Consider the following 71,710-nt stretch of genomic DNA (forward strand, 5'->3'; position numbering starts at 1 on the left):
ATCTAGAAATTTTGTCACAAATGGTTGTGTTAATTATCCAAGCAAACCAATTGATTTCCTCTAGAGGTTTTGAAATGACTTTTTTGCTAGTCCTCTCAAAAATAAAAGGAAGGCCCAACACCTTATGACATCTTAGATTCCATGGAGCTCCATCCAATATTGATGGTGTGTAGATGCTCAATAGGGTCCTTAGTTTTGTCATAGGATTTTATTGATGGCACCTTAAAGTTATGTGGAAGTTTTGGCATCTGTAGCTACTTTCTCATCAATGAATGACGAGTCGCATTGGTTAGAGCATCCAAGTCAAACCCCTCTCCTGGCATGGTCTTAAGCATGTTCCTTGTCTTCTACATCTTCATTAGGTCAACTTTTTCCATGGTGATATTTTGCTTTTGTTCTTCCTTCTACTCGTTTCCATTACTTTCTCACTCCTTTTTCTTTTCCTAAAAGAGACGTTTCATATTTTTTCATGACAAGCTTTTCGATTAATTAATTTTCTCTTTATTTGTTTCTGCAATTTTGCAAATCGGACAAGAAGGTAGAACATTTGAATTATCCTAAATTTTTACACTTATAGAAATGGACATTCTTCACTTATGAAATATTATTAGGGTAAGGGGTGGAATTATGATGGACAATATTGTATTGTAAAATTTACCATATGCTTCCATTCAATCGCCTCACCTATCATACAGTTACATGCAACATATAAAACGCAAAGGGGAGAACCATAATAGTTCAAATGTTGCAAAGTAATTTCAATCAATCAATTTTGATATGAGTTGCAAGCTATAGTTTATAGATATGCTATTCTCAAAAAAAAAAAAAAAAAAATAATAATAATAATAATAATAATTCTTGAACTTTGTAAATTGATTCGAAAATATTACCAACTTTCAAATGATTATATATTGGTATTCTTATATTTTTAAGAAAATAATTTGGCTTCACCATTGTACTTTTAAAAGTTAAAAAAAAAAACAATTAAACCTAAAAAAAAAAGTTAAAAGATAAACTTACTATTAATATATAATAAAAAATCATTAATACATGGTTAAAAAATGTATACTTTCAAAAGTTGTATGAGTATCCTTTAACTTAAAGCAGGAAAAAAAAAGTACAAGAAATGCTTTTGTGATTTATTTACACATAAGCACCTTCCTCCCTTGGTTTAACCAAGATTTGACACTTCTCTATTTTTCCTAATTCCTTTTCTTCTTATTAACTATTGGAGACCTTTATATATTTAGCTACTCGTCGTTTTAATATACTTTTAAGGAAAGATTCTCTCGTTATGAAATTTTGTAGGATTTTATTTTTAACTTGAAATTTTTGTTTGTTTTTTATTGCAATAAATCTTGGTGAAACTTTTGAAAATTAAAAAATACTTTAAGATGAGCATAGTGTGCATATGTTAACAATAAGTATATTTTATAAGTTATATAAGTTTTCTTTTTTCGAACATTTGAAAGTCGGATATTTTTTAAATAAAGAACTAACCATTTATATAAAGCAAACGTAAGAGCATGTTTTAATTGGATTGGTTTTTTTTTCTTTTTCTTTAAAAAGAAATTAAGAATATTTTTTATACAAATTAAAAGCTTTTCTTTTTCAACCGTGATGGGTTAATGGGGATTTGAACTAGAAATGTTCATTTAACTCGCAAGGTTAGAACCTCGTAGGACGTACCCCAATATTCCTACGAGACGGGAGTGTCGAAATACGTTGGAAAAGGAGAATAAATATTTCTTCAATGTAGACAATTTGAGATTGATATAGCTCGTGAGAAATTTGTGGGGATGGAAAATAAAAAGGGGCGGAATCGTTGTTTCATTGATTGATATCCCTAATTTGAATAAAAAAAATCCTTTTAAGATAATGAGTTGAATTGAGTTTGAAGTTGGAAGAGAAGATAGTTAAATAATGGACATATTATGAAATAGCTGTGCATGTTTATTTATAAGATAAAAAGGAGCATAATGAAGGAATAGATGGTTAAAAAAGAAAATGTTAGGATAAAAGGGGGACCACCACTAGGACTTAGGGAGCCTAGATCATCGGACGGTCCAAATAAAAAACACGTGTCCATCTGTCACATGACAGCTAGCCCCAATGTTGTGGCCCACCCCACCCGACCTAACTCTTCCTCTCTTACAAAACACAAATCCCATTTTTTTGACTTTCTTTTTTTCAATTTTAAATACTAAGAAAAAAAAAAAAAAAAAGCCTTTTGTGGACCCCTCCCACGCGGCACGCCTTGCCTAGCTATTACCTTCCGGGCCCCACCTTACACGTGCATCCCAATCTTCTCGTAACCCACCACCCCTGCACGTGGGAACTTCTCGCTCACGTGACCATTTTTGTGCCTTCTTCACGTTAAAGAAAAGCTATCCCCAACCCCCATTCCTCCTTTTAAATAATTTTGGTATCACTCTATTGATGCAACTATGAATATACATCATCCCATCTTTTCCTCTCTTTTCTTTCTCATACCCAAATTTAGTGGCCTTCAACCATCAATTTTAGGGATCTAAAACCTTTTTCAGTATTACTCCTGACCGGTAAATTGGATATAAATTTTGATTTTGTCACAAGCAGTAACGTAAATAATAGGGCAACCCAAATAAATGGCAGAAAGGACTCGTTTCTTTCCTACTCTTTTTACACACAGCTAACAAGATTTATTACATGGAAAATAATATTTTGCCCAAACTGCCTGTTCAAAAGCCTTGTAACTAACAGTTCTAACACAAAAGAAGAAGATGAAGAAACAGTGAGAGTAAAGAAAGTCATTTTCAAGGTTTTGAACATGGCGTTTTAGACTTTGCAGGGCTTGGCCGACCCATGAATTCCAGCTCTTTCTTTTCGTAAATTTCCAAAGAGAAATCTCTCAACATTTGAGTGCTACCACTTGTACTTGCCGGAGCACTCACCGTCCCCGGAATCAAACTCGGCGAAACCATCGCCGGCGATGATCCACTTTCCAATCCACTCGAACCATTTGAAACAGCTCTGGTCAAAACCGGCACCACACCCCCAAATTGCAAACCGGGATTCATTGACGATACCAAATTAGATAGGGGTCTCGCCGGCACCGCCCAGAGCTGTGGTTGATGGTTGTTTGATGTTCCCGGAACCATAAAAAACGGCTCCGTAACGCCGCCAGCGCTTCCCCAGAAAGGGACAAGGCCGGCACCGTAAGCTGCCATTGGAGCAATCGGCGTAAGACCCGAGGAGACAGAAGCTTGATCGTTGCAATCGTTGGATTCGGAGTTTGGACCTTTTCGTCTTCTTTTTCTCGGTGCTTCAGAAATTTCCCCATTCGGCCTCGCTGGAGATGTGGTTGGGATTTTTAGTGTCCCGCCGACGGAAACTGCGATGGCTGGAACCGTGCCGGTTCCCGTCGCTTCAATAATTGCCGGCTCGGCGTGCTCAAGTAACCACCGGATTGTCTCGCCGTCGGATTTATGATCTAGTTCTCTAGTCAGCTGAAAGATACGGGCGGCACAGGCCGCCGGCATCCGAATCCTCCGGCCGCGGCCCTCAACTTTCGTGTGGCGGTCCTTAGAAGGACGTTTTGTTTGCTTTGCCACTGTGGTCGACGGTACCTGAGAGAGACTCAAAGGAGGCATAATATCCAATCCGTGCTCCATAATTCCTTCCTTTTCTTTCTTCGGAACCGCCGTCGACGGCGGCCCCACGTGGCGATCTGACAAAACGTCTTCAGCCTTAGCAGGATTAGAAGAATCTACCGTGCTATTGGTCAGGTTTTCGTAACCGCCATTAGAACTTCCTTCCTTTTCATAAAGACGATGGTTTTGATTAACTTCCTCCATGAAAAAAACCCAAATCAAGAATTGAAGTAAAACCCAGAAAAATTGAGATCAAATCAAAGGCACCCAAGAAAGGAAAGGCCTGAAAATCGAGAAATTAGGCAGATGAAATCAGTGAAGCGTTCAAAGAAGAAGGAGGGAATAGTGGGTTGACCAGGTGCGACCCAAGTGAATCTGATCTCAGTTAGCACTGTGGATGATTAGATAGACTAATTGAGAAATGAAAAGGCAAAAAATTGGGTTAAGAAATGTCGATTTGTTTAAGAAGAAAAGAAGAGAAAAGAAAAAAAAAGATTGAAAAAAGTAAGGAAGGGAAGAGAGAAACAAACCCTAGAGAAGAAGTAGCAGCAGCCAGAAGCAGAAGGCAACCCCACTTTATCCTTAGAAGAGGGACCCTCAAACCCTATTTATTTTATGGAGTTTAATAGAATGGAGGGTCCAGATCTTTTCTTTCAATCACTAGTTCCACAGATGTTGCCACGTTTCTCTTTGGTCAAAGATTTCTTTGGTTTTCGCCCTCCCCCTCATTTCATTCCCTACACTTTTTTTTTTCTCTCTTCAAATATTTTTAATTAAAAAGGTTAGTGAAAGTTTCTTTTTGTGTAATTGTAAATATCAAAGCGACGTGGATAAAACATTTTACTTTTCATTTTTCATTAATTCAAAAGTTGTAGTCACAAAGTCACTTTTTAATTATTCAAAATTTTGAGGAACCAACATATATATATATATATATATATATATATATATATATTATAATATGTTTTGCTGCTTCTTTAGAGTATAGTTATTTCTCAACTATATTGGTATGTGTTTCATGATTTTGCTCAGAATAAACTAGGGTTGTTTTGAAAAAAAATTAGTTAAAAAACAGTTGTTTCTGAAAAGTATTAGTAAAATGGAGTAAAATTATTGTTTTTGTTGATGTGCATCCTTTGAAGAGAATACCTTTACTTAGTTTTTTTTCCTATTACTTAATTGTATCATAAACGGAGAAGTTTGGAAAATTCTTTTCTTTTTAATTCTCTTACATTCAGTGTATTAATTCTTTTCTCTACCTTCTATTAATTCATAGTCTTGAATGCAACCAAGCCGATTACTTAAGGCAAGAATGTAACCTAATGTAATTCGACTAATCTTCTTAGGTGTTTATAATCATAAATGAAATATCCGTATAAAGGTCAAAAATAATGAAATAAAAATTAAAAAAATAAGAAAATAATTGAATTTAACAAATAAAGTATTATCTTAATTTAAAACTTGAGTTCGAAAAGAGAGATGAACCGAAAAAAAAAAAGAAAGAAAAATGACATTACAATTAAAGAAATGTATTTTTTGAATCATTAATTCTAAATTAAGTATTTTAAAAATAGAAATAAAACTGATTGGAAATAAAATAAAAATATAAATAAAACAAAGGAAATGTTAAAAGAAAAAAGTACAGAAAAGAGAGAGAGAACGTGGATGTAAGAGAGAAAGAGAAGAAAAGAAAATTTCCAAAATATAAAATTGGTTAATAAATATAATAAAACACTCAAATATTTAATTTAGTAACAAAATAAAAAAGACCATGAAAGCTGATAAAAATTTTAGATTTGTAGGTGATATTGGGGACGAGTCGTCACCTTCTCTTTTTTTTTTCTTCTTTGCTATTTATTCATTTCTCTTCTAGATTTCTTGAGCTTAATTTCTTATATTTTTATTCACCTTCTTTTTCTATTTTTCTTCTAGCTCATCTTTCAGGATATCAAAGATTGTTTAAATATCACTTTGATATAATCTAAACGATTGCTTACCTAGTCAAACGTTCATTTGACGATCGTTTAGTATGTCCAACACGATCGTTTAGATTTGGAATCTTTTTTTTCATTATTTAAAAAAATTACACGATCATGTGGATATGATCTAAACGATAAATACCATGATCACTTAGATTTGAAATATTTTTTCCATTATTAAAAAGAACTGCACGATCGTGTTAATTTATCTACACAATTGTGTATCATGTCCTACACGAGCGCATATCATGATCGTTTAGAATAAGAATTACATGTATGCGTGTGATCGATTAATCGCATGTTGACTGAGATATTTTTGATATTTTTTGAGTTTATGAATTTTTTCTGTTTTTAAATTTTTTTTATATAGAGCGTAAATACTTTCTAAAAAGACAAAAAAAATCTATGGAAAGCACAGAAAGAAGTAGGATATAAGAGGAAAAAGGAAAAGAAAAGAAAATTTCAAAACCAAACTGTTTACGGCAGCGGTTAGAGAATAAAAGAAAAAAGGAAAAAAAAAGCTAAATACAACAAATTAACCCTTTTTTGCTAATATTTTTCAAAACCCTAATTTCCAATTTATTTCATGTCCTTTTCTTACACTTGAAACATATATATCTAAAAATTAGTTATGAAATTAAAAATTTATTAAATGGATCTCATATACATTAAATTGATTTATTGATAGTTTTATGATATTGAATTTGTATAATCATGAGTTTACGATATAAGGAGGTGTACAATAACTAATTCACATGTGTTTTACTTTATTATTGTTGTTATTATCAGTTATATTTGCATTTATTTCAACTACAATATTGGTATTATATTGTAGGTCTATGGTAAGAATTCATATCAGTATATGGCCCAAAGCCCAAAGTCAATTTAGGACCAAACAATATTAGGCCTGATTTGACTTGGGCTTGAGCTGACAAAGCTATAGGTTGTTTCAAGTTTTATTATGTTTGGAGAAAACATCTTTTGCTTTGAGAAAACTCAATCAGAAAGTGTTTAGTGTTTCTTCGTTCATTCTTTTTTTTACGATTACGTCCTGGAATTTAGAAAATTGCACAATATAAATTTTGTTGGAGGGTTAACTCTATTTAAATAAGGTTTGGAAAATCAATAACTTTGAGAGAGTTATGTTATAACTGAGGTCAGGAGAGAGAATTATCATGTATGATTGATGTAACCTTTTACTATTGCCTGTAAATAACCAATCAAATGAAATTTATACTATAAGTCTATACCTATGATCAATGCTAACTATACTATTGAGTAATACAAGTGGCAATATCAAATCAATCCACATGGATGCACGAAGATAGTTTCTCAAAATTAATTATATTTAGTTAAACTGATAAATGGGGGTCGAGGTTTGGTGTGGTTTCAGATTTGAATGTACATAAAAATAAAAACATGAAAATGAATGATAGAAATGTAATCAAACAAATGTACATGAATGAATGATCAAAGAAATGCAATCAAATAGACGTTCTAACTTAGAGGAATGAAATTGTCTAATGTAACCTTGATCAATCATTGAATTATCAATGTATGGTTTTTAACTTCTTACCTATATCTAGCCTAATTGATTAGAAAAACTAACTAATGGTCCTCAACATCAAAATAGCCAATTAAATTAGATAAGAAGGTCAATAGAACAATGATTTTTGTTGTTGAGCATAAATTACAAGCTTATCTAACCTATTATATGTCACATATTATACATTAATATAAAGTATGAAATTTCACAATAGAGTATTGGTTGTCAATCAATAACAAGAAAATATAATTCATAATAATCAATAAATCAAGACTAAAAACTCATGCATAGACAAAAAATCTCAATCATATTATCAAAATACGTACTTCCAAAAATAGAATGGATTTCTCCAAAATCCTCAAAACTAGAAAGAAGAAAGATCTTATCTTTCCATAATTATGGAAAAGATAGAGACTTACATTGTTATGGTTCGATAAAGAGAATAGATGAAAGTAAACCTAAGTCTAATGTTGTAGGTGAATAGAGGATGGAAAAAATGAAGAAACAAGTGATTATATGTCCAACATAGCCACCCAAATCGAAAGATATAACATAAACATCGAAGCTACATATTTATATCTGAGTGACAGCATCGTTGAGTGACGCAGCAAAAAATGTAGATTTTGCACCCTCTTTAGTGGCAATTTTGTAATTTTGTAATCTTTGGCCTAATTTCTTCATTAGGAGAATTCGTTCGTTTTAGCTCAATTTTCTCCCTAATGCTTGATTCTACTTCTTTGACTCTTGAAACCTATAGAATCATCAAATCGAAAATGTAAAAATCATCAAACGATCCTAAATTAAACTAAATTAGAAAGCAAATTTTCACTGATATCAATGATTGTAACAAATTAATTTGCACATAGTGAATTTTTTCTAGTGATCTATCATTTTCTTGGAGTCATGAGTTTTCGAGGCAAATTCATGTGCTCTTAGTTTTTATTGCTTTCTTTTATTTTCCCCATTATTTCTCTATTTTTTCTTTAAAACTAGAAGCTAGTGGAAGGATTTTTCCAACAAATAGTAAAACATGTGGTAAAAGTTGGAAGTTTTTTTTCTCTAGCATGAAGCCTTTTTTTGAAGTAAAACGATAATAATATACCTAGATTCTCAACCCATTTGTAAGATTGATTCACCATCATCTCATCCCAACCGCTTTTTTCATGTATTGTCAACTTGCTAGGATGTAAGATCTTAAATACACGGCAAATTGCATCCTATGATTTCCAGCACTTATAATATGTTTAATTTAAAATTGTTCTTAAGTTAAACAGAACGAGAGAGCACAATTCTCCTAATTCCAATCTATAGCACCAATTTCGGAACAAAACAAGTTTAATTGGAGGTTTAGAAACCATCATGGATTGGTGGCCTAGTAGTAAAAAGAGAAACATATTCTCAATAACTAATTAAGAGGTTATGAGTTTAATCCATGATGACAGATACCCAAATGTTGTACAACTTTAAGTTCCATGCATCCCTAGCTACATGGTGGAGATAGATGATTCTACACAAAATTTTAGGCCCCTCTCGCTAGAACTTTTTTTGTATTTTCTTTGACAAATTCAATTGAGACTTTCATTGATTTTTGTTGGATTGATTCACATCAAACAATCAATTAGGCAACTCCGAATAAATTGTTCAACTTAGCATTAACTCTACTTCTTAATATCACATGATTTGCATGTTTAGCATAGTTTTCATCAAAACATAAATGATGAATTTGATTAATAAGATGAGTTACTCTAGCTTTTCTAAATGTGGTTGTTCTAGCTAACGTTTTGATCGTATGGTTGCAAGAAATAACGTGCATGATAAATCTATTATTGATTAGTAAAATCAAAAGTTATTAACCTTAACCATTCACATTAGCTATTTATCTCATTGATATTTTAATCCAATAAATTTCCTATTTGTGTTTGTTGGCTACCGCTTTTGTTAAATCTATTGAAATTAAAATCAATTCATCAAACACCGAGTTACTTAACAACAAGTGGATCATAAGAAAAATTAATTGGTTCTTTGTGAATCAACCCGCTGCGTTACTACATACTTTAATACTTCGAAATCATAATAGAAAATGAAATAATTCTTTGATTGGGTCGGAAGTCTCAATAACTTACGGCTCGTCAATGACCCATGCATGGGTATCGATGCATGGGTATCGATGACTTCATCTTGAGAGATGAAATGTTGGATTAGAGAAGATTTGCTAATGTCTGATGGGAAATAAACACAACATCTAGAGTTACGTTGAGAAGTTCAACAACACTCATCACCAACTTCATATAAAGATTTATATCAGTCTCCTCCCATCCAAATTAAAAGCATAGGCCCTTTCTTGTTTCTCACTCATTAACATTTATAACAAATTGATGACCAAAGTGGGGGAGATCATGGCGGGGATGAAGTGATTTAAAAATAGAAAAATACTTGTTTGTTTTCAAGAAACCATTAGCATATAACATAAGGTCTATCTCGATTACTTTGATTAGGGGCATCAAACCCTATGCATATATATTACAAGTAACTTTTTCTTTGTCAAAAAATTCATGCTATTCAATTCCCTTCTGCTTTTCTAAGCGTAGTTAAGGTTAACAATTTATTGTCTCACTATCTTATTTTTCATGCATACAATTTTGGAACTATTCAAAAATAGGTCATTACTATTCACCATTTACAAATGTATGGCATAGGCTTGTCTTGTTACTTTTGGTATCTTATTAATTGTTTCAACTTACTACTATGACTTAGATCGATGATGCACATCTACCACTTTTTTAGTATGGTAAGTACCATCGTATAGTGAGGGTAAAAAGAAAGAGTATTGTATGTGTCAATTATTGGAACGTTTGTTTCAACTATATTCACTTCAATTTTTTTCAATTATAAGTTATATTTCATTTTCCTTTGAAAGAAATATTCAATGTTACATGACATATTATATCACTTAATAATGTTTTAAGGATGGTTTTTAAAATTTATGTTGATCAATGTTTGAAATTTGCCACTTAATCTTCATTAGTTAGGATGCTAATGAGATATAAAGGACAAAAATTGACATAAATGTTTTACCAAATCGCAGAGCATTTTGATCTGAAAATATTCATTTAGGTATAACAAAAATGTAATTAATTTTCTAATTTGAAATTAGATTCTAAAAGTGGGGACCCACCTTGAATACACACATTAATATGGTTAAAATGTGATTTGGTATAGAAATTAATTGCTAATGTATAGTCCAAATCTAATTGGTTGAAAATATATTTAGAGCATATCACACACGTGTGAATGATAGATACATAAGGTTGTCCAATCACATTGCTCCTTTGTGCCAACTTGGATCTCTCATCACCTAATCACTGTTTTGGTTAATTGCTCCACAAAATGGTTGAAATAGTTATTAATCCATTAGAATCCCAATTAATTTATTTTTTTTATTTTTTTATTATTTTTTATTTTTGATAATAAGAATCATAATTCATTCATTAACTTTACTAATCAATATTAGAATACGTATTGAGTTGGATGTGACATGTTCTCTAAAAATAATAATAAAAATAAAATAATGTTATACAAAATCGCTATTGATATTTTCTATTTATAAATTTATAATCACAAAATGCAAAAAGAGGAATCTTCATTACTTCTAAGTAATCTATTGGTTATCTAAATATGTCATTTTATTAAAATCTTGATTTAAACTATAAATATTTTTTAATAAATTAATTTCAAACAAAGCTCGATTATATATATATTTTTTTTCTGAATTTCAATTAGTATATTTAATTTCTTTGGAAAAAGAAAAGAAAAGAAAACCTTCGACATTAAATTCATTTTTTTTTTCTTTTTTTGGGTACGAATTTTAAAAGTGCTTATTAAAGTCCTCATTCAATTCGTGTTGAAAATTGAGTTTGCTTAGTACCGAATAAGATGAAAATTAATTACAATATAAGTCTTATTTTTGTTTAATTTTATATTTGTTCTAAGAAAATTGTTAATCAAGTTATTTTATACAATAAACAAAAGGCAATATATTAAGTTTATCTAAACTACTTGAATTGTGTCTCTAAAGATACATGAAGGAAACTTTGATACCCATCAATATTTTATGCCACAACAAATGGAATGTTTTCAACTTATAATGATTTATAAGAATGAGTGCATTCAAATTCCAACCCGATGAATAATCACATCTAGCAAAAAATAATATTAAATTTAGCAATATTGTTTTTGAAACTTATAAATATATTGAAAAAAATGAAAAATTATTGTAAATGAATAGTCTATGCATTGATGGACATTGATAGATAGAATCCATCAATGTTTATCATATTATTGATAGATTTAAAACTTGATCATACTTTATAAATATTTTGGTTTTTTACGTTATATAAAAAGAAAATCATATATAGTTTATGCCTTTTATTATTCTAATTTTACCATTTTTGCTTTATCCACTAATTATCAGTAGTATCATATTGAAATATCAGTTAACTAAATTTCTTTAAGACGATACTATTATTAATTTGAAATTTTAGTCGTGTTGCTAATTATTGATATATACCACCTAATTTATAAATTACAAAATTTTAAAAAGAAAAATATTGGTATAATCCAAGAAATAGAAGAAAACAAAATTTGAATAATGCGTTATAATTATGAGAACGTTTTCAATACAAAAACGGTTTCTTGCTTACTAAAGTTTGTTCCAAAAGAATCCGTTTCTTCGTATCGCAACTGCCAAATGTTCGGCCCTCTTTTTCATTTATTATTATTATTATTATTATTATTATTATTATTTTCTTACCCATACTTTGTTTTTTTTTTTTTTATTTAAAAAAAAAGTTCAACCATCATATATATTAATTATTATTTTGTTCATGAATTATATACTCTTATGAACAATATTATTTGAATGAAATTGATGATATATTGAATTTATTGATTGTAAAAATTATTCAACAAACGATGTAGGGTCCAAACCTAAGACTAAAGAAAATGTAATGAATGTTTTGCGTAATCAGCTCTACAATATTACATGTGATCATTTTTAATTATGTTAAACACAAAGTTATGAGCCATTTAAATCTTTTGAATTTTTAATTGATGACAAATCTCTTAATAATCAATTGAATTGAATCAACTTTGAATTAGACCAAATTAAAAATTTAGGTTCTTTTGACAATCATTCTTTTCTTTTTTTTTTTTTAAATTGAGTTTATAAATGATATTTTTACCCCAAATTTCTTTATTTGTTATCTACTACCAAGCCAAAATTTTGAAAACTGGAAAAAAAATACAAATCAAGATAGTGCATATAAAGAAAATAGGGTTAAATTTGAAAAACATAATTATTAACTGACCAAAATCTTAATTATATATATCATTGTTAGGAATTGTCATTGTTTTTATTTGTTTGAAATTAGGAATAAAATTAGAAATATGAATTAATTAAGGTAAATGATTAAAAATAAAACATTTCACAAAATATTTAAATTTTATAGAAAAATTGACGTGATAAATTTTATTTTATCGTAGTTTTATTATATAGAATTTCAATAGTTTTTATTTTTAAAAATTCTCTATTAATTGATCATAAAAGTAAATCTGAAAGAACTTCTGTTCAACCAAAAAAAAAAAAGTCTTATGAAGCTTAAGGCAAAAAATAATAATAATTTATTATATTTTTAAGTTATTGCCTTTGAGAAACAATTTTTTTACCAAAAAAAAAAAAAATTGAGCGCTGTCAAATGTTTGGTTGCATTCCAAGAAACGGTCCAATAAAATTATTTTAGAAAAGAAATTGAATTGCTTTTACGACCGATATTTATTTATCAAATTTGTACATTTGAGAGTATAAAAAAAAAGGGAGAAAAAACAACTTTACTTAGATATATGTATTAATTATGATATTTATTTATACATACAGGAGAAGAAGATGAGCTATATATTTTACCTCTATATCCTTAAAAAAAGAAAAATCCACAAACCTCGACATCATATACACATCTATCGATCTGGGAAATCATATATAGTTCTAAAAAAACCTAAAGTTTATGCTTTTTGTTTTTATAAATTTTTATTTGGGGTGGGTAAAATCTGGCCTTAGGGAGTCGAAAGAAAAAAAAAAAAAAAAGAGGATAAAATAGAATTGAAGAAGGTATGGATCAATCCGAAGTTGGAAGGTTATTGTGGGTGGAGGAGGCAATAATTTTAATAACCAAACCGGGGAAAACGTCATCCGGGTCATGGATATGGGGGTTCCGCTCCACGATAAACGGGTCACCGCACTTATCGCTAATCGTATGAAGCGTTTCTCCTTCTCCGACCACATATATCTCATCGCAGGGACGCCAAGTCACCAAGTTCCCTCTCAACGACCTGCCCTGATCACCGGAGGAGGAGGAAGTTTCTCTGATGGACCCTATCAAGATAAGTCCCAATAGCCCCACCGCGCAGTACCATGAGACGACGTCGATTAGGGGTCGTGAAGACGACGAGTACTGTGGCCGCCTACTTCTGGGAATAGAGACGCCGGGCATGCTGGTGGTGGATCGGAAGTGAACTGAATTTTGGAGTATAAAATGAAATAGAGAGTTGGGGAGATGGGAAATTAAAAAATATTGGGTATTTATAAAGTGGTTAATTAAGAAGAGGGAGGAATTTGAGGTTTGACGTTTGGGACGTTAAGCTTACGGATTCAGGACTTGGGGTTGGGGTTATACATTTTGGATTGGTTTCAACTTTTGAAGTCGTCTCAACTTCTCTCCCGACCCCAACGCCAAAAAGCTATTAAATATAAAATCACCCTCGGCCCCATCTCTTTCTAATTACCCATAACCACTTAATTCTATATTATTTGTTCTCTTTTGTTTTTTTCTTCTATATATTAGTTTACCATTGATGCCCATGGAAATATTAACCTCTACTTTTATAACCTTTTTTTTTTTTTTTTTTTTTTGTAAATTACGAAAATCGGTGGAATTATTGTTGCAATTAGTTAATAAAATTATAATTTGGTAGCTTAATGTAGATTATAATCTATTATTATTGTTATAAAGTAAGAAACATTTAAATGTATATAAAAAATATCAAAAAGAAATGAAAATAATATTAAATATAGGATGGTAAAGTAAAGAAAACTCACGTCAACTCATTTTCTAGGGAAAATTATGTGAAAAGTTAAGGGTGAAAATTTGAATTATGATGCTAAAAATAAATATAATTTCATTCTTTTTCTATTTATTTAATATTCAATTTATTTGAAAATAAAAGTTTTAGATTGAATCTAAAACGGAAAATTGATAAAAGATTCACGTTAGAAAAAGAACTACATAATACAGAAAAAGAAATATGACATGGTGATATTTTAGAGATATATGGACCGAGTAGTATTGATAACTTTATTTTATGGATATATATTATCATTCTTTAGAATGACATTGACATATGAAACTACACTATTGGTGTGTGAGTAAAAAAAAAAAACAAATAAATTAACCTAGCTAATTATATTCTTAAAAAAATCTCAAAAATTAGTGGAAGTTAGGATAAAACATGAAATTTCCCATAGGAAACTTTCGAACGAAATTTTATCCAACGCTTTCAGCTTTCATCACGATTTAGTTATTCTACTCTAAAATATAGAGTCTGTGTTAGATTTTTCTTTTATTACTTCTTAATATTTGTTCCTTTAGTGTTTAATAGGTATTTGCTGTTTTAACTCCTATTGTCTCTGCCGCCAAACATTTGAAATCAAATTTGTTCATTGTTAGTTTAAAAGTTATATAAACTTAACAAACTCAAATTAAAAGTAAATTTCATGACCTATTTTAAGCTATATATATAAAGTACTTGATATAGTTTCACAATTTTAAAAGAAAGTTACCGAGAAAACCTACAAGGCTATAAACGAAATTTGGCATTTAATGTAATTATTCATACCACAATTCCAAGTTAGTTTATTAATTAATTATTCATATTATGCATACAACAGTTCACATGTTAGGTCATATAAATCAATGTGATATCTTGATCAACTTTTCACGTGAAAATGAAGCATGGAAGGTCAATGCAAATCTCCAATGATATTTGGGTCATTCATTTTAAATTGTCTAGGTTTGTGAGATAAGTTTCTTATTTTGATATTTTTATTAAAAGAAAAAAAAAAAAAACAAATCCTAAAATTGTTGCAAAAGCCAAAGTTAAAATGATAGAAGAATTAGTTTTCTTTTAAGTAAAATAAAAGAATATTCCCAAAGTACACGACGTTAATTAACTAACTTACACGTGGCTAAATGATTTAAAAAAGGGAAGGTAGATTAGTTGCCTAAACTTGGTTTTAAAATAAGAAGGTATTATAATTTTGAGGGTTTTTGTTATTTATTTAAAAGGGATTAGGTTTAAATAATTTACATTAATGAATAAATAATATAAGCCGTGGACGGAAGGGAAAAAATCTAAATGAATATATTAATGAGTAAAAAAAGCCAGTAGATTTTGGACACGTGGATTGGTGAAATGCCGAAAGTTATGATTTTGGTGGTGTAGGCGGGAGAGTGGCAAATGCATATAATACCAATATGCCAACTTGTGCAATCATATTATATTTATATTGTGTGTGTGTGTGTGTTTGGTCAACGACTTAACCAAATTCCTTCACCAAACATCACAACTCTAATGCCACTTTAATGATTTCAATTCTTTCTTTTTTCCTTTAAATTAATTTAAATGAGTATTTGACTTTAATTTTTAGAAGAACAAAAATGAATTGAATTCATTTACGATTAATTTAATTTTAGAGCTTCAACTTTCTAAATATTAGTTACTAAATTTTTTCTTAATTAATTTTGTTCATCTAATATTCGTCTCAATGTATAATATATGTATTTGAAGTCATGTTATCTATGTAAACCAATTAACGATAAAAACAATAGCAACAACCCAAGATTATAGGTTATTATTTAAAAGTTAAAGACTAACATAAATATATGGAAAAATTAGCTTTATCTCAAAGATATATATATATATACTTCCACTGGGATTTTTTTTTTTTCATTTATTTCAAATTTCTTTTAGGATTTGTTTGTTTTAGTTTTCTTTAGAAAGGCTTAATCTAGGATTATGTAGGGCAGCAAAAAATAAAGGTACAATTAGATAAGACTGTCTTCGATGAAAATGAATATATATAGGAGGATAGGGAACTTAATACGTACATACATGTAGAACATATAGTTGCCATTTTGGAAGCAATATGGTATTAAAAAGGGAAAGGCATTTAGCTAGATAGTAGAGTTTCGATTTGACCACCACAATTTAATTCCAATTTCCAAAATGCATCTAATTATAAAAAGATTACAAAATACTTCAATTTGTCATTTTAATAGGTAGGCGGCTCTCACAATTGCCTCAATTACAAATTGAAAGTTGAAAAAGAAAATCAATTATTTTCTATCATAATTAAATACAATTTTTTTTGTTCAAAATATATTTCATACTTATAATATGCACAAATGTACCATGAACATGAAATAATTATTAGGTTTTTTAGCACAATAATTATTGAGTGTTATTGAACATCCCATTTTTAAAATTGAAAGTTGTGGCGATCATATTTTAGTGAAATATTCATTAGTTAACCATTAACTCTTGTTGGTTATACAAATTAGTTTTTGGTGATGTTGAGAGGTGTTAATGCTCAATATTATACAACTTTACTTAAAACAAACCATCTTTGTCACTTCATAAATGTAGACCGAACATCCTATCAATGAGTCAAACTATTTTGTATCAAAAGAAAAGTCAAATTTTTATAAGTTCTAGTTGGGACAACAACTATATTGAAAACAATATTTACTTTTTATTTTTAGATCAACTGATCATATATATCAATACAATTTTGGATAAGGGCAGAACCTTTGCTGATCTTCTTCTACGGACGGAGAAGAATTGGGTTAGCCTACATAATTTGACTCGAAAAAAAACACTAAATAAGACATATACGAGGAGCTATCAAACCCTAACCCTAAAAAACCCCCCACTCTATCCATTATGGTTGAGTTAGGAAGTGTTTTGGCAAAAGAAGCACCAAGTCCAAAAGCTTTATTGTATTGTATTGGGAGAATGATCACTTTTTTCTTTTTTCTTCTTTATTCAAAATTTTTGTTGTGTGTTTGGCGTGTTTTAAATGGTCCAAAGATGAGTGTGTGTGTGTGCGCCTATTCATGGAAGAGTGAGTCAATGAGAGTATCATTTTCAAACTTGAAAAGAAATTAGAGGGTGTGGAATTTTTCTCACCTTTGAAGGATTCTCTCATTTTAATTTGTTTCCTAACCAAACAAACCAAATTCAATAACATTTCCCTTAGATTACTCTAGAAGTTGTATCTAACCTCAAACACTTGCGTTAAAAGTATTTTTTTAGTGCCTAAAAGTTTTACAAATCTTTGGTCATATTGTAAAAATATGAGCATAACACAACGTCGGTACTTTGAACCATATCAACTTTAAAACTAGGAGATTTATTTTCGCACTCTACAAATTTTGACAAAAAAAAAAAAGACTTTTCATTATATATATATATCTCCTCAGTATTATATGGTAGCACTCACCTTATATGACTTTAGTAATTTTTTTAGTACAACCATCGGAAGATTTGAACCAAGATTTATATCAATCAATTTAGATTATTATTCTTCTCAGGCTTATATACCATAGTTTTTCTTTCTTTTTTCTTTCCTTGTGCAACTTAATTTTTTAAAAGGAAAAAATGTTATAAACGTAAACTTCCATTATTATCTTCTCCCATCAATTATCATGATTCATGACATTCATTCCCCCACTGCACATAATTAGTCTTTATCTTAAGAAGTTTCGATTAAAATGTTTGCATTATTTAGTCTCTTAATTCGGCCACTTTGAAGATTTTGTGCCACAACCTTTTCTTTTCTTTCTAAGTCCTTTAATTTAATAACACATAGAAAGAGATACGTATACTAGAAACATATTGTCTTCTGTGGTAAGATTTGAATATAACAAAGAAAAATGGCGACCTTGAAGAGAGATAATGCATGCCCATTTTTACTAAGCTACAATATATGCTCATATTAGCTAGAAAGATATCTCTTGGTCTAACTATTTAATCCTCTCATTTTGTATCGTTGTAAAAAAAAAAATTAACTAAAAAATAATTCTCTTTTACTAAAAAGGTATATTTTGAAAACTTAAAAATCAAATTGGTATATTTTATAAGCTTGGAGTCTTAAACCAACATGTGAACCCAAAAACTTAAGTCTGTAGATGAAATTAAATTTAATATAATATTTAACGTAGCACTGAAAAAGTATATTTTTAAAACTAAAGTTCTTATCCATATTGTTGAGACGAAAATTAAAAAGAAGTTAGTAGAGTAATTAACACTCTTTCATTTGATATGAGAATTATATTACAACAAATTAGACTTTGATATATTCTTTTATAACAACAATTTTAGTACGAAAAATTGATAGGAAAACTTAGAAAAAGAATATACATATATATATGATTAAAACGTGTGAGATGAGGATTAATTCTAAAATAAAACAAATATTTAAAAGTATGAATATAAGGTTAATAGATAATGACAAACTTTCATACTCTCTCAATTAATAATTTATAGAGACCAATAGTTGGATGGACAGCATAACACACAAATAAATTAAGGATCAAGAGGGTCCTATAAATACTATTACTTGAGCATTAACAAAATTAGAGTAAAATAATATTCTAAATTATTATTCTCCCTCAAGAATTAAAGGCCATTTTATTTTAAATATTTTATTGGGAAAGAATATAAATATACACATATGCAATAAACAAGTAATCGTGTGCACATACAAGTTAAACCAAAAAAAAAGAAAAAAAAGAAAAAGAAAACAAAAGTAAACTTTATAGTACTTAAATCGCTTTTCAATTGAGTAAAGCAAGTTTAATTAAATTAATTAGTCGACCAATTTATGTCGTAAATACTAAAATGTATTGAAATTGGAATCCATTCATAATTTGAGATGGCCTAACAATTAGGTTAATTCATCTTTACACTACTTTTCCTTTTTCCCATTTTTACCTAACGAGCCAATTTCACACGTCGAACCCATGCAGATCACAAAAGCTCGGGGACACTTGCCCTTCAGATAAGAAAAATGACTCGTTAAAAAATTATTACGGTTGCAATTATATTTTTAAACTTCCAAAATCAACTTATATGCTTCTATAAATTGTATTGACTATATAAATTTGATGTTTTATTTGTAATTATTCTCATGTCCATTTTTTTCCATTTTTTTCTTTTAATTTATTGTGAGTTTGAAGATCGTCCAATTTTAACACTTTTAAAAAGTGGTACTATACTTTAAATGTGGTTTTTGTAATTTTTTTTTAAAGTACTAATGGTCGTTTTAAATTATATCTATCAAATTTAGATGGTCTAAAACGAAAACACTTTTGATTTTGGCAATATAAGAATTTCAAAAATCAAATCCCTAAGATTGATAACATATATAGATGAAATGCTTTCAAATATCGCAAAATGAAAAGAAAAAACGATATTTATAGATATAACAAAAAAATCAATCTATTCATGATATACCACTATAGGCTACTATTTGTGTCTATTAGTAAACTGTCGAAATTGATCTATTGATAGATACAAATAGTAGTTTACGAAATTCTATCGATTATGATATTTTATTATATTTATAAACATTTTAAAGAGTTTTATTATTTAAAGTAATTTTTAAACATAAGTAGAGATATGTTGATTAGTTTGTATAACGACACCCGAACTTCTAAGTGTATAATCTTTCACCAAGTATTCAAATCAGATTCAAATTTACCGATCTAAGTAGGGTTGTATTTAATACTATTTCTAAAGATGGGAAAATTCTAAATTTTCCTAAATCCATTTTCAGTGTAATAATCATTATGATAAATGATTGAAACAAAAATCCAATCTATTAATTATACTAATTAATTAAACATTTTATTAATCTCATACATTTTTCAGAAATTACTAAAAAGTCCAAATATTGAGGGATAAACACATTTAGTATGGTTTTAAAATTTTAAGATTAATAGGACTTTCCATTGCCTTTCAAGGTAACAATTCATTAATTTTTCCGCCATCTTTTCGTTACAACAAAAATTATAAATTTTAGTTTCAACCTCATGAAAATTTTCTTAGCTACAATACTTAGTGTATTAAAAAGTCAAATGTAATATTAAATATGTATTATTTGTTTTACATTAGTCAAATGCATTTCTTAATCTCTTCTCATTCCTAATATTTAAAGTATTTCATCAAAAGTAAGGTAGTAAAGACGTGGACTAGATCCACGACTAAGCGAAGTGATCAGTGAGTTGTCTGTCGAAATTGTAGATGTGGTCCACGACTTTCATGATCTGTAACACACGTCGTCACTGTTGAAGAAATTGGCACTAAATAAAGTGACACTCACTTGGAAGAAAGAAAGTTTTTATTAAGGCAATTTACAAATGATGAAGACCTTTAGAGAGAACACTCACTCACTTTTACTCAAAGTTTCTTATTAACTCTCTTTCTTTTCTTCCTCACTTTTCTTACTTGCTTTGATTTTTGCTTGGTCCACAAATGAGGATCACACTTCTATTTATAGGCATGAATTCCTTGGAGTCCAAGCCAAAAGAGTTCTCTAGAATTCTAGAGAATTTTTTTAGATAAGGATAAGAGAGAAATATCTAGAATTCTAAAAAAATTCTCTAGAATTCTTTATCCTTAAAAAATCTAAGATATTTGTAGGTTTTTTTTCTCTTTAGTTTACATAATTCTAGAATTTTAATCTACTCTTTTAATATCTCTAGAAGATTATAGTTAGTGTTGCTATATACTTTAATACTCCCCCTCAACACTAACTATCCTTGATCTTTCAATCATCCCGAGTTGCTCAAACTTTGCATGCTTGGTTGTAGGTAGACCTTTCGTGAAAATATCTGCAATTTGATCTTCAGTCTTTATTGGCTTCATTTCAATTTCCTCTTGAAGTACCTTTTCTCTTATGAAGTGATAATATACCTCCACATGCTTAGTCCTTGCATGGAAGACTAGATTCTCAGCTAAGCGAACTACCGATAGGTTGTCACAGTATAAAGTTGTTGCATGATTAATCTCTTGGTGCAAATCCTTCATTAGTTGCTTTAACCACATATTCTCTTGTGTTGCCATGGTCGTTGCTCTATACTCTACCTATGTGGTAGATAAAGAAACTGTTGGTTGTCTCTTGCTACACCAAGAAACTGCTCCGTTTAAACAAGTACCGAGTAGTTGATCGTCGTGTATCATGATCTCCTGCATAATTAGTATCACAAAAGCCTTCTAACTTGTAATCCTGCCCTTTCTTATATAAAAGGCCATATTTAGTTGTTCCTCTGAGATATCTTAAATTTCTCTGAACTGCTTCAAGATGAAGCTTCTTCGGTTTCTACATGTCACGACTTACAACTCCGACAGAGTATGAGATATCAGGTCTTGTTAAGGTAAGGTAGATTAAACTACCTACCAACTAACGATACATTGTTGGATCTGCAAGATCTTTGCCTTCATGCATGCGGAACTTTTTGTTAACCTCCATTGGTGTGGATATTGACTTGCATTCACTCATACCATACTTTTGTAGAAGATCCTTCACATATTTTTGTTGTCCAAGAAACAATCCTTTTTCTGAGTACTCAATCTCTAATCCAAGAAAGTTCTTTAGTTCTCCAAGTTCCTTCATTTCAAATCGGATTAGTAGATTCTGCTTTATTTGTCGAACTTCTTCTATGTGGTCTCCTGTTATGATTAGATCATCCACATAGACTAATATGATTGCGACCTTTGAGTTTTGGGCTTTGACAAATAAACTGGAATCTACTGAAGCTACTACAAAGCCACTTTCAATAAGAAATTCTGCAATATTTCCATACCATGCTCTTGGCACTTGCTTCAAGCCATATAAAGCCTTTCTTAGCTTGCAAACATAGTCATGATGAATTTTATTCTCAAATCCTTTTGGTTGCTCTATTTATATCTCGATCCAACTCTCCATTTAAAAAGACATTCTTAACATCCATTTGCCATAGCTTCAAGTCCTTACTAGCAGCCAGTACCAATAAGACTCGAACAGTGGTGAGCTTTGCTATTGGATTAAACGTCTCATCATAGTCCAAACCATACTGTTGAGAAAAGCATCGAGCCACCAATCGAGCTTTATATCTCTCGATTGTTCCATTTGCTCATGTTTTAACTTTGTAAACCCATTTACATGATATAGGTTTAACATCCTTAGGCTTCGGCACCAAATCCCAAGTATGGTTCTTTTTTAATGCGTTAACTTCTTCTTCCATGACTTTGTTAGGGTTGATGTCCTAAATCTCGTGGTCTTGTAATTTGTATTTTATTTGACATTTAGTTGCATTAACCCACAAAACCAATAAACTAACATCCAAGCTTATCTTCTATAACCAAACATGTATGTGGAGACCTTATCTTGGTGACAATACGACCTGCTTTGTAGTTGTTATAATTGTTCTAAAGTGCTACAAACGATTTGATCCTAATCATTCATGCCGAGACATTAGAGCCGGGGTATTCTATGCAAAGAGTTTGTATAAGCAGTGGCGGATCTAGAAAATATATGGTAAGATTTGAAACTGAGTTGAAAAAGGGACTAGCAGTCAGAGTAACCACTAAGCTAACTATAAGTATTAAAAATTAAGTAGTTTTATTTATATATATTATATAAAGACAATAAAGTTGAGGGAGGCTCGCCTCCCCTGGGCCTATGCTAAATCTGCCGGTGTGTATAAGACTGGACCATGAAACAAATAGTCTCTCTTATTAACACCATTATTAGTTGAGACTATATTTGACCAAGATGACCCAGGTGACTTGACCTGAATCCTGAGTGAGCTGTGAACTCCTGCCTATGAAGGCGGTCATTTGATTTGCATGGGTGAGAGTGGCCTATGTCGCTGACTCAATACGCCTACCATTTTGAGGATTCGTCTGATTGGGGAGTTGGGAACACAGCTACACAAGAAGGAATTCACTCATTCTTTATAGATGGAATAAGTGGAGAAATTGCTCTCTTAAGAGCTGATTTTAGGGCTTGAACAACGTGGCACCACACCCTCTCTTGGCCTGAGACTCAGTTATAGTAGGACTATAATTATTGCTCATTAGAGGAATCAGTGGTACTTAAGGAGTTAGATGTAATTATAGGGGCAAAATGGTAATTTTTGGCCTAGTTGTACTTACGAGCAATTTGCGAAGGGTCATTGCATTATTGATTGGTTATATCTAATGGACATAAAAATAAAAATATATCTATAGTAAGAAGGGTGCATAGAGATTAATTTAATTAAAGAGTTTAATTAATTAATCTCATTTCATTGGAGTTTCAATCTGTAGGTCCAAAAGGTCCCCTTGTTAGCTCAATAAGGATAAATGAGAATCAAATTTATTTTGGTTTAATTTGAATTGTTCAAATTGATTATAGGAAATAAATTGTATATGATACAATTTAATATGATGTATTTTATACATTATAATATAAAGTTTTTATGACAGAAGTTAATATTTGAATATGATTCAAATAATAATAATAATAATATGAATAAGATTCATAAATAAACTATATGTTAAAATTAATATGGATTCGATTCATATTAGAACTATAGATCATATGAGAGATCTAAACCATTGGTTATATTATGTATGATATAATATAAAGTTTATATTATATGAGATATAATATAGATTAAATTTATATTTATTTTATTTTAATTAATATAGTTTTTTAAATAAATAGAATAACTCCCAAGGGAGTTATTATACGTGGAAAAGAGGGGGGAAGTTATCTCTCTATATCAATGGTTAAGATTTTTTCTTAAACAAAACGAAGATTCATTAAAAAGACTTTTTTTAATTAATTGATCTCTCTGCGTTTCAGAAAGATAGTGAATTCTCTCAAATTTTCTTCACAAAAATTACAGAAGCCTACAACTCTCTGTGATTCTTTACCTGGAGAATAACGAGGAAGGACTTGTGGTGCTCTTGAAAGCTTGGAAGAAGAGTTCTTTAAGGTTCTACAAATGTTAGTTTCTTTACACCTTTTCCTCCATAGAAGCATGCTTAAACTTTTTGTTTTTTCTTTGAATTTGTTGGTTTTACAAATTGAATTTCACTTGCACGGCGTTCATACGCTTCCACTTTCGGAATTTCATTCCTTCAGTCTTTTCTCCATTGGATGCTTTTTGACGCTTCTACATACCTGGAATTTGGTTTTCTTATTCTGTTGACCTCCGTAATTGTGGTTCTTGATTATGTATTCCACTTTTCCAAGGACTTTGTGTTCTTAACTGTTCTTCTTCATCTTCGTCGTTTTCTTCTTCAGCTTTTATTGAAGCCTGTTGTACCTGACTTATCTCTTCTTTTGATCCTTCTTTGAAAGACTTCTCATCCTTGGTCGACTTTTCTGATTCAGGTGTCCACCTTGATGATGCTTCATCAAATATAACATTTCTTGATGTGTAGCATCGTCCACTAATAGGATCAACGCACCTCTATCCTTTTCTTTGGTTGTCATATCCAACAAAGATGCATCTGATCGCTTTCTTGTTAAACTTGCTTCTCAAATGATCTGGTATGAATACATAGCATACAGAACCAAAGACTCAGAAGTGTCCAACTGTTGGCTTGATATTCAACAACTTTTCATAAGGTGATTTAAATTTAAGCCTTTGCTGAGGAAGCCTGTTAACCACATGGGCCGTTGTTCTCATACACTCAGCCTAGAATCTTCCTGGAACATTACTTGCATGTGACATGCTACAACATATATCTGCAAGATGTCTATTTTTCCTTTCTGCCACTCCATTTTGTTGTGAAGTGTTTGGACACGTTAACTGATGACATATCTTATACTTTTGCAAGTATTGAGAGAATTCATTAGAGATATATTCTCCCGTGTTATCTGAACGTAAACATTGAATTCTCTTTCCTAACTCATTTTTAACTTGTTCTTTGAATTTTTTAAGTTTTATAATTTTTTCGAACTTTTGTTTCATAAAAAACACTCAAACATACTTGGAGAAGTCATCAATAAAGGTCACCATGTAGCGCATTCCACTAATTGAAGATTGCTTGACAAGACCAAATACATCTGAATGTACCAACTCCAATGGTTGCTTTGCTCTAAATTTGAACTCCTTAAATGGCCGTTGATGTGCTTTCCCATACTGGCAACCAACACATACCATGTCTTCTCTGATATCAAGTTGTGGCAACCCCTTCAGCATGAACTTGTTTATTATTGTCTTTAATTTGCTGTAGCTAACATGACCAAGTCTTGCATGCCACAAATCTGCTGTTTCATTCTTCTGCATCTTGTTTATGTAGGTAGTCTCCGCTGACATAACGTAGATGGAGTCCATCCTTCGTCCTTCCATCAGCGGTGTACCACTTACTTTAAGATTATGATACACCTTGACATTGTTAGATCCAAACACGATGAAGTTGCTAGCTGAAGTCAATTGAGATACTGACACCAAATTCTTCTTCATTTCAAGCACATAAAATACATTATCTAATTCCACTTGATTGGAATTAGAACGAGGCACTATCATAGTTTTGCCAACGTGAGCTATTAGCAACTTCGAGTTGTTTGCAGTTACAAAAACTCGATTTCCTTTGTACTCTATTGTGCTTTGTAGCTTCCTCTTATCTCAATCATATGGTTATAACATCCCGAACCAATAATCCAATCATTTTCATAATTTACCTCTTCTGCATGGAGAGCTAATGCTTTATTCTCCACCACATTGGATGTTGACTGGGGGGTTGGGATCTGTGGTTGCACAATATGCTTCTGCATCCCATTCTTCTTCACTAATGCTCTGGGCCTGGGAGGTGATTGCATTGTTTTATGTTATCTTCTTCTTGCGGCGATATTTTCTCACATAGTGGCCTATCTTTCCGCAGTTAAAACATTCACCCTTCTTTCTATGGCAGTGTAGACAATCATTTTTACTAGCTCCCCCTAATTGAGAGCCCTTTGGAGTCTCTTTAACTCCTTTTGACCCTACTTTCTTTTGAAGCTTTGAATGACCTCTCCTTTGGCCACTAAAGAGCGCTTCTTCATTATTACTCTTTATTGTGACCTCCGACATTTGCTTAGCCAATGCTTCTTGACTGGCAAGCATACTTTCTAGGTCAATCAAAGAAGGTTGGACCGCACAACCTTGAATAGTAGCAATAAAACTTCTATATTCTGATTTAAGACCATGAATAATAATTCTTCTCATTCTTGATTCTGAAATGGCTGAAGTAGGATCTAATTTAGAGATTTCACGGCATAGAGATTTTACCTTGGTGAAATATTGGTTGATAGTCATCTCCCTTTGAGCAGTTGATAGGAGCTCGTTCTTTAAAAACTACAATATTGCATCATTCTTATTTGAGAAGAGTGAGGCGAATGTGTTCCATGCTTTCTTTGGTGTCTCTATAATACTAATGTGCTTCAACATTTCTTAATCAACTATAGTTTTAGTTGCAAACATAGCCTTACCTGCCTTGATATTTCATTTCTTCAAAGCAGCAGCATCCTCAAACGAATTAACTTCAGTGCCTCCTACAACATCCCACAAGTCTTGGTCTTGAATATATGACTTCATGCATGTGGACCATGTTTATAATTCTGAGTGTTAAGCTTCTTGATTCCTCCAACAACTTGAAGGTCTCCCATTATCATGTAATGAAGAATGCACTCCACAATCAGTTGTGTCCCAGACAACAAGCTTCACAGTCCCATACTGTACTTGATTTTCAAGAGCTTCAACACCACAAGCTAAGCTAACCTTGCTCTGATACCCCTTGTTGAAGAAATTGGCACTAAATAAAGAGACACTCACTTGGAAGAAAGAAAGTTTTATTAATACAATTTATAAATGATGAACACCTTTAGAGATAACACTCACTCACTTTCACTCAAAGTTTCTTACTAACTTTCTTTCTCTCTTTCTTACTTTGCTTACTTGCTTTGATTTTTGCTTGGTCTACAAATGAGGATCACACCTCTATTTATGGGCATGAATTCCTTGGAGCCCAAGCCAAAAGAGTCCTCTAGAATTCTACTTATTCTAGATATTTATTTACATAATTCTAGATATTTCTCTCTTATTCTTACCTAAAAGAATTCTCTAGAATTCTTTATCCTAAAAAAGTCCAAGATATTTGTAGTTTTTTTTTCTTTAATTTACGTAATTCTAAAATTTTAATCTACTTTTTAAATATATCTCTAGAAGATTCTAGTTAGTGTTGTTATATACTTTAACAGTCACATATTCTTTATTATTTTTTCTTTATATATATAATAAATTTTGGGTGTTGCAAATTGATTGACTTTGGACAAAAAGTGAAATGGGATAGATAATTAGAAAGTAAAGTTAAAATTTTTCTTCCTCTTCTCCTCTGTACTCTTCTTGTGGTTTGTGTGATTTTTTGTCTCTCTTTTTTAAGCTTTGTTATTTAGTCAATATTCAATTTAGGAAATTGCTTGGATAATGGGTGTTATTGGTGAGTTTGAATATTGAACTATAATTTTGGAGAGCGCAACGAGGAGATGAGGAGAGTGTTAGATTTATTCATAAATATAATATTATCATTAATATGGCCCAATTGTATTATATATTATTTATCCCTTTTGGGCTTATTATTTTATTAGGTCAATTAGGTTAAAAGATAATACCCTAATTCAATGATGGTGGTGTTTATAAATAGAACCTTAGGGATTGGTCCAGTTTATTCTTCTTATCAAGAAACCTAAATTAAGTCTTAAAGAAAAGCAAGTGAGAGAAACACAATTCCTCAAGAAGATTATTATGGATCGAGGTGATCAAGGTATGTTGTTCTTTAACTAAATTCAATTTGTAAAATTATCTAGTTCAAAGATCTTGGCAATTATTGTTATATACAATGTTAGGATTTTATTGTATAATCATGAAACTAAAGTTTACATGTGGTATCAGAGCCTTGATTGAAAACTTGTAATTTTACATGGATGATTAATGATTTATTTTAATGTTTTCGCTGCATGTTTTTCTTTTAAATTTAAATCAAGATTCTTCGATTATTGATTATCATTTGAATTAAAGATTCTTTGATTAAAGATTATGAATTTGAAAATTTGTTTTTATGGAAAGCCAGAAGAAGAAAAGAAAATTATAAAAGTTTTTAAATTCACCGTTTTTTCTTCAAGAGGTTAATTCATCCACCGCCGACAACCTTCTTTTCCTTTGATAAAATTCATTGGGCCACTTCTTAATGATTAAAGTGTTACGAAGATTTGATAATTTTTAAAGAATTAAGATATTGATTTTGATATAAATTTCAATTATCTATTTGAAAGGCCACGAATTAAGTTAATATTCTAATTCTTGATTAAATGAATTAAAATCTAATAAAGATTACAATATTGTCGAAAATCTAATTCATCATAAATCTAATTAAATTTTAGGTTTTAATGATTTTTGAAATATTACATATATTTAGTTTATGTTGAAATTGAAGATTACGAATTAATTATAATTTATGTGTTATGCATATATTATGCTTTAAAGTATCAATTTATCCTAGTGATTTTAAATTATGCATTCAATGAAAGTTTTAATAAAATTATTTGCAATATTAATATTTTTGCAAATTTTGCGATTAAAATCACTTGGAAATTATGTTATTCGATATCTATACGTTACGAATAATTTGTTAGTCACCAAAGTGACCAAATTAGTATGTTATATAGATATCAAATTAAACTTAATTGGTTAAAAATAAAATAAATCTTTTATTTCTCTTATTATGAAAAAGAAAATCTTTTATTTTTCTTATCATAGAAAATCTTTTATTTTCTTATTATGAAAAAGAAAAATATATAAAGAAAAGGAAGATAAAGATATCATCCGGAGATAATTTATCCAAAATAATCATATTATCAAGATCAGAGTTTTCCAAGATTCAGTTTTTTTTTTTTTTTTTTGGATTTAAAGTTATCCCAGATTTAATTACGTTCTTAATTACTTCAATAATGTTATCTATTTTTCATGATTGAGTTGCTTAAATTTAAATTATAATAAATATGGTACAATAAATTATGTTTTATTGTCCCTTTTGTATTATGTTTAAGTCACAAATAATTTAAAGCATGTATTTGTTTGTGATTATTTGATATCTATAGTATAAATAATTTGTTAGTCACCAAAGTGGCCAAATTAATAAGTTCAATAGATATCAAATTAAAGTTAAACTCAATTACTCATTTTCATGTGATGCTGATGAATCATATTATATTATGAAATATAAAGATATTATTATGAGTATATTGATTTTCATTATTATAAAACATTTAAATTGCCCAAAGGTAATTAGTAGTTTTATAATTTTGAATCTTATTATGGTTAATTTGAATTTTTTTATTATGATGTCTATGTTATGAACAGTTTGTTAGTCACCAAAGTGGCCAAATTGGTAAATCTTTAGACATCAAATTAAAGTTGATTCAATTACTCATGTTCATCTGATGCTAGTGAATGAGATATTGTGAAACATTAATGATTTGTCGTGAGTGTATTGATTTTCGCTACTATAAAACATTTAATTTGCCCAAAGGTAATTAAAAGTTTTATAATTTTGAATCTTATGGTGGTTAATTGAGGTGATTGGTTAGATATTATTAGTATCCAAAGATAACTAATGTATCTAATTTGAGCATTTAAATTACCAATTATATGAAACTAAATCTAGCATCAGTTAAGTGTAAATGTTGTACATTGTTGTCCCTTCCAAAGAAGAACTTCAATGTATAAGTTAATGATTATTTAATATTATCTGAATCAGTATTGTATCTTTATGATTATTTCTCAAAGCAATAATGTATAAGCATATCTATTTTTGTAATTGCATCATCTACTCCTATTTCTATTCTCGCATGCTACATCTATAATCAAGTTTAATGGACTCAATTTTTCTGATTGGTGCAAACAAATCCAATTCCTCCTGGAGTTTTGAATCTTGATTATTTGGCACTCTTAAGTGAGAAGTCTGTTGCACTTACTTCAGCTACTAGCAGTGCTGAGGATAGATCTTTCTATAAAGCTTGAGAAAGATTCAATAGATTGAGCCTAATGTTTATGCGAATAATTATAGTAAACAATATCAAGTTCGCAATTACAATATTGAAAATACCAAGGATTTTATAAATTTATGGAAAATATGATGAGAAAGCACATTATTTTAACTTTCTAAGAACTTAGAAAGTCATGGTATAGGTGCTCAATACATAGTACTAGGAACACCGCAACAAAATGGTGTTGCAAAAGGATGTAATATCATACAGAATGTGGTCAGAAGCATGTTAATTAATTTTTCTTTACCTGTGTCCTTGTGGATGTATGCATTAAGAACCGCTTAATATTTATTAAACATGGTTCCTAGTAAGTCAGTTCTAAAGACATATTTTGAATTGTGGACAGTAAGGAAACCTAGTTTAAGGCACCTGCATGTTTAGGGTTGTTAAGCATAATTAAGAATTTATAATCCACATGACAAGAAATTGGATTCAAGAATTACAACCAGTGGTTTCTTCATTGGTTATCTAGAAAACAAAAGGGTATAGATTTTATTGACCTAACCATAGTATGTGAATAGTTGAAACTGGAAATGTGAGGTTTATTGAGAATGACGTAATTAGTGGGAGTTTGGTATCACGTAAAGTGAAAATTCAAGAAGTTAGGGTGGAAATTCCTTCATCTATAACTTCTTCTCAAGTTGTTGTTTTTGTAGTTGTTGACCCTGTTAACAATCCACAAGAAGAACAAATTAATGGTCAAACACCACATAATGATGTTATAACAGATGAGCCTCTAACTGAGTGGCCACAATAAATAGAGTTAAGAAGATCTATAAGACAAAGAATATCAGCTATTTCTGATGACTGTGGTTTTATCTGCATGAATCAAAATTTGACATAAGCATTGATAATGATTAAGTTTCGTTTTCACAAGCCATTAAAGAAGATAATAATGCCAAATGGTTAGATGTCATGAAAGAAGAGTTAAAATCAATGAATGATAATGAAGTCTAAGACCTTGTAGAATTGCGTAAAGAAAAGTAAAGAGTTGGGTGTAAATGGGTCTTTAAGACCAAACTTGATTCAAATGGCAATATCGAACGACACAAGACTTGATTTCTTACCAAAGGTTATTCTCAGAAAGATGACATTGACTATAATGAGATCTTTCTCCTATATCGAAAAAGTACTCATTAAGAAGTATTATGACTTTAGTAGCTCATTATGATTTAGAGCTTCATCAAATTGATGTGAAAACTACTTCTCTAAATGGGAATTTAGATGAAAAAATGTTCATGGATCAACCAGAAGGTTTTATGGTTGAAGGAAAGGGACATATAATGTGATAACATCACATCTTTTGGTTTTAAAGAAAACATTGTTGATCGATGTATATACCTAAGAATCAGTGGAAGTAAGTCTAATTATTATCCTTGGTCTATATGCTTACTTACAAGAGATCCAATCATCTTCAGGTGTTGGATATTTAGATTCAAATTTTGTCGGATGTGTGGATACAAAAGATCCACTTTTGACTATATGTTTCTATTAGCTGAAGGAGCAATTTCATGAAAAAGTGCGAAGTAGTGTATTGTTGCTACATCCACTATGAAGGTTGAATTTGTAGCATGCTTTGAGGTTACGATTTATGTTTTATGGCTGCAGAACAGTATCTCAGGACTTGGAATTGTCGACATATTGCCAAGCCACTGAGAATTTATTGTGATATTTTGCGGTAGTTTTCTTCTGAAAGAAAAAACGACAGGTATTCTAAAGATGCTAAACGTATGAAATTAAAATACTTTGTTGTTAAAGAAGAAAAGTTCAGAAACAAAGAGTGTCAATCAAACACATTAGCACTAAACTTATGATTGCATATCTACTAAATAAAGTATTGCTACCATAGACATTCAATGATCATGTCAAACGTGTGGGCATTAGTAGATATTATTATTTAAGTCAAGATTATGTTATTTGATACTTTGAGCTCATTTATTTATTGTTTCTGATTTTATCTTATGGTTCTGTTCTTATGATTAGTATATGCATAAAAGAATTATGTAAACCAAACAGGACATCATCTTTGATAAAGATACTTATTGTTGGACCATTATTGATTATCTTTGTTATAGATCATGTTAATAGAAGAACTATTTCAGTGATACATGGAAGGGAGTATGTTAATGCAATGATGTATGACCGCCATAATCCTTTAGTAGTTTCTTTGCCTTGACACGATATATTATGAAGTTTAATTTTGCGCATTATGTCTATGAACGTATATGGTAAATAATGTCAATAGGCCAAGTGGGAGAATGTTAGGTTTATTCTTAAATATAATATTATCATTAATGTGACCCAATTGCATTATATATTATTTATCCCTTTTGGGCTTATTATTTTATTAGGTCGATTAGCTTAAAAGATAATACCCTAATTCAGCACCATGATGACTGATGTTTATAAATAGAACCTTGGGGATTGGTTCTCTCACTGCCTGATTAAGTAGTTTATTCTTCCTATCAAGAAACCTAAATTAAGTCCTAAAAGAAGGCAAGTGAGAGAAACACAATTCATCAAGAAGATCATTATGGATCAATGTGATCAAGGTATGTTGTTCTTTAACTAAATTGAATTTGTAAAATTATCTAGTTTAAAGATCTTGACAATTATTGTTATATATAATGTTAGAATTTTATTGTATAACCATGAAACTAAAGTTTACACAGAGTGCCAAAGATTAGGCAAAATCTAACTCATGCTTTAATTTGGATGACATTAATTCTTCCGATATCTCTTTCCCTTATCCTAACAACAATATGCAATGCAATACCTTATGATCCCACGACGCCTTATCCATACATAGATATAAATTAAAATAAGCAATGAAGATAACAAAAATATTCTCTATCATCTTTAGTTAATAACTTTCCCCAAAATATTCTCTATCATCTTTAGTTAATAACTTTCCCCTTTTCATCTTCGAAATTTGTTCACTTTCTCCCGTTGCTACCTTTTTTCCTTTTTTTTCTTTTTAACTTCCAAAATAATATAAAAATGAAGATAAAGAGATTATAAAACAAAGGAATGGAATACGGAATATCATGTCTTAATCCGACAATGGTATTAAATAAAAACTCTATTCTTTTTTAACTCCAAAAGTATTCAAAAATTGTAATAATAACTTCTCCCACATCAACTGCTATTCATTATTATTTCATACCCAATTTATTATTTTATTCTCAAATTAAATTAATCTACACATCAAACACAAACTATTACAGTCGAACTATACTAACTTATGATTATAATAATCAACAAAAAATTACATTAGATGACAATTTTTTGAAAAAAACAGTCTATAATATTTTTTTTTTGCATATAACGAATATGACAAATATGACACGTTTAATGATATCAGTAAGCTATCAAACGGCTATCAGAAGATTATAAGAAGATTATCTACTTTTAAATTTGCTATTTTTACGATTTAAAAAATATAAAAAATATAGTAATATAGACTCTATTATCATGAACCATTTTACTATTCTTGTAAATATCCTATTATCAATTTTTTGCTCTTTATACTTCAAAGACTAAGAAAAGCTCAACAATTCCATAACAAATTAAAGAAAAGTTTAAATTTTTATGTAAATTTAATTGATGGAAATATTTAATTTATACATCCAACTCAACTTAACTTAGAGTTAATTGGATATATAATGTAGTTTTGAAAAAGAAAATTAGAGCGAAAGAGTCTTTTTGAAACAAATTAGATAAATAAACTCTATAGTTTGTTTTCAGTGAAGTGTTGTCTCCACCTTTTTTTCTTTTTTAGTTTTTTACTTTCTGGCAATCTGATTTTTAAGTTTTTATTTTTTTATTTTTAAAATTTGGTCATATTCCTTCTTTATTTATTTATTTCTTATTTCTAAAACACAATCTTACTTCTTTCTTCCTCCTATCTTTTTTTTATAAAACAATTTTAAAAACGAAAAAAGGCCACATAACCCACAATAAAAATACTAAAAATGCATCATTCAACACGTGATTAATTGGCCATTCGCATGCGTAATCAATTAGATCTGGCAACACAATCTTGAAACAATAATCCAACAATTTTTTAAAGATCTTTTGTAATTGATACAAGATCGTGAACCAAATAACATTATGAAAAAAATAATACAAGATTTATGATTGATTGAAAAAAAATATATATCATGATTTCAAAAAATATATAAAAGAAAAATAACAGAAGAAGAGGAAAAAAATGAAGAAAGAAGATGGAAATGAAGGACAAACCTGAAATATTTTAGAAAAGGTTCGGTTTCCTTTGATAGCCCTTCGATTACCTTTTGATAATCGTCTATAGTAATCATATTTGTTATAAGCTATTTTTTTCTAATTTTTTTTTTGTATTCTTATGCAATTTTCCTATTTTTCATACCTAAATGTTAAATTAAAATGATAAAAAAAAATTGATATGCGCAGTATTGTTCAAACCGGAAAAAATAAAAATAAATTAAAAAAAAACTACCTTAACAACAACTCAAAAACGTTTTTTTAAACATTAATTCTAATTTTAGTTTTTTTTAAAAAAATATAACTAAAATTGTTTGAAAAAATATAAATAAAGTAAAGAAAGCATCGACAGAAAAAAGAGGAGGGAGAAGTGGTAAGATTTGTTTGAAAATACTTTTAAAAAAAGTAATCTAAAATAAATAGAAAAATTATAAAAAGTGATAAATATAGTCAGTAATAAAAGTTTATCATTTTTATATAAAATCTAAAATTTTGTTATATTTTGTAAATATTTTAGTTTATTTACTATATTTTAAAATATAAAAAAATGCGTGTATCAAAAAAAAAAAAAAAGGAAAAGAGAGCGCGAGAAATTGGAAATAGATGCGAGAAAACATAATAATAAATAATAAAAATATTGAAACATTTTTAAATATAAAGATATTTTAGTAGTATTTATAAAAATGGAGAAATTTATCAAATTATAATAGCAAAGAGATAAATTATTTACAAAATATAGCAAAGATACTATAATTTTTTTTACATATATGAGCGAGGAGAATGAGATGAAAGGACAAATATCTCAATTATATTTTGCTATTTTTTAAAAATATTTTAAAATGATAAATTCATATTATTAAAGTCTTCTAATTGATTTTGAATGGAGTATCCTTTTCAACTAATTAAGGAGGGTGGATTTGAATTTGGAAGCTTTGTCCTAAAAAACGTACAACAGTTAAAAACTAAGTTAACGTCGGCTGATGGTGTACTTACCCCTCCTTCTATGTCAACAATGGAGAATCAAATTCTTTGAGATTATGATGCGATGGGTTTTTTTTTTTCCTTTTTCTTTTTTATTCCATTTTAAGAATGTAATATAAGCAACAAGTGAGGCTTCGATCTCATACACAACCACCTCTTCCTACAACGGTGCCTCAAATTTCAGTCCACGCAGGGAAAAATCATGGGTAAAGGAGGAATGTCTCAGGAGGGTAGTGGCGAAAATGGAGTTGAAGAAAATTTGGCTGCTTGGCTTTTGGGTGTCAATAACTTGAAGATTCAACCTTTCCACCTACCTCCTCTTGGTATCCAACTATTCTCTCTTGTTATACTGCTGAATCACCCGCTTTCTTATATACATTCTTCATCTTCTTTAACTTTTTCTATTTGATTAATATGACTTAACTCTTTCTTGATGTCGAATTTTAGGACCCCATGATGTCAGAGTTAAGATGAAAGCCGTTGGTATCTGCGGCAGTGATGTTCACTTCCTCAAGGTACCGTTTTTCCTCCCTCAATTGTTTTTTTGTTGGTTTTTAAAATTTTGGAATCATGGGTTTTTCTGTTCTGTCCATTCCTATGTTAAATCCATGTCCTTTTTTTTTTAATAATAATAATTATTATTAATTTTGATCTGGGAAATTGACTTAGAGAAGAATATGAGATGCTGATCTTGAGAAATTCATATACTTGGTTTAGTAGAGCTCATAAATTTGTGTTTATTTGAGAATGCAAGGATAAATTGATCGGACTTCATATTTTCAGACTCTGAAATTGGCACACTTTGTCGTTAAAGAGCCAATGGTGATTGGGCATGAATGCGCTGGGATTGTTGCTGAAGTTGGGGCTGATGTTAAGCATTTAGTGACGGGGGATCGGGTTGCACTGGAGCCTGGAATTAGTTGCAGGAAATGTCGTCAATGCAAAGAAGGCCGCTACAATCTATGCTCAGACATGAAGTTCTATGCCACTCCCCCTACTCATGGTTCTCTTGCAAATGAGGTAAGCGACCTCTATGCCTCTTGACACTCCATATATGGGTTAACAACTTATTTTATATATAATTGAAAAAAAAAATATACTTGTTCGTATAGCTTTCAGATTATGTTGGTGTTGGTTCCAATGTTATTTTCTTGGTTAGGATGTATTCACTGCTGTTGCTTTTTTTCTTCTTGGACAAGTCAGTGTAGTGGATCACTTTATTTATGACTCCAACGGACTTGATGATAGTCTTTTTGAAGTCTAGCGAGTTTTATAGCTAAGGGAAGAAGCAAGGTTTGACTAATGTGTCAAATTTACTGTTGGTGCTCCACCAAAACATTTTTTTTTTCTTTTAGAAGATTTTGGTAGTTTTAAATGAACCATTGGATAACCTTGTTCGACTCTGCTCTTGAACTTGAAATTTTATTTGTTAATGTTGTGGAAAGTCTATGTTGTCAGAAGTATTTGTTGATTCTTATTTAGTTGGTTTACTTTGATTGAATTTTATGATATGATTTTCGGAGGTCTAAATGATAAGACTTGTGTGATGTATATTAATTTTGTGGTGTTCTCCATGATTGCATGACGATCACTTACTTTTCTTTCTTACAGGTGGTTCATCCAGCAGACCTGTGTTTTAAATTGCCTGAAAATGTTAGCTTCGAGGAAGGAGCCTTGTGTGAGCCCTTAGGTGTTGGTGTTCATGCTTGTCGACGTACCAATGTTGGTCCAGAAACAAATGTTTTGGTCATGGGAGCCGGACCAATTGGGCTTGTAACTTTGATGGCCGCACGTGCATTTGGTGCACCTCGGATTGTCATTGTTGATGTAGATGACTATAGATTATCTGTTGCAAAGGATCTTGGAGCAGATGAAGTTGTTAAAGTTTCACTTGATATTCAGGTTTTCCTGTCTTTATGAAATTAATTTAAAACTCTCCATTCTTTAATAAATCATATGTCTTTAGTAACTTACATTCAGTACTCCAATTTCTATGGTAAGGTAGAGAGCTTAGTGAAAATTGGGCAATGTTGAAATTCTCACTCAAGAAATACCGATGTTTTCGAATCCTACAAAGTTCAAGAGTTACCAAAATAAGTAGTTTAACTGTGCGTTACTAACGTATCTAAATGGTGCAGGATGTAGATCAAGATGTCACTAAGATTCAAAAAGCCATGAAAGCTGAGGTAGATGTGAGCTTTGACTGTGCTGGCTTTGAAAAGACAATGTCAACAGCCTTAAATGCCAGCCGACCTGGGGGCAAAGTTTGTCTCATTGGATTGGGTCACATTGAGATGACTGTTCCACTAGGTCCAGCTGCTGCAAGGTAACTCGATACCTGATTTCTTCATGCAACACAAGTCATTTTTTACATCTTACAGAGTATAATAAGCTTTTTATAAAATGGTAGGGAAGTTGACATAATTGGTGTGTTTCGGTACAAAAACACATATCCTACGTCCTTGGAGTTTATAAGAAGTGGTAAGATTGATGTGAAGCCGCTTATAACACACAGATTTGGTTTCTCACAGAAAGAGGTGGAAGAGGCCTTTGAAATCAGTGCTCGTGGTGGTAATGCTATTAAGGTCATGTTCAACTTGTGAACTCTCATATTTTGAGTGACGCCACACAAAATTGTGCATGTCTCATATCAATAAGTTATACTTATATTTCATCTTGCACTACTTTTCCTTTTACCACTTTTACCCAATTATGAGCCAACTTCACATGTTGAACCCACGTAGAAAGCAAAAGCTCCTACACATGGCCTTAAAGTAAACAATAGACTATTGATAGACATATACAGTAGTTTATTATGGTTTATCACAATCAAATATGATATTTTACTGATCATTAATTTGGTATTTAAATTAAATAATTATATAATGACACCGAAACTTCTCATGATATAAATCTTTCACCAAGTATTCTAATCATATCCAAATTTGCCCATGTTATTAAGGTTTTATTTAATAGTATTTCTAACATTTTCCTAAACCCATTTTCAGTGCAATAATCATTACGATAAATGAATGAGGGCGAGTTTTCAAGACTCGCCCTCTTTTCTTTTTCTTTTTGAATAATGAGGGCGAGTCTTGTAAAAAAAATATATATATATATAGAAGGGCGAGTCTAAGACTCACCCTATTAAAAAAAAAAAAAAAAAACAACAACAACAACATTTTCGTAATAAGTTTTGAAAGAACATTATTTTGGTAAATTGTTTGAAAAAAAACATTATTCTCATAATTTGTCCAATTAAACATCCCTTTTATTGATCTCATACATTTTTTAGAAATTATCAAAAGTAGTCCAAATATTGAGGGATAAACACATTTAGTATGATTTTAATATTTTAACTTTTAAGATTGATAGGACTTTCCATTGCCCTTCAACGTAAAACTTCGATTAATTTTTCTGGCATCTTCTCGTTACAAGAAAAATTATAAATTTACTTTCAACCTCATGGAAAATTTTGTTAGAATTTATGAAATGGACGTTGTAATATTAAAGAAAATGTTTTTAAGAAAAATATTATGTACATGAAAAAAAAAAGATGAGCCTAAACACAAGATTGAAACTTAAATTATTGCTAGAAACACGGTAGTTAGAAGCTTACTTAATTCAATGTACAATATATATGCATGAACAAAAATCATGAAACATCACGATCGATACTAAATTTATTGAACAAACATCATAATCAAAATTATTTAATAAAAGCAATTTTATGAAAATTGTGTATTTAGATCTATAATATATCTTTTAAGAAAAAAAATTTGTAAAAAACTTAGTTTGTAATAATCTACACCTCAAATACAATTTATAATAACACACATACTATAACAGTCTACATCCCACATAGACTATCATAATACTAGAACTATTATATAATATTAGAATCATTATGGCCTACCATAAATCATTCATCACCCCAAAAGTTTCTTAATGTATTAAAGAATCAAATGTACTATTAAATATAAATGGGTTATATTTTAGGTATCGATATTTTTCTTATTTAATCTCTTCTAGTAATATTTACAAGAACATAATATTCAATTTACTTTTCATTTCCTCTCCATCTCCCAACCACAAAATTTGTAAAAACTCGAAATTCTCGCAGTCGTTTTTTACTTTTTTTTATAAGTATTTAGTTTTTTTCTCACACTTTTCCAATGGGACAAAATACGATGAAACTATCAACAAATTTGTTTTCTTCTTTCTTTTTAATCTTTCTATTTGCATGAAAATGTACGACACTTCAATTTTCAAGGGACTTTTGTCAAACTGTCTCTGTTAGAAGTTTAGAGACAATTTGTCACCCAAATTTTAATATTTCGACTATTTGTTTGTTCCGTAAGAATTAATTATGACTTAAATTTGTGATTTAGTTGACTATGATGGATGTATTAACAAAGGGCATAAGTGATTAACATGTAATAATTGTATCATGTATAAGTTCAATCATCACTACAATCAATTTTTTTCCTTTTGACATAAAAAAAAGGTAAACGACTTTTTTTTTTCTTTAAATATCAACACAGTCCTACAAAAGCATTTGGTGTTGTGTCTACACTTTTACCAACAAACGCACAATCTTTGAGGATGGAAAATACACTTCTATGTCCATGCATGATGTGTCGAAAGAGAGTCTTCAATGTTCATGCAATTTCTTTTGTGGCAGAGATCACTTTCTTTCCACGCATAATAATATGTCAATAGAAAGTGGATTTATGCGCCTCACAAAAAAGTAAACGTGGGCAGAAGTTTATCTCTGCTCACATGCGAAGCTTGATATCTTTATATGCTTCTAGCCATGCAAAAAACATTGATCGAGTCTAATTCTTTTTTTCTTCTCACATTTATATACTTCAAAAGAACAATAATTTTTTAAAAATTATTTGATTTTTTTTGTGACAGAATATGCTCAAATATGCAACAAATTCAATGTTATAAAAGTAATTATATCTAAAACTTAAAATCTTTATCATTATGTTTGTATCTATCGATTTATATGAACGGATATAGATATGTATATGTATACTCATATACATGTATGTATGTCTATGTCTACATATTTGTATGTACATATATGCAAAAATAACTTAAATTGAATAAAAAGAGTTATGGATTTGGTTATATTTTCTAAATATTTTCAATATTTTATGGTTTTTGAAAATATTTCTAACAAAAATTGTTTTGCCTAAAAAATAAGTCATCAAAACTAAAAAAAATCATTGTTTCATACAAATTACTTTCTAAGTTACGCACTTTTCTCAAACATTATTTATCTATAGAATTTATAGTATAGTAATCTCTTTCTAATTTTTTTTGGAGCAACTTGTAAGATACTTTGTGTGAAACTTATTTCTAATTTATATTACATCTTGTTTAATTGCTTTAGTTTTAATGATGTTGTCATAAATTACATTATCATTTTTGTTCTTTAATTCGAATGCTTTGATTTAATGTTCGTTTGAATGCAACAAATTGTCTAGAGAAGCAACAATATCGAAATATTTATTATGTCTTTCTTTGAATCTATTTCAACTCTTAAATGTATAATTATGTTATAGGCAATGTCTCATAACCATGCTAATCATCTCATAGGAATGTTTACATTCATTGTAGTATGTCTAGCCATATTTGGTCAAGTAATAATTAGTTAACCATGTGTTTTGTAGCTTAGCTATAATGCATGTCATACGTTTAAAGATAAATTGATTAATTGGGTTAGGACAAGTTCCACTAATTAATCATACAATAGAATCCTAAAGCTGAATGCACAAGTCAAGAGTCTAATATGATCGCTTTGTAATCAAGTAAGAGTTTTACTTAAAATGTGTAGTTTAGTTGGACTTTATTTAAGTGCCTTTAACTAATAATTCGGATACTTTCTTGGTTAAACTTTAGCTAGTCGACAGTCAAGTAAACTCCGTATATATGTATAAATCTATTAGCTATACTTAAACAAAAATAAATTAAACATGATAAAAAATCGAATAGAGTTATTTGCTCTAAAAATTAGAATTAAAAATCTTAAAAGGACATCTTTCATTAATTTTTAATTACGAACACATTTTAAGTTTTTTTCTTTTTTAATCTTTAGCATCTACTAGAATTTCTAAAAAATATTCTATAATTTGTTTCCATTTTATTCTTTTATTGGATTTTGTAGCTTTCCTCCATCTTATTAGTTATATGCACCACCCCTGTCTTCAAGATATGATTTTTTTAAAAAAAAAAAAATTGATTTCTGGATTATCAATATAACAATCCCATATACCACCACAAAAAATAAATAAATAAATAAATATATAAAGAAATAAATATATGTATATAATTAATACTGACGTGGCAATTCTATTTGGACGTAGCATGATGTGACGGATTTGGATAAGAATTCTCAAATAGCCCCAAAAATTTCAGAGAATATAACATAATTATATAAACACTTTCTTTTTAATTAAATCATACTCCTCCTTTTTTTGTTCTTTGTTTTTTCGGTGAAATTTTCATACTCTCTTCGATTAATTTCAAATCAAGTTTCTATTTAAAAAATTATTTTAAAGGATTAAACTACTAACAATATCTACAAATAAAATAAAAGGTAAAATTATATTTTGCTATTTTTTAAAAAAATATTTTGATTGATTTTGAATTGAATATTTACCCTTATTAGAATGTCAACAATCAAGAATCAAATTTGTTGAGATTGGGAATACGATCGGCTTTTTTAAATCTATTTTAAGAATATAATATAACAACAAGTGAGGCTTCGATCTCATCCACAACCACCACTGCCTCCAACGGTGCCTCAAATTTTCAACCCAATAAATAAAACGACCCTTCCAAATTTCAGTCCACCCAGGGAGTAGAGAGAAAAATAATCATGGGTAAAGGAGGAATGTCTCAGGGGGGCAGTGGCGAAGATGGAGTTGAAGAAAATATGGCTGCTTGGCTTTTGGGTGTCAATAACTTGAAGATTCAACCTTTCCACCTACCTCCTCTTGGTATCCAACTATTCTCTCTTGTTATACTGCTGAATCACCCGCTTTCTTATATACATTCTTCATCTTCTTTAACTTTTTCTATTTGATTAATATGACTTAACTCTTTCTTGATGTCGAATTTTAGGACCCCATGATGTCAGAGTTAAGATGAAGGCCGTTGGTATCTGCGGCAGTGATGTTCACTACCTCAAGGTACCGTTTTTCCTCCCTCAATTATTATTATTTTTTTTGTTGGTTTTTGAAATATTGGAATCATGGGATTTTCTGTTCTGTTCATTCCTATGTTCAATCCATGTCCTTTTTCTTTTTTTTTTTATTAATTTTGATCTGGGAAATTGACTAGAGAAGAATATGCGATGCTGATCTTGAGAAATTCATATACTTTGTTTCGTTTACGGGCTCATAAATTTGTGTTTATTTGAGCATGCAAGGATAAATTGATCGGACTTATGCTTTGGCTGCATATTTTCAGAATATGAAATTGGCACACTTTGTCGTTAAAGAGCCAATGGTGATTGGGCATGAATGCGCTGGCATTGTTGCTGAAGTTGGGGCTGATGTTAAGCATTTAGTGCCAGGGGATCGGATTGCACTGGAGCCTGGAATTAGTTGCTGGAGATGTAGTCCATGCAAAGAAGGCCGCTACAATCTATGCCCAGACATGAAGTTCTTTGCCACTCCCCCTATTCATGGTTCTCTTGCAAATGAGGTAAGCGTCCTCTGTGCCTCTTGACGCTCCCTTTGATTTAACAACTTATTTTATATGATTGAAAAAAAAAAGAGAAACTTGTTTGTATAGCTTTCGGATTATGTTAGTGCTGATTCCAATGCTATTTTCTTGGTTATGATGTACTCACTGCTGTCTCTTTTCATCTTCTTGGACAAATCAGTGTAGTGGATCACTTTATTTATGATTTCAAGGACTTGATGGTAGTCTTTTTAAACTCTAGCGAATTTTACAGCTAAGGGAAGAAGCAAGGTTTGATTACTGTGTCAAACATACTGTTGGTGCCGGGGCAATTTTTTTTTTATATTTTCCTTTTAGAAGATTGGTTGTTTTAAATGGACCATTAGTATTACATTCTTTGGTACATGCATTTGGTGAGGATGCCCCTTGTCTAATGCTGTTCTTGAACTTGAAGTTTTACCCGTTGATTGTGGAAAGTCTATGTTGTAAGAAGCATGAGTCATACTTATTGAGTTGGTTTAGTTTGATTGAATTTTATGATATGATTTTTGGAGATCTGATGTGTTATGTATATCAAGTTTATGGTGTTCTCCATGATTGCATGACTCTTTTTAACAGGTGGTTCATCCAGCAGACCTGTGTTTTAAATTGCCCGAAAATGTTAGCTTAGAGGAAGGAGCTATGTGTGAGCCCTTAAGTGTTGGTGTTCATGCTTGTCGACGTGCTAACATTGGTCCAGAAACAAATGTTTTGGTCATGGGAGCCGGACCAATTGGGCTTGTCACTTTGATGGCTGCCCGTGCATTTGGTGCACCCCGAATTGTCATTGTCGATGTCGATGACTATCGATTGTCTGTTGCAAAGGATCTTGGAGCAGATGAAGTTGTTAAAGTTTCAATTGACACTCAGGTTTCCTTATCTTTGTGAAATTCATTTAAAACTCTCCATTTTTTTGTACGGACGTCTTCAGTAATTTCATTCACCTGTCCAATTTTTTATGGTCAGCATAGAGAGCTTAGTGAAAATTGGGCAATGCTCAAATTCACACTCAAGAAATACCAATGTTTTCGAATCTTGCGAAGTTCCAAAGTCATTTGTAGTTTTACTGCCTAATTAGCATGTCTAATGGTGCAGGATGTAGATCGAGATGTTACTGAGATTCAAAAAGCCATGAAAGCTGAGGTAGATGTGAGCTTCGACTGTGCTGGCTTTGGCAAGACAATGTCAACAGCCTTAAAAGCCAGCCGATCTGGTGGCAAAGTTTGTCTGATTGGAATGGGTCACAATGAGATGACTGTTCCGCTAACTCCAGCTGCAGCAAGGTAACTCGACACCTGCTTTCTACAACACAAGTCCTTTTTTACATTTTACAGAGTATAATAAGCTTTTTATAAAATGGCAGGGAAGTTGACATAATTGGCGTGTTTCGGTACAAAAACACATGGCCTGTGTGCTTGGAGTTTATAAGCAGTGGAAAGATCGATGTGAAGCCACTTATAACACACAGATTTGGTTTCTCGCAGAAGGAGGTGGAAGAGGCCTTTGAAACCAGTGCTCGTGGTGGTAATGCTATTAAGGTCATGTTCAACCTGTGAACTGACATACTTTGAGACGCACAAAAATTACTGTGTTCTGCATGTCTTATATCAATTGTCCTCTGCACGAAAAAAAAAAAGAAAATACAATAAAATCTGTTCACAAAGTGATACTTTTATTTCATTTAGAACTGGTTATAGTTAATCTTACATAGCTTCTTCTTGTTCCTATTCAAGTCTAAGTCATGGTTGTCATAAGTAGTTACGGAGCTTCTCAATGTACCCATCCGTGGCTTGGAAATGTTTAATTTTTTTCTTTTTCAAACAATGAGATGTTGATGAATGTTTCAATACAAGTATATACGATGTCACCGTTGTCTATATTTAGGAACAGAATTTTAAATATTACTTTATAATTGATTATGGAAATAAGAAACTGATTCAGAACATATATGAATTAAGTGAGCAAGGTTGGTGCTTTTACCTAAAACTCCTTTTAACGAGAAGTCTTCACTTGTGAAGATTAGTTTTCTAATTGAAGACATTCTTTTTTGTAGGAGTTGTAGTAGTTTTCATTTTAGTCAGCAGATAGTTTTGTGTAGATAATTCGCAACTCGACTTGTTTCCCTCCAGTTCAACAATAATCTCGTATTAGAACATTTTCAAAATGGGAAATCTCACGAATAGACTTTTGAACAATAAAAAACTGGTTATTTTGGTTTCTATTATTGACGTTGAAAGATGTCTGTGTTCTAAGGGTTGTAAATACCTTATATTTTGAAAAATCTTTTGCCTGTTTTCCGTTGGTGAGTAAAAACAGCAACGCTGCCCATACGGAAGTAGTGACTAAGGATTAGCCTGGAGTATTCTTTTCCTGCATACCAACTATTTGATAAAATGTCTGTACCAATTACAACAGCATTTGAGTTTTAATGAACGTGAAGAAAGATTTTAAGCCATGAAACTGAGGCTCTTCATTGTCAAAAACATCTATTAATGTTGCATTTTCAAGGAAAAGAGTATTAGGATAAATGCCAAGAAGGATGGACCCAAAGAGACAGAGGCTTGCCAACCCATATCAGCAGTGCCATGTCAGAGTAAAAGCCGCGTCTGAAGGAATAGGAGGAATTTCAGTTATCTATTTGTTAAGGAAGAATCCTTCTTCATCCTCTAGCTTGCTGCCATCTGTATTTCAAAATTAGAAAACCCTTCTTTGCTTCTCCAATTTAGGGCATCCATTGTACAAAATGGGGCTGATTCACCTCTCCCGCATCAAACGCCAATACTGCCGGAAATTCTGCCGCCCCTGAGGTTGCCAAATTCAACAATCCGTCCATGAATCAGCTCCTCAATCCAATTAATAGACTAAGCTAGATCGAGGTAACTATATGTTATGGAAAACCTTGGCTCTTCTTATCTCTTCCAAGTTATAAGCTTGAAGGTCGTCCCTGGATAATCCCGTCCCCAAAATATACATACTGTCGATGGGACGGAACACGGTTGAAAATGCTCAAGAAGCATCAGGATCTGTTGCCTCTGAAAGATCCTCGAGCACATGGTGGTTTGATGGTTTGTTGTTGCCTGATGCGTGAGAATTCTGCAGAACGTGGTGGTTTGATGCGTGAGAAGTCAACTAAATAAACAAGGACGGGGAGCATTCAAAATGTGAATCTTAATGATGTATTTGAAGAAGGTATAAGAAGACAGTATGAGGAAGATGTAGAGAATGGGATTCCATCCCCTTGAAAGAAAATTTAAGATTCCATGTATTTCAGGAGAATGAGAATGAAGAGGTTTTGAGGTTGGAAAAAGCCCTGCAAACGCGTGTTAACAATTGAGTGGAGTAAAGGAGAGTGGTACCATGGCTTTGGCTGAGCTCGGGAGCAAATTCCATTGGTTATGGAGGAGGGAGTTGTCTGAGAATGGAGAAACAGAGTGCCACATCGGGTTTTAGTGAGAACGTTCAGAAAAAAAAAAAAAAAAAAGAGGGACCGAACCGAACCGAACCGGCCCGGTATTTCTTTTTTACCTCGAATTGCAAAAACCAAGTTCGGTTCGGCCAACAGTTCTCCCCGACCCGATTACATTAAAAAACACAACGCATCCACAGTGGCGGTGCTCCAACCGCGCGTCTTTCCTCCGCCGCTCCCAGGTACCTTCGTCATTTGCTTCTTTACTTCTTTTTGTCTTTTTTAATTTTAATGTTGCTGGGCTATTTTGGGTCTTGTGATTTTTTGGACTCGAATTTGATTTCTGGGTTAATCAAGCTTTGGTTGTCTCTCTGACAATCTGTCATTTTCAGCAGTACTCCTTTTGAACTTGGATTTGCTTGAGCTTCGCTATATATATATTTTTTTTTTAATTTGTAGGTTGCTTTATTTGATCTTTCAAAGGAAAGCTGCTTTCTTTTTCGGCGACACCGAGAATTTGTTATCAGTTATGAAATTCCCTATATCATTCTGTCGACCGTTCAGCACTTTCTCAAATTCACAAAGACCCATAAGTAAATCAACCTCTTTGAATTCGATCAAGGAGCTTCACGCCCAGCTTGTAAGAGCCCAAATGCACATCGACCCATCTTCTATCTCTGAAGTTATCAAGCATTATGCTCTTTCTCCACAATCTTTGCCCAAGGCCCATTTGGTTTTTAACCAAATTCAGCGACCCACATTGCTAGTTTGGAACCACATGATCCACGGTCTATCAAAGAGCGATCGACCTAATGATGCAATTTATTTCTATAATACCATGTATTACAAAGGAATACAGGGGAATCATTTGACTTTGATATTCTTATTCAAGTCTTGTGCAAGAGTTTCTGATGTAAGGCAAGGTCAGATGGTTCATCTTCATTCTATGAAACTTGGGTTTGGATCCTATCTTTTTGTTTCTAACGCCTTGATTCATACGTATGTGTGCTTTGGTGAGTTGGCCATGGCACAAAAGGTGTTCGATGGAATGTTGGAAAGAGATGTAGTTTCTTGGAATTCTATAATTTGTGGATACTATCAATTTAATAGATTTAAGAAGGTCTTGGATCTTTTTAGGGAAATGCAGGCTATAAATGTAAGAGCTGATTCTTTGACAATGATGAAAGCTATCTCAGCATCCTGCTTTTTAAGTGAATGGGAAATGGGAGACTATTTGGTGAAGTACATTGATGAACACGGTGTTGTGGTTGATCTCTACTTAGGGAACACTCTGATAGATATGTATGGACGCCGTGGTATGATAGATTTCGCAGGTAGAGTGTTTTATCAGATGAAAGAGAAAAATATAGTATCATGGAATGCAATGATTATGGGGTATGCAAAAGTAGGGAATTTAGTTGCTGCAAAGAAGCTTTTTAATCAAATGCCTTCAAGGGATGTGATCTCATGGACCTCCATGATCATAGGCTATTCTCTAGCTAAGCAGCATGCTGAGGCAGTGAAGCTTTTTCAAGAAATGATTGCGTCTATGGTGAAACCAGATGAAATAACTGTAGCTACTGTACTTTCTGCTTGTGCCCACTTGGGCTCACTTGATGCGGGAGAGGCAGTTCATGACTACATACGCAATCATGACATCAAATCAGACGTTTTTGTAGGAAACTCTTTGATTGATATGTATTGTAAATGTGGCGTGGTTGAGAAGGCACTACAGGTTTTTAATGACATGAAAACTAAAGACTCAGTGTCATGGACTTCTATTATTTCAGGTCTTGCTGTGAATGGTTTTGCCGTGTCTGCACTTAATGTATTTGATCAAATGTTGAAAGAAGGTATTTGCCCAACTCATGGGACTTTTGTAGGGGTTTTAGTAGCTTGTGCTCATGTAGGATTGGTAGACAAGGGAGTGGAACACTTTAAGAGCATGGAAAACACATATAGACTTGCACCAGAAATGAAGCATTATGGATGTGTTGTGGATCTTATGTGTCGTTCGGGTTATCTGGACATGGCCTACAATTTCATAAAGAAAATGCCAATGGTTCCTGATGTTGTAATATGGAGAATATTGTTAAGTGCTTGCAAGCTTCATGGAAATTTGGTGTTGGCTGAGATTGTCTCAAAGAAGCTTCTTGAATTAGATCCTAGTAACAACGGGAATTATGTTCTCTCTTCAAGCACATATGCAGGGTCAGATAGGTGGGATGATGTTATAAAGATTAGAGAACTGATGGAAGTGACTAACATACAGAAACCATATGCTTATAGTTCCATTGAAGTGAGAATATAAGCATGTATTTACCGAACAACTTGAATAAGCTGAGTGCTTCTCCAATGCACTGGTTTACTGGATCAATTACTTCGCCGGGCTATAAATACCACCCTCCAGATGTGTCCATATTCTTGAAGTGTGAACTCTCCCAAGCTAAATGGATCCATGTTAAGAAAGATTGTTATTGTTGAACGAACCTTTACAGAGTTCTATAGAAGTTTGAAAGCATCCTTCAAGATAACTACAGAACGTTTTAAATGTTCTGCTTTTGCCTATATAAGCTTCTATCCTCTTTGTTCAGTTTGACTTTGCATTCTACATAAACCCTCATGACTAGTCTTTCCATCATCTTGGACAAATCAGTGCAGTGCTTCACTTTATTTATGACTTCAAGTACTTGATGGTGGTCTTCTTAAAATATAGCGATTCTTATAGCTAAGGGAAGAAGCGAAGCTTAATTAATGTGTCAAATTTACTATTGGTGCCCCATCAAGATATTCCTATATCTTTGCCGTTAAGAAAATTAGGTAGTTTTTAATGGACTATAACATTATATTCATCAATGCATGCATTTGGTGTGGATACCCCTGTCTGACGCTGCTTTTGAACTTGAAATTTTACCCCATAATATTGTGGAAAGTCTATGTTGTAAGAAGCATGTGTATCATATTCACTTCATCTTTTTGAGTTGGTTAGTTCTGATTGAATTTTTATGATATGATTTCAGGGGAGCACTCACTTTTCTTACCAACCGATGGTTCATCCAGCAGATCTGGGTTTTAAATTGCCTAAAATGTCAGCATAGAGGGAGGAGCCATGTGTGAGCCTTAAGTGTTGGTGTTCATGCTTGTCGATGTGCTAACATTGGTCCATAAACAATTGTTTTGGTCATGGGAGCTGGACCAATTGGGCTTGTCACTATGACGGCTGCTTGTGCATTTGGTGCACCCCGGATTGTCATTTTCAATGTGGATGACTATCGATTGTCTGTTGCAGAGGATCTTAGAGTTGATGAAGTTAAACATTCAGGTTTCTTGGACTTATGAAATCCATTTGAAACTCTCCATCCTTTCATAACACGAACACCTTCAGTCATCTATATTGACCTGTCCAGTTTTTATGATCTGTGTAGAGAGCTTAGTGAAAATTGGGCGAAGCTTAAATTCACACTCAGAGAAATGCCAGTGTCTTTGAATCTTACAAAGGTCTAGAATTGTCAAAATACATGGTTTTACTGTTGATTACTAGAAAAAGCCATGAAAACTAAGGTAGATGTGAGTAACTTGGCTGGCTTTAACAAGACAATGCAAACAGCCTCACGCGCCACTCATGCTGGTGGCAAAGTTTGTCTTGTTGTGGGTCACAATGAGATGACTGTTTTATAGAAATACACGATAAAACCAAGTGTTTTTAGGTACTTGGACTTTCCTTATCTTGAGATAACTCTCAAGTCCTAATCCATATTCCAAAATACTGCTTACCTCTCCCATCCCCCTATCCTCTATTTATAACGAACTTTTCTAACAAACTGTTAGATACCTAGATTAATATCAGGTGGGGGTATAAAGGTAATTAGATATGTGGCAGTTAGATGGTTATAAATAGGAAGTTGGGGAGAGAAGAGGGGGCTGAAGGAAAGGGCTACCTTACTCCTTGAGAGATAGGAGAAGCAGAAGGATCAGGTTACTTTGTTCTTGTTATTTGTGTATTTCGATTTCCAGCATTATCATTTAGTTGAGTATTTTGTTCTTGTTCTTGTGTACGTTTTCCTTGTAATCTTTGAGTAAGTATTAGATATCATTTAGTATCCTAACACGAGCTCCCTATCTAATTGCTAATGTCCTAATAATCCCAAAAGCCTTTGGGCTATATTAATAATTAAATAGTGGTTTGTTAGGGAGGTTGGTTATATACAGAGTGTAGGGGAATGGAGAAGCTAAGTAATATTTTGGAATATGGATCAGGGCTTGGGAGGGTCTAATTGCTTTATTTTGCGTATTTCTGTTATCTTTTTATATTCAATGTATCCGGGTTCTATCATTGTTCCCTCGACACCTGCTATCTGCATACACTAGTTCTTTTTCCATTTTACAAAGTATAATAAGCTTTGTATGGCAGGGAAGTCGTTTTGATTGGTGTGTTTTGGTACAAAAACACATGGCCTGTGTGCTTGGAGTTTATAAGAAGTGGTAAGATCAATGTGAAGCCACATATGACACAGATTTGGTTTCTCACTGAATGAGGTGGAAGATGCCTTTGAAACTAGTGCTCGTGGTGGTGATGCTATTAAGGTCATGTTCAACTTGCTAACTCTCATACTTTGAGAGATGGACACAAAATACTGTGTTTTTGCATGTCTTAGATCAATTGTCCTCGAGAGAAAATTATTATCATAAAATGAATCTTAAATTTTATTTAGAACTGGGTTTTAGTTGTATGTTACTTAGCTTCTTTTTGCACCTATTCAAGTCTTAGTAATGGTTGTCATAAGTTACCGAGCTTTCCTCTTTATACTTATCTATTACTTAGATATGTTCTTTAAACAATGACATGTTTATAAATATTTCAAATGAGTATGTTCGAATTCTCATCTTCCTTCTTCTGGTCTTGAAAAAACTACAGCCAATAAAAGAATATCCAAATTCTAAGAATAGTACTTTATTTCTCAAAGTAGTTGATGTGAGCTTAAGTAGGTGTGTTTTTAAGATTTTCAACGTTTCCATTTATCGAAGGTCAGTAATTGTATTAAACAAATTTGTAATCCTCTCTTTATAAGAAAGATTTTGTTTAAGGAATTCCATCTGAGATTATGGAAGTCAAGGCAGAAGCCATAGAAATCTTAAGGAAAAGAAAAAAAGAAAAAAGAAAAAAAGAACCAAGGCTAACCATAATTACTAAAAAGTATGAACCAGAAGCTTTTTATTCTCTCCCTTTTTATGTTTGGTTGGGATTGAAAAGTAGAATAGGATTGTGGTGTGGAAGACCAAGCTTTAAGGAACAGATAACAACGTGATAAAAGGATAAAGGATAAGTCATTAAGAATCACACAAACTGAAGACAGCCTCACAAAAAACATTATGCTTTGATTTCAGGGACAATTTGGATATTCCTGCTTTATCATTTCTCTCTCTCTCTTTCTCTCAACACAAGACCTACCATAAGAGAGTTCCCCAAATGGGGTGTAAACTAAACTCTCCCAATACCCCAATTCTCTTCAAATTTGCCACAAAAAGATCAAAACTTGGAGGCAAAAGCATCAATTTTTCTCCCACTTCCTGTCTCAACAATCAAAACCAAGAAACACCCACAAAGATCCCAAAATCTAATATTTCCACTGTTCATTTCAAGTCTCTCACAGCTTGCAAGCTTGGCATTTCTAGATTCCCTGATTTCCGATATAATGCTGAAGGAGGAACAGGAACTGGGTCTGTCAAGATCCACGATGATAATAGCAGCAGCAGCCGACTTTTAGTTTCTTTCGATGTTGGCACCCTTTATATCCCACCATTGACAACTCAAACCACTAAGTTTCTGGGTCTTCCATTGCCACCGTTTCTGAAGATTGACATTCTTCCTGAATTCTTCCAAGGAAGCATCAATCAAGAGTCTGGCAAGGTAATCATGCCCATAAGTTGTTTTATAAAAGTTCTAGCTCAACAAAATCTTAGAAAAAAAACTAGTTGATTTAATTGTAAATATTAACAAGAGTGATTTGATTTGCGATATCTACAAGCAGGTTGAGCTTGAATTTGAGTCAAAGTTCATATTCTCAATTGGGAGTTTGTATAAAGCTCCTCCATTGCTGGTAAAAACCGTGCTGAGTTCTGAAGAATCAAGAGGAATCATAAGAAGTGGAAAAGGAGAGAGATTGGATGATAAAGGAAAGTGCAGATTGGTAGGGGTGGCTACTGTTGACCCTATTGATGATTTGTTTCTCAATTCCTTCCTCTCTCTCCCCACTGAATGTATTGCAAACCTCAATGCTATAATCACATTCTCTTAGAGAGACAGCAAAAAAAAAAAAAAAAAAAAAAAAAAAAAACAATTATAATATCACATTGATGTAATTGTTTGGGACAAAAATCAGACACATACATATTTGAAACAAATAATTTAATGCATAGGTAGTTGTTCTGGTCATCCATGATTTGTGTTTGAATTTAGTCATTGCATTTTTTTATAACCCTTTCGTCTGGTTAAGAGCAAAAGAAACAATATCTTTTTGTAGTTTTTCTATGACTGATATTTCTTTGATTGTTTGGTTTTTCATTCATTATTTAATAGACTTTACCAATTGTATTTGTCTTCACAAGACGTGCTTAGGTATGATTAATTAATTAAAAAATGGATAGCGATCGTGAGTGAAATTGTTTTTTATTTTGATACCAATCTTCAAAACTAAACCAAGTGTTGAATGTTTTATAGATATTGTTGGAAGGATTTTGATTATCTAGTAACAAATTTTCTAAAATAAAATGGTTGGGGGTAAAAATTATCCCAAGTCTCTGTTTTTTCTTTTCTTCCTTTCTTTCTTTCTATCTAGGAGGGGTTAATTTGTTCGGGTCAAGTTTCAAATCAACCTAGGCCTAGCTAGTCAAAATAGCTAATGGAGCATGCATATCGTAACCCAAAAGCATCATGTTATTAGGACCAAAATAGGTTTAAGGAAAGATGCTTAAATTTTGCTGATCCACGAAATAAGACTCTCCCTCAGCTCAGAGAAATAAAGATGTATTGTGAAATGAGGACCCTGGAAATTTAAAGATTAAGAAACTTTTGGTTTTTTGAATCCTTAATAACATATTCTAAAATCCCAAAATCAATTTTACAATTCCGTGATTGAAAATGTTATCTTGTGACTAAAATTATGAGATAATTAATGAGAAATAATTTTGTGCTCAATGTTTAAACACTCAACATGCAAGTCTATCAATCTTACTTAAATGTTCACAAATGTAACTATAGATCAAGAATTCAAGAAAGGATAGCGATAAATCTCTATCATCAACACAAAAAAAGAATCATCATTCTCAAAAATTTAATATCCAAAAATGTTTCCTTACAACCTAATGGTTAGCTTTAAGATAACCTCTCAATATCTTAATACATTACCACACATAGATTATGGCTAAAATACTCATATTTAATATATTCTAAAAAGAACAGAAGTACATTTATAAATATGAATAATAAGTTTGAGTCGTTAGTTGGTTCATATCATCCTAATCGATAGATTCATTAATTATCTTTTCAAAAGTCGATAAATAGATCTACCACACAATCCAATAGTTGAAATGAAAAGGAAAAAAATGATATAGTTTTCATAATTTTATTTTAAGAAAACAGAGAGGATAAGTATAAAAGATGAGACTGACTATGTGCCTACTGCTTATACAAAAGAACAAGTTTCCATATTAACTTTTTTGGAAGTATTATGTAATAAAATATGTATTCTTTTTTAACTATTATTTTCAAAAAGGAAAATAATCTGGAGAAGGAAAGAAAAGAGGGTAAACAACAAACAATTTGTTGCATTGTTAGAAGTAAAAAGAAAAAAGAAAGCCAAAGTAAGCAAATTGCATCGTTTATATTTTTGATCAAATTCAAATCTGTGAACATTATTAATAAGGAATAAGTAATGGAAATTAAAATGTAAAATAGAGATTAAAAAAAAAAGGAAAAAAGAAAAAAGAAAAAAGAAAAAAGAAAGGGAAAAAATAGTAATAATAATAAAGAAAGGAAGACGACAAAAAAAGGGTTGGAATTGTGAAGAATGGAAGAGAGCATCAATGCGTCCACGTGGCAAAAAGTCAATCGCTACAAAGTCTAAAGATCATCACCTCGCCAGGATTCCGATCTCCTCTTTCTTTCCCGTTTGCTTTCCCCAACCAATTTCCAATTTTCCATTTCCATAAATCCAAATTGAAATTCCAATTCTTATTTTTTAAAAAAAGAAAAAAAGAAAAAAAATCTCATCTTTTCTCTTTCTCTTCTGTTCTTCATCCTCTTCGCCTCCACTCCCACTTCTCGTCTCTGTTTCTGTTTCTGCTTCTGCTTCTGCTTCTGCTTCAAGACAATCCCTTTTTTTCTCTGATTCATGGAACCTTTCCATTCGATTCTTCACTCTCACCTCTTAATTCCCTTCAATTCCTTCTGAACTTCCCTTTGACTTTCCACCCACATCTCATGGCTGCCTTTCCTCATTGCCCTCTTCTTCTTCTTCTACTTCCCTTCTTCTTCTTCCATCTCCTTTACGCCAGCCCTGGTGACTCTGATCCTATTTACAAGTAATTTTCCTTTCCCTTCTCTTTTCTTTGCAACTTTTGTTTTCCTCTCTTCCCCCTCTGCTTTCTTCGGCTTTTTTTATTGGACCCCTCATTTTGATTTTCCCCTCTTTACCCTTTCCTATACTTGTCTCGTAAATGGGAATTTGATTTAATGCGTTATTCTTCCGAGTTTGTGGTTTAATTTATTGTTTGCTTGCGGTTATTGAACGGATTGGTCTCCGTTATAGGAAACTTGATTCTCGTTTTTTTAATATATGGGAGTTTGTACTGTGCTGGTCTGCAAATTAACGAATTCAATGTTTTGTAATTCTATTTAACCTGTTCGTTCTACTGTTTGTTTGTTAGGGAATTTCCCAAATACGAAGAGGGCGCTTTGTTATTACCTCAATTTTTCTTCCCTCTTGCATGAATTATGAAAACAATTGTTTTAGTTCACTATTTGAGCATCCATGAAGTTTATGATTAGAAGTTCCACGGTGATTAAGTGCTTGTGATTTGTGGACATTGCTTATTTAGGCATTAGTTTAAGTGGGTTGGTATTAAGTTAAGTCATTGAATCTTATACTAAAACATTGGTTTGGGATTTGGATAGAGTGGGAACAAGGTGATTTAATTCCTCATTCTTTGTATGGAGAGAAAATGCGGTAGTTCAGTGATTTCCTTGGCTATGATTTGTCAGGGATTGTGTGGTGCAGTGTGAGAAATCTGGGTGTGCTGGTGACAAATGTTTTCAACATTGCAAATTCTCATCGGATGGGAAGCCTGTAGATGGTCCATGGTATCTGCAGGAACCTTTATATTTACGATGGAAACAGTGGGACTGCCAAACCGATTGCAGGTACCACTGCATGCTTTCTAGGGAGGAAGAAAGAACTAATCTTGGTGATAAACCTGTCAAATACCATGGCAAATGGCCATTTAGACGAGTCTATGGCATTCAGGTCAACCCAATCCCTTCGTCTCATATCTAAATCCTTTCTTCATTCTGCTCTTCTTCTGCTCATCTTGTACTTTTCCATTGATATGATAGGAACCAGTTGCAGTTGCTCTTGCTACTCTCAATCTTGCCGTGCAATTTCATGGTTGGATATCATTTTTTATTCTTCTTTACTACAAGCTTCCATTGAAGCCAAATAAGAAGACCTACTATGAGTATACAGGGTTGTGGCATATCTATGGAATCTTAGCCATGAATTCTTGGTTTTGGAATGCTGCATTTCACTGTAGGTAAGTCATTATATAGTTTAATCTTTGGAATGACAGACAGGTTATCAAGCTTCACGATCTACTTATATACAAGGAAACTATTCACATTTCTAACTTATTACCTGCCATTGCCATGGTGCTTGAATTAAATGCTTGTAGAGATGTGGAGTTGACTGAAAAGCTGGATTATTCTTCAGCTGTGGCATTTATTGGATTTTCCCTAATTGTAGCGATACTGCGAGCCCTTAATGTGAGGGACGAGGCTGCAAAAGTCATGGTATCTGCTCCAATTGTCTCATTCGTCACAACCCACATCTTGTATCTGAACTTCTATAAACTTGATTATGGTAATCCATCAATTTTTTAGACCCCATTTCCTGACTGTAAATATAGTTTGTGCTGTTTCAATTGGAAGAAATCTTCCCATCCATTTTACAGTTAGCTGTAGATATTCCTATGCAATTTTATGGTTCTCAGATTATCCAATGGATTAATGGCTTTTATTATTATCTATTCAATATTACATTTCCTGGACATATGTAGAAGTAAAACTGTGAATCAGCCAAGTGAAACTGGCCTAACAACTTTTCTTTTTCTGTTCTTTCTTCTACCGCTAATTCTCTTAAACAATTAGATCAGGGAATATGATGGTGAGATTTGTTGGTTCTCATCTGCTGCTTAAGTTCACCATTTCTATATTTTACATATTTTTCTCTCTTAAATTGTTCTTAATTAGACAATTTTATTTATCTGTCCCATCCCTTCCTTGTATGTGATCAACTATCTGAATATCTTCCCCGTCTGCTATTTTATTATCCTATGCAAAAGATAACTTACAGGTCAGAACTTCTGGTGTCTAACAGATCAGGTTTCTAGGTCATGTGTTCAAATGGATGAATGAATTACTGGACTCCATCTTTCATTGGGATTGAAGAATAAGATATTTCTTGGTATCAGAAGTATGACATGAGTAAATTGACTTACCTTTCAGGACTGAATGCTAAGGTCTGCCTGGTGATGGGCATTACTCAACTTCTTGTTTGGGCAGTTTGGGCAGTTCTTTCTCGCCATCCATCACAATGGAAGTTGTGGATATTAGTCTTTGGCGGTGCTGTTGCGATCCTTTTAGAGGCATTTGATTTCCCTCCCTATGGAGGATATGTGGATGCTCACGCACTCTGGCATGCAACTTCAATTCCTCTTTCATATATTTGGTGGAGTTTCGTGAGAGATGATGCTGAGTTTAGAACCTCTGTTCTTCTCAAGAAAGTGAAGTAGCAGGTCTGATATCATCAGATGGAAGAATTTCACAAAGCACTTTCATTTCAATTTTAGTTCATCAACACTCTGGTAGGTTCCCTTGTTTTTTCTGGTGTTGCTCGGTGAGGTACTAAAATGTTACCCTGACATGTTCTTTGTATAATGATATTTGAATATCAGGACCAATAAGTTTTCTTTTTCATCTTTGTTTTTTACTTCTTGGTCCTGAGAAATTTGTTGGTCAACAAGATAAAAAAAAAGCCCCACAGCACCAGGGCAGTTAGTTATTTACAATGTAAACATGCAAATATTTTGCTGATATCAGCAGTTTATGTTAGCCAGTTTCTGATATTATGCAGTTTGCTTTCTCAAATATAATCCATTTTTCACTTGTGGCTGCTCCATGCTTGTTCCCAACGCTTGCTTTTCGCAATCATTTTAAAAACCAGTTCTCTTTCTTTGGTCTTCAGATGAATGAGTATGCTTTTCCCTTTATTACATCTATGACAAGTGGTTTCATTTGATTTAGAAGACAACAAACTATAATTCACCAAAAATGAGTTGCATGTTAAAGATTGTCCTTATTTATATAACTATATATAAATGGCAGACTGTTGAAACTGAAATGATATGAAAAATTTGGTATATATATGGTTTGTTTACAAGAACCCTGTTTCCTGAAGTAAGCAATATAGATATTGAAGATGTAGAAACTGCATATATATCTGAACATATAGCTCTAAATTGAAGTTATATTCATTTTTAGTAGGTATATGAATTTGGGAGTTAGTAAAGATTTTGACAAAAATAGAGAACTTGGTAGCAAAGAACTTGCTTAAATAAGGAAGAGAATGAGTTTTCTGAATTGGAATAATTTGCATCTTTTGAGAACATATATCTCGCTTTCATAAAGAAAAGACCTCAATAAAAGCAATAATACCAAAAGAGAAAGTAACGAAAGAACAAAAGTAAGTGGGGTGAAAATACTTGTTGGTTCACTGTATCATTTTATGCTACAATCAACGCACATTCTAACCTACTAACTATATATGTGAAAATCAATACCAAAAAAAGAAAAAGAAAACAAAACTCTTTCTAGTTTTAGTCTTTATGTACATGTACATAAATTGAATGTATAATGTAATATTTAAGAAAGATTATTTAATAGCTCCATAATGACACGTCAGAGTAAAAATCCATGTCATCACGAAAATGCTGAGGTGGAGGCAACATCATTCCCGCAGCCATATCCTCCAACAATCCAGGCATTCCGAAAACTGCCTCCTCATCCATGTAAAACACGTTTTCCGGCGTCGTCGTCTCCGCCATCATCCCATTTTCCGTCCTTGAGTCATCTACCGAAGACCCATCTGACTCTGCCGGCCGGAATGCCTCCGCCGCCTCCGCTGCCGCCTTCTGGATATCTCTGGCGTCAGTAGACGCCGGCACAGGCAATCGCCACGCAGAGTCGGCGAAATTGAGACAAGCAGTAAGACCTCTAAGGGCGATGGCGGCGACGTCGTGAGCTCGAGCGGCCATCTCCGCCGTTGGAAAAGTACCAAGCCAAATCCTTGACTTCTTATTGGGCTCTCTCACTTCACAGACCCACTTGCCGGAGTTTCTCCTCCTGACTCCTCTGTATACTGGATGCCTTGTCTCCTTAAACTTCTTCCTGCCGGCCCTCTTCTTGGGATTACTCGCCGCCAACATAAAATCCTCATCGGAGAAAATGGGGCGACGGCAGTTACTACTCTCGGAACTGGAGAAATACTCTTCATAAAAATTTGAAAAAGAATCCATCTTCTTTGGAAGTGGGTTAATTAAAATTATCCAAATTAGGAGTGAAGTTGAAGGAATTAGAGAAGGGTTTGATGGATAAAGAGAGAAGAATCATAGTTTTATAGTGTTTGGTGAATTTGGATAAAGAATTGGAATTAGAAATTGAAAGCTACACAATGGAACACTGAAACACGGAGTTAAAATGATAAGGAGCCAGCCTGTGTTGGCTTTTGCCCACGCCATCAACAACACCTTCCCATTTTATTTATTTATTTATTTATTTATTTATTTTTCTTTTGGCCCTTTTCCATTTTTTAATTCATAAAATATTAAAAAGAAAGTAGTTTTTTGAAAAAGATATTTGGAGAACGAAAATTGAAAGATAATGAGTCAACTTCAGGAACTGACATGTGTCACTTTGACTTGTTCTTCACCCTCGAAGATTCTACTCTTTCTTTTTAGTATCATTCCACTTGTTCTTCATCCCATTGGGCCTCTGCTTTTAAATATTTCCCACAAACTATTTTAAGCTCCTCTCATTCTTCAATCTATACTTTCATTAACTTCTAAAAATACCTAAAATATATATAAAACAAGTTGATGTCAATTGTCACCCATATATAATATATATACTTATAAACTTTTAACTTCTTGCCTCATTCTGGAAAGGGTTTGATTCAAATATAAACCAAATATATGTATTGGAAAGGTGGTGACAGTGCTTATTGATCAATTATATTCAGAGGTTTGATTGTAAATTTAATTTATAATTAAAATATATTTATTTATGACTCTTTCACTGTTCTCTTGCTAACTACTTTTTACATATTCTTGTCCTTTTCATTTATTAAACCAACAGGTTAAAGGTATGAAGCCTAAATCTCACAACAAAAATTCATAGGTTAAAAGTTAGATTGATTTGAAAACCATGATTTTAATGAAAATAAAAATTGTATTTCATATTTTTAAATAGGTTTTTGGTAGCACGTTAAGAAATTAAAATCTAATTTAAACACTCATTTCAAAATATGTTTGATGTTGTATATTTATAAATTACAAAACTAGGGTAGTTAATAGCAAACTGTTATTAATTAATTACGATATGATTTATGTTAAAAAAAGTTATATAATTATTATTTTGTATATTATATAGTTTATAAAATATTACATAATATGTATTATACTTTTAGAAATTGAATGAAGTTTATAATCTAACAATATTTTAAGCATTTTTATTTTTTGTTTTAATATAATTTTGCAAAATTGAAAATTGAAAATCTAAATACAACAAAAACACTCAAAAAAAAAAAAATTCAGAATTTTAATGTTTTGGGTTAGAGAATCTATAAAACTATTTTGGATGGTTTGTGAAGCAAAAATTTGCTGAAATAACTAAATATAAAAATATAAAACAAAATATGAATTTCCTATCAAGCAAACCCTTTTTCATTTTTCGCAACTTAGACATGAAATGTGTTATTTGTGATAAAAAAAAGTCTCTATCATAGAATTTGGGATTTTGCTGTAGTTTATAAATTTTTTTTGGTAGCTTTGCCCATTGCAAAATTTTTCCTTTTTTCTAAATTTTAAGATAAAAAATTATTTTAAACAAAACTTACGGATTTGAAGATTTATCAAATCAAAATATTGTTATTCAAATTATTATCTAAAAATAGTGACATGTATAAAAAACATATCTAAATTAGGTCATATGTGTGTGTATATAGGTAATGTATCTAGTCATTTCAAATATAATCACTATGTAAATTCATCTATAGTTTTGGTATAATATAATCGGTATACCTTATTTAAATTAGGTAGTGATTAACTTAACATGACCAATGTACTAATCAAATCATGCACTACCAACATACAAACTGACATGACAGAAAAGTGACAAGTCAAACACCACCACTAAAAAACTTATTAAATGCCAATAATAATGTACATATATACTAAAGTTGCACATGAATCCCTAACACATATCATCTCTACAACTTTGATCATGCTCCTTATTATATCTCCTCCTTATTATCTCTCCCAAAGCATATAATAAAACTTAAAATTAACATAACTCCGAAGAAACAACATTGCATACACATCTTGCCATTACTTTGTCCACCCCATGTCTTTATGAACTTTCATGAATGTATAATGTTTAGCTCTAGTTCCATTATCTACTTAAGTTGGATTACAATTTCCTTTTTTCTATTTCTTGATTATTAATTTTTTTTTTCAAATTTCTCACATTCAATACCCCAACTTATTAATAAAAACACGATTATATAATCTAACACAAGCCAAAAATCTAAGGAGACCACATTTCTTGAATCTTATAATAACCAATCCAACCAATTGAAAATTTTTGAGTTGGTCCAAATTCTCTAAACTCAAATAAACCTTTGCACAAAGTATAGATACAAGAATGGGCCATGGTCCAAAAATGCTGAAGTTTTATAAAAAGAAAAAAGTAAATGTAAGTTCTACCTCTCATACTCTAAAGTTGGGTTTGGAACTAGTTAAAAGTGGTTAAACAACAATAATTTAAGTTTAAAATTTGAGTATAGTTGAAAGTAGTTAAAAGAAAATAATTGGGATGATAATAATAATAAAGATGATGACGACTGTAAAAAGAAAATAAAAAAAAGAAGTGAGGTGTAGAGAAATAAATTAAAAGAGAAAAGGAAGAGAGAGGGAGAGGAAGGTTGTGGAAGGGTTGGGGAAGTGAGTGAAGCGACGTGGCAAGGGAAGACAAAAGGAAACAGCTTTGTGATGAGGTGGAGGAAAACTCCAGAAGAAGACACGGTTTATTTCTTTTATGGAGACAGTTAAATGAAAATAGAGAGAGAGAGAAAAAAAAAAAACTGAATTTGGGATACCGATAGGGGGTCTCAGTTTGAGTGTGACTGATAGAGAGAGTGGGTGACAGATAGAGAATTAGGGGTTACAACAAACAAAGCAACTCTACAACTACAACCCCCCGTATTTTGCCGCGGAAACGCGTCAACCAACCACGTGCCTTTTATGCACCTCCCCACTCCTTAACCCCCACCCTCCCACACCCTCCCACTTGTTTTCTCTCTCTCTCTCTCTCTCTTTTTTTTTTTTATCATGCATATCTATCATTCTTACCTTATCCACTTACTATTACACTATCTTATAACATATGCTCTAAATTTCTTTCTTTTCCTTTTTCATTTTTTTTTTGTTAGAACTACACATTAACTCTAATCTTTTGGTATTTAATTGATGTAAAATGTTCAAGAAAACGTTCAATAAGAGTTTAGTTCAACTTATAGAGGACCAAAAAATTATAGGTTCAAATCTTCCGCTTTATTTATATTAAAAAAATGGTCCATGAGTTGTCTATGATTTGAAATTATTTGCTTGGTCCTCATATAACACACCTACTTGTGGAAATAGTGTTTGATAGTATAGAATTCTATTCCAAAACTAATTGGTAATATGAGGAGTAGTTCATTTATCTTATAAAGAACGTAAGTCTCTTTTGTTTTTCCAATGTGAGACTCTTAATATCTCAACGAAAAGGAATGTTATCGATTTCTATAGATTTCAATTCAAAGTTCACAACTTCAACCGGTTTGTCTTCAAGTGTATGTTTTTATGAAAAAAAATGATCTTACATTACCACACATTTCTTGGAACAAATATGTTAAATTAATTTTGAAGCTTACATGAATGAATGAAAAAAAGATTTATTTATTTGGTATAAATAATTATGACCATTCTTGTTTGGCGCAGGAAATTACTCGTGTGTGGGCCTTTGATGCTCCTCCAACTCACTCCAACCTCGTCGATAGAGTTAACCTTTGCATAAAGTACTTGCACCACTGCTCTCACTCTAATGTCTTTAGTCATTAAAAAGACTAGTATTTATCTTAAGTAAACACAAAAAGTTGAGTCATGTTCTTTATAAGTTCATTTCTTTTGACAATTTGCTTGATGTTATGTGTGCAACTCCAATATTATCAAGATGATTGTGGTCTTCAAGGTAATTTCAATTATTTCGTTCTTTTGGTATATAATCTCTCGAACTAGGCTGGTTGATTTAGAAATCAAGAGTAAATTTTTTTTTTCTGTCTAATTCGGAGATGTGAGGGGACGGTCCCTCATATTATCTCTGGATATTATTCCTTGAGCTAATTAGGTCCGTCCGTGAAGTTCCAGACCTCGTGAAAAGAACCCTCAACAAATTATTCTTTGAAGGCCTATATATTTATCCATACCTGACAAAGCTAGTGTTACAAAACCTCTAATTGGAGATATGTTCTGTGTTTGTTTGGTGAATATATATATATATATACAGCACGTGGGAACTCCCAAAGAAGAAGATCTGGTGAAGATATTGAATCTTTCATGAGTTTATGGGAGGGGGGGAATTAAAAAACTATGTAGAGAGAGTATATGTATATGGTCCAAACAACAAGTGGAGGAGGATGAAGTCATATAGTAGTGACCACTGACAGGCACTGAACTAAATTTAATTTTTAAGGCCTTCTTCAAGTGGAAGCCCATTGGGGTTTTGTACTATGTGTCGTTTCGCCCCCTCCAATTTTTTCTTCCTTTTCCATTTTTTGAATAGTCCTTGGTGTTATACTTTTGGCCCCATATACATATCTTTTCTTCGCATCTTCAATTCTGATACAGACTCTCTCCCCCTATATAGCTACATTTTTTTGTGATCACCATATATTGTATATATGTGTGTGTGTGTGTTCTTTATGAGCAACAATTAATTAAACTAAAGTTCTATTTGATGTGGAAGCTAGGATTGATCAAGGGACCTCCTACAATGTGCTTTAGGAGTTCTGCACTTTAAAAGCATATTTATAGGACCTTAGGACTTCACACTTTCATCTCTCTTTCTTTCTTCCTGCCCCCATTCATACTTTGTTGTTATTTGTTTGATAACCCAATTTTGTTCAAAATTACCTATAGGGGGACAGTGTATATAAATGGAACAAAATTTCACTGTATAAAAAATTTAACAATTAGTTACAATGAAACTACTTATCTGGTAAGTTCTCTTTTTAGTGACTCACATCTAGTTTTCTCTTCAGTTTCAACTTAGGCTCTTCTTAAGTTTGGGCTCCCCCATTTCCACAATAATGTTTCTTCCATGTTTGTATGAGATCTTTTCAATACAAAATGCTTAGGCTACCCCAAAAATGATATCCCCTCACATCGACTATATACTCCCTATAAATATTGTATCAAAAGAGAACAACGTCTCTAAAGATTTAAAATATGGCTACGGAAAAAACAACCTCAATGAAAAACACGAAGATACTCAATAACAATACATGAAGGTTGAAGCCTAAACAAGTCCTAAGTTCCAAATGTCCAATAACATAATAACATACAAACTTTTCTAATAAGACGACTATCCCTAAAATTGAATCAGAGAGCCATATAAACATGGTTAGTATTGGAAATATATTTTAAAAGAGAATAAATATTATTTTAAAGCGAATAAGAAAGATAGATATACATGAAAAATAAGTAATCCACTAAAACATTCATTTATATATATAGAAATTATATTTTGTTGAAGTTGTTGTCAATCGATAACACTATTCTTAAAAATGTTTTTGATATGTTGTTCAAGTTTTTCCTTTAAGAAAGTCAGCCAACACTACAAGAAATTCCGAATCTCTTGACGTCATTTTACACCGTCGAGAGATATGGCATCAGGAGTTCAGGCCTCTCTCAACGCATAAACTGAGGTGTCGAGAGAGGCAAGAATTCCCGATGCTTTAGAAAGTTCTTGGATATATCTCGACGCTTTACTTAAGCATCGGGAATTATTCTTGCATATATCCCAACGTAATAAGTAAAGCATTGGGAATTCTTGGATATATCCCAACGCTTTAAGTAAAGCGTTGGGAGTTTTTGGATATATCCCGACGTTTTAAGTACAGCGTCGGAAGCTAGCCTTTACAAAACTCTCCCCTCTTCACAGATCTGCGAAGAAGGGGAAAGGGATGGGTAGAAATGGAGTGCACTAGAGTTGTTCGCTGCTCTGTCTGCCGCTAGCACTACCTCCGTCTTCGTTTCTGTCACGACCTCTTAGTAGGGGGTAATTCGAAGTTTAAAATCCTAAATACAAACTCCCTTTGAATTTGTTCTTAATTTCATTTTCTATCGGTGAGTTTCTTTTTTTTTTTTCACTCTAACTCTTCCAATATTTCTTCTTGATTTCTATTTTTGTTATATTCAAGAGTTTGGAATGGGGTTGTAATTGCTCTTCATGTTCTTGGCAACAATGGTGAGTTTAGAAAGGTAAAGTATGGTTTTATTTATTTATTTGTTTGTTTGTTTACTTACTACTAATGTGTCTCAAAAAAAGGAGATGGAATGGACGATGCATTGAAGACGATGATGAAATGGATGTTGAAGAAGAAAGTTGAAGAAGATGATGAAATGGATGGTTACCCAAGCAAGGAAGACGATGGGCGATGGAGATGGAGATGGAAGGTATTAAAAAAAAAATAGAGGATTTTCTAACGCACAAAACGAAGCGTCGGGAGATCCTAGACATATTCCAATGTTGTATACAACATCGGGATACGTGTAGGTACAATTAATGTTGAGATATGTCTAGGATCTCCCCCGACGCTTCGTTTTGGTGCGTCGGGAAATTTTCTCCCGACTTCCGTCTCGATGCGTGTTTTGGCGTCGAGAAATCCTTTTCCGACGATTTTGTGTATATCTCTCCGACACTTGTGTGCGTCGATATATTTCCCTTTTCTTGTAGTGCAACCACATTGTAGAAACAAACTGTGTTGAAAAAGCCTCTTACTACTATAGTAGGAAAAAACATAAAAAATAATGGAGAAAATAAAACCAAACAATAAAACCAGGAATAAAAAAATTAATTCAAAAAATTTACAAACTAAACAAATTTCACCAAGGGTCCGTTTGGATTGCCTATGAAAAAAATGTTTTTTTTTTAAAATACATTTTAAAAAAATATTTTTTGTAAAATGAGTTGAAAATCTAGATACTCACATGTTTGGTTTAACCTCTTTATAAATGTTTACATACAAAATTGTGTTTGCTTTTGTTTATATTTATGAACAAATTTCATAAAAAAAAATACACACATTTTGAATCTTTTTTTTGTAAATATATTTTAAAATTAATTATCTTGAAATTATTAATTTTTTAGTTACTTGAAACTAAACATCAATTTCATTTTTTGTATTAATTTTTTTGAAAAATTCAATTTTAAAAACACAAATATCTTGAAATGTAAATATATAATCATAAAAAAAATTGATTTCCATCAACAAAATGTAAATAAGATAAATAATTTTTTTCGAGAGAATATAATATCAATTAGACAAAAAAATGTGCAATTCGATTACGTTCTTCATTCATCTTTATTTCACGAACAGAACGATCATGTTCTTCATTGACGTCCTCATGATTTCTTTCACAGATGTTAAGTCGAAATAGATTTGACTGAGAGAGAAACATCTGCTAATCTCTATATTTAACTGTGTGTTCATATACATCGAAAAAAAATATTCCAAGTATTTAAAAATAGAAAAAAAAAAAAAGAACAAAAAGAACGACGAACTGAAAAATAGATAGTAAAAAGGAATAGAAAAAATAAAGGAAGAAAAATAAATATTTGGAAGGGATTTCTTATTAAACATAAAATAAAAATTTATTCTAAAATTTGATTGTACGTGTTTTCTCTAAAATGATTTATTTCATAATCTCATTTTTCTAAAAATTATTTCAAATGAATATCAAACACCTCAATTTACCTTAAAATGAATTATTTTAAAAATTAAACACTTCAAAAACCAATCCAAACAATCCCAAGTGAAAAAGTTATTAGCTCTTTCTGATCCCAACTACAAATGCACCTAGCTCTTTCAAGTAACTGTATCAATCATATAATTAAGATATAGTATACCGAGCTTAAAGCACTTTTAATTGAAATGATCAAAAGTGAACAAATTAAAAGATACAAACTCTTTTTATGATGAACCCAAGAAGTTCTATCACTTCCTTAAGTATTTTAAATGTTAGGCAATTACTCTTCTATAGTCATATCCAAATAAATTTATTATCTTTATATTAGTAAATCAAAATCAAACTTTTATTCACCCATCTCTTCACAATATTTATAATATATGTTGTATAAAAAATCTAATACCAAAAGAAATGATAGCCATATAGAACAATGAATGTTAACAACTAGCCAATCGGTTTTGATTAGCTCTTGTAATAAAACAGGAAAAAGATGGATTTTTTTGCTTATTAAAATGCAAATGCAAGTTTCCCAAATTGAACATATGCTAACCTAATGATGATTGAATCTACTTGTAGACTTGGGATCCCTTCAACGTACGGACACACCATTTGTTTAACAATGAAAAAGGAATTTAATTACATGAGAAAAACTATATAATAATAAACATTCAAAAAATTGAAAATATATATAATTCACTGGGGGGGGGGGGGGGGGGTCATAAAGATAATTATTGAGTTTTGACCATAATGTATAAAGCCAAAAGAAGAAAAACCACTAAAGAAATTGGACCCTATCAAATATTAGGAATGTGTTGAAATAGATTTTAAATTAAATTAGGTCTTAAAATTTAAAGTTATATTAAATATAAGGTTGTTTCTAAGTTTTTTTTTTAGTTTATTTTTTCTAATAAGTCTCTAAATTTGATATCTCAAAAGAAAAAAAAATTCAAATTTAAAATGTATTTGAAGATGTATATTAACTATTAAGAATGAAAGAATCGTTCAAACGATAAAATAGTATTCAAGCCTGTTACAAAATGAGGAGAAAGAGAAAATACATGGAAAAATGTTTTGATTAGTTTTACTCAAATATTTTAAGTACACATCAAAATATTTTTATTTTTGCTACATAATTCAATTGGATTGTGTAACATACAATACAACTAAATACATTTCTTTTCAAATACACTAAAATAAGTCATACTTGATATTATATATAATTTCTTAAAGAAAAAAAACTACTTATTTGTTCGATTCCTCGGTTTCATGAATGCGTTTTTTATTTGAATTCCAAGAATTCAAACTAAAATAATTTAATCCAATGGGTATATAGCTAAAAAGCATAAACTAAATAATCGACAAAACCATTATATATATATATATATATATATAATGATTAAAATAATAGAATGATTAAATTTTGAAAATTACATTTGGTGACGTTCTTGAAAGAAAAAAAAAAAAAAAAAAAAAAAAGAAAAGAAGAAAGAAGAAAGGTATCATTCCGTACTACTACTACTTTTAAATAGTAATCAGTAAACAATTGAAATGATATATGTGGGGTTTAATTAATTAAAGAATTCATGATTCCCCTATCTTTTTCCTCGCCTATAATAGGTAAGTTTTTTCTTCTTTAATTTAATTTATTGCATCCTTATTCGGATTAACTCCATCGGCTAACCTAATCCCATCTTTTCTCTTTTCTTCCCTTAAATTTAATTCAATAACATGATACCAACTTAAGAGTACATATTATAAGAGTCATTATCATGCATGCTTTTAACCACAGCTGGAAATTAAATGTCGGACCACTTTACTTTTGTTACACATACACTACAAAATTGATACTGAGATACACCCACACAACTAGTCTCAGGTTTTCCTGAGGTTAAAATGTAGTCGATCAACTTTAACTTTGGACTTCGACAAGTTTGCAAGGGATTTATCGTTCTACCCTTGTGTCGTTTGTTTGTGATAGGGTTGATCATTGTGTGTAGCCTAACATTTTTTCTGGTTTTTTTGTTCTACCAGTTCAGAAAATGTTGGACAAAGAAGCCTTTCGAAATTAAGGAACTATATGAGAGTATCAATATCCTATTAAATAAATTAAATTATAAGTACCAAGTTACAAAATTATGGATACTATAGTTCGGTCCATAAAGTCGAACCCTTTTATTTTCTCCAGCTATGATGTTGTCACCGTTGTCCTCAACGGACATGATTTGTCATTATTTTTTGTCTTTCCATCATTTTATATACTTTTTTTTTGTAACTATAATGTTCTGATTGTATGTTTTCTCACAAAATTATACAAATTAATTTTTTTTTTATTTAATCATTATGTTTCCTATGGATAGATAATTTAAATTGAATTAAGAATTGAAGCCCCCACAGTTTAATTTCATGATTCATGTACACTTATTATTATTGTTTTGTTTTGTTTTATTATTAATTTGGCAAGCCAACAATACAACCAAACAAACACCTAACTACTCCCCTAACTTCATATCAACATAAAAAAATCCAAAAAAAAAAAAAAAAAAAAAAAAACTACCTCGAGCAAAGTTGCTAACACATGAATAACTTGATTTTCCTTTTCTCTAAGAATGTGACAAAAAATAACACTATGATAGTGTCTTCAACGAGAAACCCAAGATCAACTCCTTACACACAAGAATATTAATCACTTCAAAGGAAAGATTAGTTTTATGGAAAACTATAGTCAACAAACCTCCAATAAAGCTTTTGCTTCCAACAAACTGAGACTCCTCCTTTTTTGTGGCCTTGCTAAAAGAGCTTTAAAGCGGTTGTTTAAAGAATGTATTTTGCTTGATTTATTTCTTGATATAATGCTTGATATAAATATACAATACAAGAGATCAAATATGGAATTGTAGACAAAATTAAAGGGCAGAGATTGAGGAGATGATTAGGGTGTGGATTGTGTTTTGATATCCTCTAATAACTTTACCACCACTCAAGATTGCACACCCTTAATGACTCCGAAAAATCCACCCAAGCTCGCCCAATCCTCTTTCCTTTGACCAAACCTCATATGCATTGAACTTCCAATACAACCTGGTGCCAAAGGAGATCAATGAGGATAAGAAATAGAGATCAGTGTCACACAACAACTAATGTATTATATTAGGTCCATTTGAACTTGGTCTCAGCCCTACCAACATCTATTAGGTGTATCCCATTAACCTTTAAGAGAAACAATTGTTTGTCACTCCCTAACTAAAAGAAATCTCCTTTCTCAAACTTCATAACAACCTCTAAAGAATAATGCATGATAATTTAGCATATAACATTATTACTAGGAAAAAATTCGAATGGAAAAAAGTAAAAATGACAAAAGAAAAAAAAAAGGGTAATTAATGATTCCACGAATAATGGAATAAAGACAGCCCTAGAAGGCATAGGCTTTCCCTTGTCTCTTCAATCTACATAATTTTGAAGGCTATAGAAAGTGATATATAGACAAATACAAAATGTAAAAAAGAAAAGAGTGAAAAAAAATTGAAAGAAAAGTAGAAGAATCGATCATAGTGTGTGTGTGGTTATGAGTGAACATAAAATAGACCGGTCGGTGTGGGAATTGAATTAAATGTCTAAATATATATGTGTGTGTGTGTGGTGTAAGTTAATTATGAAAATAGAATCAAACAGAATTAAGAAGAAGAAGAAGAAGAAGAAGAAGAAGAAGAAAAGAAAAAAGAAAAAGGTACATAATAATGTTTGTTTGGATACGAAGATGGAAACATGAATTTACTCCAAATTAACAAAAGAGTTCAGAAAAACTTAAATTTGAGGGACCCCATTTTGCAGTGCATGGAAATGAATTGGACGGACGGCCCTTTGCTTTATTTACCAAAAATATTATGTGGTGTCCGTACAATTAGTACCTCTTTCCTCCACCCCTCACTACGTACTCTCCCACCCATTTTCCCTTTTCCCTTTTCTTTTTTCTTTAATTAACACATATTCATACATTTCTTTTCTTCTTTTGATCATATATTATTTCTCATTTTCATTTTAAATCCTTTTAATTAAACAAAACTAATACTTTTTCTTTCTTTATTCTACTTTTTTTATTTTTTATTTTTTAATAGTTTTTTGTAATGTTAAAACCTCTTGGGTTGAAAGGGTCTCATTGCTTTTTCCTTATCAATGTAAAAAGTAATCTTAAAAAAAATCTCAAAATTGTATTTATTAATAAGCTTTTTGAATTAGGTATTCAAGTTTATGGTTTTCACTTTAAATATTTCACTTCACATTCTCTCCATTTACACCCAAGATTTAATATAATTTTCTCTCACTATATAAGCT

The 71,710-nt window shown here is 31.6% G+C and overlaps 8 protein-coding genes and 1 long non-coding RNA gene across 9 annotated transcripts; 5 read left to right on the forward strand and 4 right to left on the reverse strand.

Moving 5' to 3' along the window:
* Positions 1–2,628: 2,628 nt before the first annotated feature.
* LOC103484035 (transcription factor TCP19) lies at positions 2,629–4,518 on the reverse strand. Its single transcript, XM_008440932.3, has one exon. The coding sequence runs from the start codon at positions 3,834–3,836 to the stop codon at positions 2,796–2,798; it is 1,041 nt and encodes a 346-aa protein (XP_008439154.1). The 5' UTR covers positions 3,837–4,518; the 3' UTR covers positions 2,629–2,795.
* An 8,505-nt stretch (positions 4,519–13,023) lies between these two features.
* On the reverse strand, positions 13,024–13,926 carry LOC103484036 (uncharacterized). The gene has a single exon (XM_008440933.3). The coding sequence runs from the start codon at positions 13,700–13,702 to the stop codon at positions 13,328–13,330; it is 375 nt and encodes a 124-aa protein (XP_008439155.1). The 5' UTR covers positions 13,703–13,926; the 3' UTR covers positions 13,024–13,327.
* A 21,657-nt stretch (positions 13,927–35,583) lies between these two features.
* On the forward strand, positions 35,584–38,297 carry LOC103484037 (sorbitol dehydrogenase-like). Its single transcript, XM_051086681.1, has 6 exons — positions 35,584–35,939; positions 36,064–36,131; positions 36,400–36,636; positions 37,228–37,518; positions 37,755–37,942; positions 38,027–38,297. The coding sequence occupies exons 1-6, from the start codon at positions 35,819–35,821 to the stop codon at positions 38,217–38,219; spliced, it is 1,098 nt and encodes a 365-aa protein (XP_050942638.1). The 5' UTR covers positions 35,584–35,818; the 3' UTR covers positions 38,220–38,297.
* Positions 38,298–42,091: 3,794 nt separating this feature from the next.
* On the forward strand, positions 42,092–45,211 carry LOC103484213 (sorbitol dehydrogenase-like). Its single transcript, XM_051086680.1, has 6 exons — positions 42,092–42,629; positions 42,754–42,821; positions 43,102–43,338; positions 43,936–44,226; positions 44,452–44,639; positions 44,720–45,211. Exons 1-6 carry the CDS (start codon positions 42,509–42,511, stop codon positions 44,910–44,912), a joined length of 1,098 nt encoding a protein of 365 aa, XP_050942637.1. The 5' UTR covers positions 42,092–42,508; the 3' UTR covers positions 44,913–45,211.
* A 481-nt stretch (positions 45,212–45,692) lies between these two features.
* Positions 45,693–47,021, reverse strand: LOC127150021 (uncharacterized). Its single transcript, XR_007821946.1, has 2 exons — positions 46,882–47,021; positions 45,693–46,768 (listed from the first exon to the last, which is right to left on the reverse strand). It is a non-coding gene; the product is annotated as an uncharacterized LOC127150021 (long non-coding RNA).
* A 270-nt stretch (positions 47,022–47,291) lies between these two features.
* LOC103484038 (pentatricopeptide repeat-containing protein At2g29760, chloroplastic-like) lies at positions 47,292–51,645 on the forward strand. The gene is made up of 2 exons (XM_008440935.3): positions 47,292–49,582; positions 49,783–51,645. The coding sequence occupies exon 1, from the start codon at positions 47,292–47,294 to the stop codon at positions 49,071–49,073; it is 1,782 nt and encodes a 593-aa protein (XP_008439157.2). The 3' UTR covers positions 49,074–49,582; positions 49,783–51,645.
* Positions 51,646–52,229: 584 nt separating this feature from the next.
* LOC103484039 (uncharacterized) lies at positions 52,230–53,058 on the forward strand. Its single transcript, XM_008440937.3, has 2 exons — positions 52,230–52,670; positions 52,792–53,058. Exons 1-2 carry the CDS (start codon positions 52,230–52,232, stop codon positions 53,056–53,058), a joined length of 708 nt encoding a protein of 235 aa, XP_008439159.2.
* A 1,899-nt stretch (positions 53,059–54,957) lies between these two features.
* Positions 54,958–58,197, forward strand: LOC103484040 (uncharacterized). Its single transcript, XM_008440939.3, has 5 exons — positions 54,958–55,342; positions 56,022–56,283; positions 56,373–56,569; positions 56,708–56,895; positions 57,540–58,197. The coding sequence occupies exons 1-5, from the start codon at positions 55,242–55,244 to the stop codon at positions 57,824–57,826; spliced, it is 1,035 nt and encodes a 344-aa protein (XP_008439161.2). The 5' UTR covers positions 54,958–55,241; the 3' UTR covers positions 57,827–58,197.
* A 772-nt stretch (positions 58,198–58,969) lies between these two features.
* On the reverse strand, positions 58,970–59,608 carry LOC103484041 (dehydration-responsive element-binding protein 1A). Its single transcript, NM_001328441.1, is given in 1 exon segment — positions 58,970–59,608. A coding segment is annotated over 1 exon segment (639 nt).
* Between the last annotated feature and the right edge of the window lie 12,102 nt (positions 59,609–71,710).

The sequence above is a fragment of the Cucumis melo genome, chromosome 6 (assembly GCF_025177605.1).
Source record: "Cucumis melo cultivar AY chromosome 6, USDA_Cmelo_AY_1.0, whole genome shotgun sequence".
Taxonomy (NCBI): Eukaryota; Viridiplantae; Streptophyta; class Magnoliopsida; order Cucurbitales; family Cucurbitaceae; genus Cucumis; species Cucumis melo.

What these genes read in the sequence shown, in the direction of transcription:
- LOC103484035 (XM_008440932.3), bottom strand. Translation starts at nt 3,836, where the DNA reads ATGGAGGAAGTTAATCAAAACCATCGTCTTTATGAAAAGGAAGGAAGT.
- LOC103484036 (XM_008440933.3), bottom strand. Translation starts at nt 13,702, where the DNA reads ATGCCCGGCGTCTCTATTCCCAGAAGTAGGCGGCCACAGTACTCGTCG.
- LOC103484037 (XM_051086681.1), top strand. Translation starts at nt 35,819, where the DNA reads ATGGGTAAAGGAGGAATGTCTCAGGAGGGTAGTGGCGAAAATGGAGTT. An exon ending in TTTCCACCTACCTCCTCTTG is followed by an intron (nt 35,940 to 36,063) that starts GTATCCAACTAT and finishes GTCGAATTTTAG; the next exon opens with GACCCCATGATGTCAGAGTT. An exon ending in AAGTTTCACTTGATATTCAG is followed by an intron (nt 37,519 to 37,754) that starts GTTTTCCTGTCT and finishes TAAATGGTGCAG; the next exon opens with GATGTAGATCAAGATGTCAC.
- LOC103484213 (XM_051086680.1), top strand. Translation starts at nt 42,509, where the DNA reads ATGGGTAAAGGAGGAATGTCTCAGGGGGGCAGTGGCGAAGATGGAGTT. An exon ending in AAGTTTCAATTGACACTCAG is followed by an intron (nt 44,227 to 44,451) that starts GTTTCCTTATCT and finishes CTAATGGTGCAG; the next exon opens with GATGTAGATCGAGATGTTAC. An exon ending in CTAACTCCAGCTGCAGCAAG is followed by an intron (nt 44,640 to 44,719) that starts GTAACTCGACAC and finishes ATAAAATGGCAG; the next exon opens with GGAAGTTGACATAATTGGCG.
- LOC103484038 (XM_008440935.3), top strand. Translation starts at nt 47,292, where the DNA reads ATGAAATTCCCTATATCATTCTGTCGACCGTTCAGCACTTTCTCAAAT.
- LOC103484039 (XM_008440937.3), top strand. Translation starts at nt 52,230, where the DNA reads ATGGGGTGTAAACTAAACTCTCCCAATACCCCAATTCTCTTCAAATTT. An exon ending in TCAATCAAGAGTCTGGCAAG is followed by an intron (nt 52,671 to 52,791) that starts GTAATCATGCCC and finishes ATCTACAAGCAG; the next exon opens with GTTGAGCTTGAATTTGAGTC.
- LOC103484040 (XM_008440939.3), top strand. Translation starts at nt 55,242, where the DNA reads ATGGCTGCCTTTCCTCATTGCCCTCTTCTTCTTCTTCTACTTCCCTTC. An exon ending in AATGCTGCATTTCACTGTAG is followed by an intron (nt 56,570 to 56,707) that starts GTAAGTCATTAT and finishes AAATGCTTGTAG; the next exon opens with AGATGTGGAGTTGACTGAAA. An exon ending in CTTCTATAAACTTGATTATG is followed by an intron (nt 56,896 to 57,539) that starts GTAATCCATCAA and finishes CTTACCTTTCAG; the next exon opens with GACTGAATGCTAAGGTCTGC.